General features: G+C 43.8%; 2 protein-coding genes across 2 annotated transcripts; one reads left to right on the plus strand and one right to left on the minus strand.

Annotated features, from left to right (window-relative positions):
- Positions 1 to 1258: 1258 nt before the first annotated feature.
- On the minus strand, positions 1259 to 23593 carry LOC134355888 (methylosome protein WDR77-like). Its single transcript, XM_063066413.1, has 10 exons — positions 23446 to 23593; positions 20178 to 20363; positions 16078 to 16219; positions 13801 to 13850; positions 11038 to 11108; positions 7472 to 7526; positions 5896 to 5967; positions 3258 to 3369; positions 2077 to 2145; positions 1259 to 1981 (listed from the first exon to the last, which is right to left on the minus strand). The coding sequence occupies exons 1-10, from the start codon at positions 23510 to 23512 to the stop codon at positions 1840 to 1842; spliced, it is 966 nt and encodes a 321-aa protein (XP_062922483.1). The 5' UTR covers positions 23513 to 23593; the 3' UTR covers positions 1259 to 1839.
- An 82-nt stretch (positions 23594 to 23675) lies between these two features.
- On the plus strand, positions 23676 to 37801 carry atp5pb (ATP synthase peripheral stalk-membrane subunit b). The gene is made up of 7 exons (XM_063065183.1): positions 23676 to 24010; positions 28999 to 29035; positions 29337 to 29482; positions 30329 to 30492; positions 30820 to 30945; positions 33289 to 33468; positions 37589 to 37801. Exons 1-7 carry the CDS (start codon positions 23983 to 23985, stop codon positions 37658 to 37660), a joined length of 753 nt encoding a protein of 250 aa, XP_062921253.1. The 5' UTR covers positions 23676 to 23982; the 3' UTR covers positions 37661 to 37801.
- Positions 37802 to 72089: the final 34288 nt, after the last annotated feature.

Consider the following 72089-nt stretch of genomic DNA (forward strand, 5'->3'; position numbering starts at 1 on the left):
CACGATGAGTTAATCATAAAGCATATTCCACCTCCTTCACCTTTAAGACTGAGCTGTTGTCTTTGCGGAGAATGGTGAAGCCATCAGCTGTAAAGTTGTGTCCAAAATGTTGGGTGTGAGCCATGTTTCTGTAAAGCGCCCCCCTGGCACAGACTGATAAGTGGCAGGTGACATTCACACCACAGAAGTGGCAAGTTATGACGGAGAGCACACAGTAAACACACACATTCTGCTGTCATGGCACTGAGTGTACACACCTCAATATCTTCCCGGGGATGGCCCGAGCTGTTTGCTTTTCTTGTGAATAGTGCTGCAAGTAATTTTTTTCATTACACCAGTGCGTATACTGTATAGGTTGAAGACCGAGCTCAATGGCCAAAGCCCTGGTCTGCAGGTCTACTGGGGAGGTCAGAGGCCCAAGTCTGTGAGTCCGCAACTCCACCGGAGGCTGGAGGCCCACAGGCAGCCTGTCCTGGAGTTGGAGAACTGTGTGTGTGTGTCACACGAGAGAGTCACTGGGAGGAAAGGGGCTTGTTTTATTGTTGTCGTATTGCTGTTTTTGTTGCTTGTGTTGTTCTGCTGAGCATTGTGGGCGTGCAGTAAGAGCGCCAGAATGTGCGGCAACACTTACAGGCTGCCCCCAGCAATACTCAGGTTGTATTGGTTGTTAACACAGACGACATATTTCACTGCCTGCATGCTCCTCAACTCAACACACCATCCTGATTTGGAAATATTTCAGTGTTACTGCCACCACTGATTGGTGGGGTGGCACTCCTTCCTTCTGCTAGCCTGCAGGTCACTCCTGGGCAAGCACCTGCTTAGCCTCTGATCAGGTCACCTGAAGCCATGGGAGCAGGTGCACATCACAAGTCCCGGTTATACGACCACTGATTCCAGGCAGACTATCTTTCAAGAGTATTGATAATGGCTGGGCTCACCTGTCTTATAAAGACACTGCCCAGAAGAAGGCAATGGCAAACCACTCCTGTAGAAAAATTTGCAAAGTACAGTCATGGTCATGGAAAGACTGTGATCACCCACATCATATGACATGGTACATATCGAACATATAAACTGCCTAAACCCCAGGACTCTGCTCGGCACATACAAGACTGATAAGAAAGAATGATTTCTAAAAGTAGAGAGAGAGAGGGGAGACTAATTAAATGGATCCATGGAAGGAACATATGCCAGTACATCAGAGATGCGAATTTAATATTATTGCAGCTCCTTTGTATGGGTGTTTATAAAATCAGACGTTCATTACCCAGGGACAGCCTCCACATAAAACAATGGAGAAAAAAACTGACAAATAAATGTTTTAATAAATGTCCCTTTAATCCTTTTCTTGTTTGTTCTGAATGATGTGACACAGACAGAGGAATCACAGGATTCCAGCAGCTCCAGTCCACCAACGTATTTCTCAAGCCACAGAATCAGGATCACAAATCCCCTTGGCTTCCTATTTCTCAACCGTGACATTTTCATCAAACGTTTTCCCATTTCTATAACACTCTGCCCATCTACCAAAAAGATAAAACATTTGGATGACTTACTAATACACTGTCACACAGACCACACACGTTATTGGAACTTGATTGGGGGGTCGGGGGGAGAGGTGCAGAATGTGGTGGGAGGTCAGTTAACTTTCTAAATCAGAAATTTGGAGTGCTGAGAATTATTTATTGCTCTCCTCACCTCCCCCTCCTTTCTCTAAAGTTGGTTTGATGCTCAGGCGTGGCTACGTGTGATTGCTCAAGGCAGTTTCAAACTTGTAGCATGGTTATAGAAATGGTAGAAAATTGAGCTTCTAGGCATTAGATTGCCACTTCTTCCTCAAGCTGTGTCTATTTCTTTTTCTAAACTGACAGTGTGATGTAGAACTTGATGATCCCAGCCAGCTGTGCTCAGTAGATTGGAATTGAGGGGCGACCAGGATACACTACGAACAAAGTCCTTATGCGATTTGTTCCTAAACCTAGAAACAATTTAAAATAAATGGATCAATTTTGATGATTAATGAGCAACCAGTTAAAGCAACAGATTTCTGCACAGATTCATCAAGTCACTTACACTTCCGAGAGGTTTGCGTCAACAACAGCCAGAGTACAATCCTCACTGACTGAAGCCAAAAGCGGAGAGCTGTAAAGTCAAGAGATGAAACATCACTCACTCTCAAAGTGTTTCCACTTCACATCTCACTTAGACATTTACTGGAGACTATCTACTTAACATTTGCGGTAAAGGCCTCCTTATGGAACAATCAATTCGGTAGACTAAACCAGTGGTCCCCAACCACTGGGCTGCAGAGCATGTGCTACCAGCCCACGAGAAAACGATGATTTGGCGATATGAAACAATATGAGTCAGCTGCACCTTTCCTCATTCCCTGTCACGCACTGTTGAACTTGAACACCTCCCCACCCCCCCAACCCCATTCCACAAGGATATTGTCAATATTAAATCGGTCTGTGGTGCAAAAAAGGTTGGGGACCCCTGGACTAAATTACCAAATGATTAGATTTGGTACATCACTAAAGATTCTAGCAAATTTTAACACAGCTACCATGGAGAGCAAAAGACCTAAAACATGGCGGCAGAATTAGGTCATTCGACCCATCGAGTTTGCTTAGCATTCCATCATGGCTGATTTATTATCCTTCTCAACCCCATTCTCCTGCCTTCTATGTACCTGTAATCTTTGACGGCCTTATTAATCAAGAACCTATCAGCCTTTGCTTTAAATATACCCAAGGACTTGGCCTCCACAGCTGATTGTGCCAATGAATTCCACACAATTAACATTCTCTAGCTAAATAAATTCCTCCTTACCTCTCTTCTAAAAGGAAGTCCTTATATTCTGAGGCTGTACCCGCTAGTCCTAGACTCTCCCACTATTGGAAACATCCTCTCCATGTCCACTCTTTCTAGGTCTTCCAATATCCAATAGTTAAAGTGGTTTAGGCCAGAACTGGAAACTAAAACATCTTTTGCGTAACCAAATTTGATTAAAATGTGTGCATTCTGAACCTTTTAAGGAGTAAGTACATCACAATAGTGATATCTCAAAGATCAGAAATTTCCACGATGAGTATGATCAAAACACTCAGATTTTACAATAAGGATTGTTAGAATCCAAATATACCAATATCTCCAGCCTATCTTGCACCAACACAAAGGAACAAGTACAGGTGCTGTAATGTTCACCTTATGAGCTATTAAACAGCCACTGAATACTTTATCAGGGTAACCACCTGTGTGAGGAATACTGTAGGCCAGACACAGTCCGCGAATGCACCTCAGAGCGCTGAATGGAATCCACCCGATTCTGTAAGGTTTTCACGCCCACGAATCCATTTTCAGTCCCTGTTAAATTAAACACATCGATTTAGAATAAGTAACTATAGAATTGTTCACAACTCGTTCTCACTCAGATCTACAAGAGGAAAATTATTACATCACTTGAAGGTTAAATACTCTAAACCCATGGAATAACCTAAACTTTATTTTGCTTTCTTTTAGTTAAAATAGATGAGGATTTTATTGAGATAGTATATGAGGTGCAGACCAGCTCATTAACTGAGGGGGCAATGCTTTTTATATGAATTAATAGCATAGCACACCTGAGAGGGTACATGGCCTATTCCCATTTCTATTTCTTATGTTCTACAATAATTACGTATAAATGCCACAGCAGTGTAGCGGTTAGTGTTGCTATTACAGCTCAGGGCGTTCTGGAGTTCAACTCCAGTGATGTCTGTAAGGAGTCTGTATGTTCTCTCCACGAGTGCTCTAGTGTCCTCCCACAGTCCAAACAGGTACCAGTTAGTAGGTTAATCTGTCATTGTAAATTGTCTGTGTTAAACAGGTGGGCTGCTGGGTGGTGCAGCTCCTTGGGCTACAAGGGTCTGTTCAGCACCGTATCTCTAAATAAATAAATTATTTTGGATTCAAAATGCTGCCTGAAGTATTAGTGATGGAAGGGATTCTATGACAGCAGATCAACGTTTATGAAATATAAAATCCGTATTTCAATACATCACGAAAATAACAGTCAGGGAGTGCAAAGTCTGAGAGGTCTGCAGAAGTTATAGGAACAAAGACATCTCTGAACTGATTCTACAACCTACAGATTCATTTTCAGTGAGTCTCTATAACTCATGTTCCCAGCATTATATTTTATTATTACTTCATTTTATTTATTTAGATATAGCATGGAACAAACAGGCCTCTTCCGGCCCCAACATGCTGTACCACCCAGAAGTCCACCTATTATTCCTAGCCTAATCACAGGACAATTTGCAATGATCAATTAACCCACTAACTGGTACATCTTTGGACTGTGGTAAAGATCACCTGATGGAACCCAAGTGTTCACGGAGAGTAACATAGCAACACAATGTAAGGATGGATGCTCACTGGTCAGCATGGACTTGGTGGACTGAGTGGCCTGTTTCTATGCAATGTGTCTCTATGACTATAACCTGCAATGTGTTTATCATGGTTAAGTTACTGAACTACTAAACAGAGCCCTAGAGTTCAAACTTCACCTCTCAACAGCTGGTTAAGTCCAACGTTTCAGTGAGCAATGTACTCACAAAACCACTGGATTGTACTAAAACACCCAACGTTCTTCAAAGAAGGTGAAGTGTAGTGGCTAGCACAATGCTTCACAGTAACAGCGACCTGGGCTCAATTCCTGCCGCTGTCTGTAAGGAGTTTGTACGCTCTCCCCGTGACTGTGGGTTTCCTCCGGGTGCTCCGGTTTCCTCCCACAGTCCAAATACGTACCAGTTGGTAGGTTAATTAGTCATTGTAAATTGTCCCATGATTAGACTAGGGTTGGGGGTTGCTGGGCGGTGTGACCTGAAGGTCCAGAAGGGCTTATTCCACACTGTATCTCAATAAATAAATAAAATACACAGACTGGCCCAACACGGACATGGACAATCATCAAGAGCAGGGGAACGCCGGTCTCCAAGGAGTTTACAGGACTAAAACCCACCAATGTATTTGACTCTTCCAAACCATCCGAAGTGATGCAACAAATACCTACTTCAATAAGGAGTGGATAATATACATGGAATCTACCAGAGACAAACAAATGGTGAACTTATTCTCAAAATTACCAATAGTTTCAATTGATGATTCAATCCTTCTCACTTATGCATCGAGAATGAATTTAATAGTACCAAAATAACAAAAATAGGAATGAAAATTAAAATACACATTTAAATGAATATTCATAGATTTCAAAAAAATTATTGAAGTACATCAACTACTCTGAGATTCATTTTCTTGCAGGCATTCACAGAACAGCGAAATACAATAGAATCAATGAAAAACTACACACAGAGACTGACAAACAACTGATGTGCAAAAGATAATCTGTGCAAATAAAATCAGAATCAGGTTTATTATCACCGGCATATATATTGAAATAATTATATGTAAATAATAAATAAATAATGCCGAGAGCATGAGTTGTAAAGTCCTTGAAAGTGAGTCTATAAGCTGTGGAATCAATTCACAGTTGAGGTGAGTGAAGTTATCCACGCTGGTTCAGGAGCCTGATGATTGTAGGAAAATAACTGTTTCTGGACCTGGTGGTGTGGGACCGAAGGCTTCTGTACCTCCTACCTGATGGCAGCAGTGAAAAGAGAACATGGCCTGGAAGGCCATGCTCCTTTCTTTTGGCAGCACTCCTTATAGATATGCTTAATGGTGGGGATAGGTAAAAAATACATTTCAGGGTTTCTGATCACTGTGATTGGTTTACCAATACATCACTTCCATTAAACCTCCAACGTGCTGCCTCCTCCTGATTAACTCCAGGCTTACATGAATAAGGTTGAAAAATAAACACGAACTAATGATGTGGAATCACCTTACCAAAGGCAAAGACTTTTTCGTTCTGTGGATGCCATGTAACAGTGGTTGGACAGCAGTGTGATAATCCCGTGTCTGAAACCAGATACAATGCTCAGTAAAACAATGTTCGATTACAGTTAGACTTACAGTTTCGACAAATGCGTTGAAATTACACAACCTGCTCCTAGTCAGGATACCAGAACTTTTCACTCATTTAATAGCCAAGCTTGTCAAGGACTAATCCAGTCTTCCATCCTTCACCTTTACCCTGTACCAATGATATTTGGTCTTGATTCTGTAAATCCAAGTTCCAAATGTATCAGGGTCCGTTGCAGTTTGTGAATTTCTGATCCTATAATTCCCTCAGTCCCCAGTTGTGGAAAATAGTACATATGTTAAACAGGTGGATGTATGGGGTGTCCAGGAAGGGGTTGTACCTCTGGTGGAGGTGTCTATTCTTGTCCTGTCCATACTGGGGCAGCTCACTCAACATTTGGCCTCACTGGACACTCAGATCTCACCTGTTTGTGTGCGAGACCAGCCACGCTCCGGTACACTGCTTCAACAGGTGGGCTAAACCAGCTGAGGGTAGCCAAGGGGCCTCATAACCCAGTGAGATGGAGACATGCCTGTCCTAGCATGCAAAGAAAACTCCAGTGTCCTGGGCACGAGATCAACAGTGAGATCCAATAGCCAGGAAGACGGTTTTACAATGCTTTGTGGAGAGGGAAGGGCATGACAAGACCATAAGATACTCAAACTTTTGCCACCTGCCCAATTCCCTAACAGGAACTGCAGTATTACACACACTTTCATTGGGACTTCTGTGTACTGATTAAGGAAACTTTCCTGAACACACTTGACAAACTCTTTCTTCTCTAGTCCTTTTACAGAATGGGGCTCCCAGTCAATATGATCGCTTACTATCACAACCTTATGCTCTTCCTACATCTGGCCTCACTAACATGTAATATGGGTCGCGATCCTGAGATCACAACCTTGGAGGTCCTGTCCTTTTACATTGCACCCAACTCCCTAAACTCACTTTGCAGGACTTCATCACCCATCCTACCCATGACATTGGTACTGATGTGGACCATGACCTCTGGCTGCTGCTCACTCTCTCACTTGAGAATGCTGTGGACTCGATTGAGATATCTCTGACCCTGACATCCGAGAGGGATCAAACTATCGAGGAATCTCATTGTCATCCACAGAACCTCCTTGCTGTTACCCTAACCAACAAACCCCTTATCACTACAGCTCGCCTCTTCTTCCTCCCTTCCTTGTAAACCACAAAGATAGACTCAGAGACCTGCTTGCTGTGGCTTCTCCCTGGTAGGTCTTCTGTTGTTGTTGGATACAATGGACAACCACCATTAACAAGTGATATGCAATATTTTCTTAACGCTTGTGTTAATAGTTTCAATGGAAATACTGGAAGATGGGAATCCAGTCTTTGAATGTACACCTAGATAATATAACACTATCCGTCCTTTGTACATTACGAACTAATATGAAATGCACCCAGAAAGCTTGAGATTGAGATTATTATTGATCAAACACAAACATTACGAAAAGGAAGCGAGATACATACCGATCCGCAAAGCTGGTTTGGAATTTCTTCTGTCCCACAGTAAAAGTCTCCTGTCCTGAAAAAGGAAAGTCAATTGAGAAAGAGGGATAGCTTTACTTAAAGCATTTGCTAAGTTATCAATTATTTCGCCAGTCAATGTTGACCAACTGAAGGATCAAGATCTACCCCTCTAATGATGCTGTATAGGGTGTGCATTAGATATGTAAACTAATATTAACACAATTCTATATAGCATTTATTGTACCAACCATAGCTTCAAGCACTAAGGAACAATGAACTTTTAACAAACGTTATTGATATCTTGATGAGCCATGTACTTTCTGCTGTGAGTTTATTATGTGTATTATGGTAACTAATCACACCAGTGGGGATGTGGTAAAAGCAAAGGGGTAAGTTATGTATTCATGTTTATTTCGTGGCAGTTTGTAGCTTGGGACCACGGAGATCATATCTTTGCTAACCGCTGGGATAATACTCAATAATGCCTAATTGTATGTTTGCTAATTATTAATAAAAGATCGAAATCTTTGGAGCAGTGGACCTGTCACACAGTGTAGCAGCTCCACCTGGGGTCACAAACAGGTAACACAGTTGTTCTGCTAAATTTAGATCAAATGCTGCTACAATAACTTCGTTTTATTATTGAACATATCATATGGATTTCACATCAAATCTCTTTATAGATAATCAAGATCCAGTATGTACACTGAAACCTAATGGTAACTCAGAAAACAGTAAGTTTGTATTATCAATCATATTACAAGAGCATTACAAACACTTCGTTATGACAGCAAATGTTGGAATCTACAGCAGTACACAATCTGCTGAAGGGACGTGGCAGGTTGAGCAGCGAACGTTGAGGGAGAGGGGACGGTCGATCATCCAGGTTTCTGATGTAGGGCTTCAACCCGAAACACCAACAATTCCTTTCCTCCCAGAGATGCTGCACAACCTGCTGATTCCTCCAGCAGATTGTTCATCAACTCAAATGGACAGGTTTTACATAAAGAAGTGAGATTTCAGGAAGCTATAAAAAGCTATAATGGTTGTCAAAATGTTTTCTCTTTAAAAGGAATACTTTATTTTAGAAAAAAAAGCAGCCAATTTAACTCACAGAACATTACAGCATAGCACAGGCCCTTTGGCCCAGAGAGTTGTGCCAATCTTTTAGCTGACCCTTTAAGATTTAACCTACTCAATTTAACCCTCCCCTACTATATAGCCCTCTGCTTTTCTATCATCCAGTACCGAAGAGGTTTTTAAAGACACCCAATATATCTGCTTACAGTGCCTATAAAGAGTATTCACTCCTGCCCCCCTGCCAGAAGTTTTAATGTTTTATTGTTTCACAACCTTGAATCACTGGATTTAACTTGACTTTCTTTTGACACTGATCAACAGAAAAGTTCTTTCGTGTCAAAGTGAAAACAGATCTCTACAAAGTGATCTAAATTAATTACAAATATAACACAAAATAATCGATTGCATTAGTATTCACCCCCTTTAATATGACACACCAAATCATCCCTGGTGCAGCCAATTGGTTTTAGAAGTCACATAATTAGTTACATTGGAGATCTGTGTGCAATCAAGGTGCTTCAATTGATTATAGTAAAAATACACCTGCATCTGGAAGTTCTAACTGCTGGTGAGTCAGTATCCTGTCAAAAACTATACCATGAAGACAAAAGAACACTTCAAGCAACTCCACAAAAAGTCAAGAGATGGATACAACATCCCTCGAAGTACAGTTCATACAATCATCAAGAAATGGAAAGAATATGGCACAGCAGTAAATCTGCCTAGAGCAGGCTGTCCTCAAAAACTGAGTGACTGTGCAAGAAGGGGACTAGTGAGGGAAGCCACCAGGAGACATATGACAACTCTGAACGAGTTACAAGCTTCAGTGGCTGAGATTGGCTGAGATGGGAGAGACCATACATACAACAACGATTTGCCTGGGTGCTTCACCAGTCGCACCTTTATGAGAGAGTGACAAAGAGAAAGCCACTTGAAAAAGACTCATGAAATCTTAGCTAGAATTTGCCAGAAGGCATGTGGGAGACTCTGAAATCAGCTGGGATAAGGTTCTATGATCTGATGAAACCAAAATTGAGCTTTTTGGTCATCAGACTAGACGCTATGTTTGGCATAATCAAAAACACACCAACCCTACCGTGAAGCATGGTGGTGACTGCATCATGCTGTGGGGATGCTTCACTGCAGCAGGCCCTGGAAGTCTTGTGAAGGTAGAAGGTAAAATGAATGCAGCAAAATACAGGGAGATCCTGGAGGAAAACCTGATGCAGTCTGCAAGAGAACTGCAACTTAGGCGAAGATTTATTTTCCAGCAAGACAATGACCCCAAGCATAAAGCCAAAGCTACACAGAAATGGCTTAAAAACAACAAAATTAAAAGTCCTGGAGTAGTCGAGTCAGAGTCCAGACTTCAATCCAATTGAGAATTTGTGGCTGGACTTGAAAAGTGACGTTCACTCACGGTCCCCATGCAATCTGAGAGATCTATCCACACAGACTCAAGGCTGTGATTGCTGCCAAAGGTGCGTCTACTAAATACTGAATTGAAGGGGGTGAGTAATTATGCAATCAATTACTTTGTGTTTGATTGTAATAAACTTCAACCAATTTGTAGAAACTCGTTTTCATTTTGACGCAAAAGAGTCTTTTCTGTTGATCAGTGTCAAAAGAGTCAAATTAAATCCAGTGTGATTATATGTTGTAAAACAATAAAACATGAAAACCTCCAAGGGGCTGAATACTTTTTCTAGGCACTGTATATCACCACCACTGGCAGGCTGTTCCAGGCATCCACCACACTCTATGTAAAAAAAACTATCTCTGACAACCCCTTATACCTTCCTCCAGTCACCTTAAAATTTGAGGGAAGTACTGGGGGGATGTCAGAGGCAAAAAGTAATTTATTGCCTCCATATACCTATTTTTAAACCCTCAATACACTTGCACTTGTATAGAAATGCAGGTGGAAATTTGGAGCAATTATTTAATATCTTAGTTTGACTCTATTTATAAATGTTTCTTAACTGTAAATGGCCATTACTGGGGAGAACCAAATCAAAGCTAAGTTACTGACATCAACCAGGACAGGAGATACTACGGTAAAATTAGTCTCTGCCAAAAAGAGAGGAGATAGCAGTGTAAGTATTGTATATCTTCAAAAACCAAAAAATGTCAAAACCAATTTCACTTTACAATATTAGAAAACTTAACATCTTGACCATGTCTGTGTACTTTTATGCATTCAGTTGCTGCCACATGATTGGCTGTTTAGATATTTGCGTTAATGAGCAACTGTCCGTTGAGTGTAATTCTATTCAGTATAGCTGGGAAAAGAAAGATCAAATTCTCTGATTGTTTACACCTATAAGCATAGAGAAGAAGCTCAGAGCACAGAGTTTGTTGTGAATTTAAATAAAATTCTACTTCTGTTGTGTTATGAAAGAAATCTGTATTAATTATGTACCATGCACTGTAAGGGAACATTTCTGCATAAGCACAGATTGATTTTATAGTTAATGAGTAAATACCTGTGCACACGACAGGAAGAGATTCACATTATTAGGGCAAGCAGCCACACACATCACAGAACCCGAATGAGCTGCAATTACAAAACCGCCAAAGAGTTAATTCCAGACCAAAGCAGATCATTGTCAATAATATTAAATATAGTTGCTTTTGCTCACAATCTGATCATGTAAAAACCTTTGCTCAAACTAACATCTCTCTTTTCCTTTATAATTCAGTAATTAGTTTTCACAAACTTACAACTAAGTTTGAATTCCCTCTCCCCACCTTATGAAAGTACTCCAATATAGTCATAGAGCATTACAGCCCTTCGGCCCATCTAGTCCATGCTGAACTACTACTCTGCCTAGTCCCATCGATCTATGCCTGGACCGCAGCCCTCCCAACCTTCTCATCCAGGTACTTCTCTTACATATTGAAAATGAACCAGCATCTCCCACTTTCCACTGGCAGCTCATCCAAAACTGTCATCACCATCTGACTGAAGAAATCCCTCCCCATGTTCTCTTAAACATTTCAACTTTCACCCTTAACCTATGACCTCATATAAAAGGAATGATCCCAGGAATGAAAGGGATAATGTATGAGGAAGGTTTGATGGCTCTAGGCCTGTACTTGCTGACATTTAGGAGAATGAGGGGAGATCCTATTCAAACCTATAGAATATTGAGAGGCCTAGATAGAGTGGATGTGGAGAGGATGTTTCTTGGAGTGGGGAGTCTGGCACTAAAGGGCACAGTGTAGAAAGGCATCCCTTGAGAACAGAAATGAAGAGGAATTTCTTTAGTCAGAGAGTGGTGAATCTGGAATTCAGCGCTACAACGGCTGCTGAGGCCAAGCCATCAGGTATATTTAAAGCAGAGGACGGTAGGTCCTTAATTAGTAAGGGCGTCAAAGGTTATGGGGAGAAGGCTGGAGAACTGAGTTGAGAGAGATAATAAATCAGCCATGATGGAATGATTGAACAGACTCGATGGGCTGAAAGTTTGCTCCTACGTCTTAAGGTTTCATAAAAGGACCCAGACCTGTAGTTAAAAAAAAACCATAGCTGTCATTTAGGCAATGAATAATATATTGTGTACAACATGGTAAAGCATCAGTGAGCAATGTCACTTTAGACAATTGGTACAACTGACTGTAGCTGATAGATACTCCAGTCAACAACTGGTTTCAAAGCCTTTAGAAGCGATTAACGTACTACATAACGCGTTGTTTATAATCAAGACAAACATTAAAAAATTGCACGTCTCTACACCCCAGCATCACTTAACGATGGAAAGCAATTCCACTGTGAGGAAGTTTATGCTCAATGTGTTACTGTTACAGTAAACTGTAAACTTTTTTGCATGGTTTATATCGGCTGATTGAGCCTCCGTACTGTGTGAAGTTAACAGCTTCCAACTCTTCTCTCTCAGGGAAATCACTTTAGTTCACATATACCCCCAATCTCGCTTCAAAGAATAACCACATCCTACCACTCAATGCAGCACTAATCTTTTCAAAATCAGGAATTGAAATAGAAACAGAAATGGTTGAAAACACTCAGGAGGGTACGTTATATTGCGGTAATAAATAGAAAGTCAACATTTCAGTGTGAAAGCTCCCAGTTCTGATGACCAATGACAAGGTTTTTTGGGCCTGAAACATCAACTCAGTTTCTTTCTCCACAGATAACGCATGACATACTCTTCCATGAATTTCCTGTCTATATTTCAGATACAGCGGATTCCAGTTCATTGGGATACATCAGGACCAGCATATTTTGGCCCAATTCAGTGGCTGCCCCATTTAAATGAAGTAGCATGGAAATAATTTAAAACATAAAAAAAGACAAACTACTGTTTACCTAAGTAACAAATTATGCATTTAAATGAAATACAGAACAAATTAACTGCTACAGTACTAAAAATCTGTGTACTGCATTAATTTTTAATAGTTATCAACAGAGAAATTCATCCAGTGTAGGACGTGTTACCTTCAATGTAATGGAAATATCCCCTTCCAAATGAACAAGATGTGAATTCTTTTAAGAATTAATTTTAATCTAACTGGAAATCAAAAGCAACAATAAAAATGTTATTGTTTTTAGACCCTGCCTGATTTTTTTTCAAAATTATCCATGTTCTTTTGGCTGACTGTAAATTTAAAAAAATCAGCACAGATAATGGAATGCCTTCATTGACTTCCTGCATCTTGGCAAGGGTGTGATTTTCTTTTAAAAGTCATAATAAAAAACAAAATTGTCAAAAATTCCTGCTTTTTGATTCGGTGGTCATTGGCCCAACTGGAAGATAAGCACATGCAAATGAGGAGATTTAAAATCGGTTCACTCTAAGCACGGTGTAGTGTCTAATAGCAACACAAGTGCACGTGACTGATGCTAGTTAGAAACTGTTTGGCAACAGCATCCTGTCCCAATTAAGTGGCATACTGCCCCAAATAAACAAAGGGAATTCTGGTTACTTTCTCGATTGTTTTTTGTTCTTTAAGAGTTGTCCCAAATAAGCGACTGTCCCAATTAAATCAAATCTACAGTATTTGATCATATACAAGATCGAAGAAACTGCAGATGTTAGAAGTCTTATGACAATTATGTACAACAATGTTTCTGGCATCTCAAATTAACATTCATAATCGGTAACAAAACAGCTTCTGTCATAGAGATGTCAGCACGCACTGTATTCAAATTAAATGCACGGTTGAGACAAGGTTAGGAACTGCTCGAGAATGACAGACCAGTTCATCTCATACCCATTACTGCTCACCTTGGTAAGATTTCAGCACCGTCTTCTGTTCTAGGTCCCAAACCTTCACGCTAATAAATCAAAGTGCCTGGTTATTACAGGTTAAGCTAAATTTAGGTAATTCAGACTGTTTTCAGCATTTAATCATACCCTTAGTTCATGGTTACATGGTGGAGATTTCACGACTTGTTTATCATTTATGATCTTTGATATACCGTATTAAACACTCATTTTCTGATTTCTTAATGTACATGTTTTATTATTACAGGGATATGCACAGAGTAGGAGGGGAGTATTGCTGTATTGCTCTATGACTCTGAGAGAGGTGGAGGGGAAAAGAGAGAATGTCAGGGGTGGATGCAATCTTTGATTATGCTGGCTGCTTTACTGAGACATGAATGCATATGTAAGAGCTTGTTCTCTCAGGCCCTGCAAAAGCAGTTACTTTAAATCACACCACGTGCTTGGTTATTACATGTACAGTCTGACTTCCCTTACGGAATCAAAGATCAACTTTATTAGCCATATACATTTACAAACTTGGGTTGTTTTCCTGGGAGCGGCAGAGGTTGAGGGGAGATCTGATAGAAGTTTATAAGATTATGAGAGGCATAGATAGAGTAGATAGATAGATATACTTTATTAATCCCGAGGGAAATTTGGTTTCGTTACAGCTGCACCAACCAAGAATAGAGCGTAAATATAGTAATATAGTAGACAGACAGTACCTTTTTCCCCAGGGTTGAAATGTCTAATACCAGAGGGTGCGCATTTAAAATGAGAGGGAGTAATTCAAAGGAGCAGTGAGGGGCAATTTTTTTTATGCACACAAAGTGGTGGATGTCTGGAAAGCACTAGTTAGGGTGGTATAGACAAAAACATTATGGACTTTTAAGAGGTGTTTAGATAGACACATGAATGTGAGGAAAATTTAAGGATATGGACTTTGTGAAGGTAGAAGGGATTAGTTTAGCTGGCCATTTGATTACTGATTTAATTAATTTGGCAGCATCGTGGACCAACAGGCCTGTTCTTACGCTCTACGTTCTACAATCTATGTTCTATTTATTAGGAATTTGCTGTCGTGTGTTGGTCAGGGTGTAACATGAAACAAAGAAAACATTCAACAATCGTAAAGAATAATATACAAAGTTTAAAATGGAATGATGTCTGCATCGCTCCTCCAAAAACAAATTCAGATGACTCTTACGGATGAAACATGTCTTAAATAAAAGATGGAAATAAACAGCAACAACTACTTCCATTTATATAGCGCCTCAAAGTGAGAAATGACTTATGGTGCTTTACAGTGGAATTATCAAATAAGGGAGAAAATGCTTAGACACAGGGTGAAATTAATGCAGGTGATGAAAAACTTGAATAAAGAAGGAAGCTCTATACAGCAAATTATATCGGAGGAAAGTTATAGGACTAGCAGAGTGAGCACTGTGGTTGGCATGGACTCATTTGGCCAAATTACTTGTACCCAGGCTGTATTGCTCTATGACTCCAAGAGAGAATGTCAGGGGTGGATGGAATCTTTGATTATGCTGGCTGCTTTACTGAGGCAGAATCTAAATCAGGTTTAATATCACTGGCATATGTCGTGAAATGTGTTGCTTTGTGGAAGCAGTACGTTGTAGTACGTAATAAAAGAACTATAAATTACAATAAAGAATTATATAAATTAACTAAGTAGTGCAAAAAGAAAGCAAAACAAGTAAAAAAAAAAGTGAGGTAGCGTACATGGGTTCATAAGTCCATTCAGAAATCTGACGGCAGAGGGAAGCTGTTCCTGAAATACTGAGTGTGGGTCTTCAGGCTCCTGCCCCCACCTCCCCAATGGTAATAATGAGAGAAGGGCTTGTCCTGAATGATGAAGGTCCTTAGTGAGAAATATGGACAGAGTACATGGAGGGGAAGGGAGGCTGGTTTCTGCGATGTGCTGAACTGTATCCAAAATCTCTGCCTTTTGGAATATACCTTCCAAGATGACTCTAATTCAATCAAACTGGGGCAGTACAACAGAGGAACAGTAGAACAGCTAGGAAGCTAGGAAGTAGAACAGAGAGCTCAGAGCCTGAAATGAAATGATTAAATATGGAGAAAAGTAAGAGGTCAGACTGCAGAAACAGACATTCTCAGGTTGTAGTGTCAAGAAAGACCTCAGGATGAGTGAATATTGCACCCACGGGCATTCATTATTCACCAAGTGTGACAATGACGGGTGACTAAGTCATCAGGAAACAGACCGAGGAAAGCAAGGCCAGATGATTCAAGGAGGGTGATATTACAAACCTGCAATCGAGACTGCTGCTGACCGCTTGTGTTTCACCTGCGAGCACACTCACTTTCGTAACGACATCATCGTGTTCGTATTTACAGAACTTGCTCACCATCTGTCCTTCACTTTCTGCCACCTCCCACAGCTCCACAGCACCTGCAGAGCAAGTAACACCATTCGCAAAGAGTTAAATTAACATGAGGGCTGGATTAATCTTATGTCTGAAGTAAACCCTGTGACAACTTAAAGTGGCATCCTTTGTGAAATTGAAGAATGTCCAGTCAGTATGAAATGAAATCACTTCAGCTTGCTATTGCCCTGGTCTGACTGAATTGTGATCATTATGGACCATATGTTCCAAACTGCAGAGTTGTCGACACAGCTCAGCACATCATGAAAATCAGCCTCGCTCTACAGACCCCGTCTTTGATTCTCACTGCCTCAGTAAAGTAGCCAGTATATTTAAAGACCCCACCCACCCTGCCCATTCTCTCTTCTCCCCTCTATGTCTATATTTCTTACTGCCAGCATATTCAGACTTCATCCACCCCCATCTGGCAGATGATACAGAAGCCTGAAAGCACAACCCGCCAGGCTCAAGGACAGTTTCTATCGGGCTATTATACGACCCTTGAGGGGACCCCTTGAATGATAAAATGAATTCTTAACTCACCATCTACCTTGTTATGATCTTGCACTTTGTTTCTTTGCACTGAACTTTCCCTGTGCTGTTACACTTTATTCTACATTTTCATATTGTTTTACCTTGTTCTACCTCACAACTGTGTAATGACTTGATCTTTACAAAATAGTATGGAAGACAAGCTTTCCATTGTGAGATAATGCACTTTGGCAAGTTAAACCAGCATGGGCCTTACAAAGGAAATAATAGAGCCCTGAGAAGTGTTGGTGCAGAGAGATGTAAAGGTACAGTTACATAGCTCCCTGAAAGAACCCGCTGTTTGGGTGATTTAAGCGCTGAGCTAGACTGATAAGGTCTGGAGGTGAGGGACAAGCTGGTTCAGCTCCCTGCTCTGTAACATTTACTCGGCTCTGCTCTGAGGCGGTGGCTTCGTGTCTGTGGACAGACTCCCTTTCACGAACCTCAGTTCTAAAAGCTATTTGCTTGTTTTGGTTGTTTGCATGAGTTGTGTCTTTTTCCCTCTGCACATTAGGCGTTTGATAGTCCTCTATATTAATGGGTTCTTTGTTTTGTGGCAGCCTGTAAGGAGACAAACCTCAAGGTTTTATAATGGATACACACAAAGAAATGCACTTTGAACTTTGAATGTAGAGACAGGGGTAGATAGGGTTGTGAAGGCAGCATTTGGCATGCTGGCTTTCATCAGTCAGGGATTTTGAGTATTCTGTTGGGATGTCAAGTTATATTGGTGAGACTGCACTTGGAATAGAGTGTGCGGTTTTGATTGCCAAGGTACAGGAAGGATGTCATTAACCTGGAAAGGGAGTAGAAAAGATTCATGAGGATGTTACTGGAACTGGAGGGCTTGAGTTGTGAGGGAAGACTGGATAGGATGGACTGTTTCTGCTTGACTGAAGGCTACTAAGGGGTGACCTTACATGGGTTTATAAAATCATGAGGGGCATTGAATGCCACAGAGTTTTCCCATGGTGGAAGAGTCTAAAAGCAGAGGGCACAGGTTTAAGATGACAGAGGAATGATTTAAAAGGGATGTGAGGGATAAATTTCTGCATACAGAGGATGGTGGGTATATGGAATGTGCTGCCGGGTGAAGCGAAAGGAGGTGGGTGTGACATTTTGATGGGTGCATGGAGGAGAAAGGTTTAGAGCAGGGGTTCCCAACCTGGGGTCCGCAGACCCCGTGGTTAATGGTAGGAGTCCATGGCACAGAAAAAGTTGGGAACCCCTGGTTTAGAGGGATAAGATCTAAATGCTGGGAAAAAGGAGTACTGCAGACAACCATCCACAGATGAGTCAGGCTTCTGTTCTCTATAAATATGACTCCATTATTTACATTTTTAAAAGATTTCTATAGCTTCCATAAACTGCCAACTTACACTAAAGTGTCCAAAACTACAAGACCATAAAATACAGGAGCAGTTCTAGGGCATCTGGCCTATCGAGGCTGCTTCACCATTCCATCATGGCTGATTCATTATCCCTCTCAATCCCTTCTCCTACCCTCTCTCTGTTAAATTTTGATGCCCTTAAATACAGAGCCTATAGAAAGTATCCACCCCCCCCCCGGAAGTTTTCATGTTTTATTGTTTCACAATATTGAATCACAGTATCACAGTGGATTTAATTTGGCTTTTTTGATACTGATCAACAGAAAAAGACAATTTCCTGTCAAGGTGAACAGAGATCTCAACAAAGTGCTCTAAATTAATTAGAAATATAAAACACAAAAGAATTGATTCCATAAATATTCACCCCCCTCCACAAGTCAGTATTTAATAGATGCGCCTTTGGCAGCAATTACAGCCTTGAGTCTCTGTGGGTAGGTCTCTATCAGCTTTGCACATCTGGACACTGCAATATTTCCCTATTCTTCTTTATAAAACTGCTGAAGCTCTGTCAGATTGCAAGTAAACAGCCCTTTTCTCCCCAGCCACAAATTCTCAATTGGATTGAGGTCTGGATTCTGACATGGCCACTCCAGGACATTAACTCTGCTGTTTTAAAACCATTCCTGTGTAACTTGGCTTTATGCTTAGGGTCATTGTCTTGCTGGAAAACAAATCTTCTCCCAAGTTGCAGTCCTCTTGCAGACTGCATCAGGTTTTCCTCCAGGATTTCCCTGTATTTTGCTGCATTCATTTTACCCTCTACCTTCACAAGCCTTCCAGGGCCTGCTGCAGTGAAGCATCCCCACAGCACGATGCAGCCACCACCATGCTTCACGGTAGGGATGGTGTGTCTTTGATGATGTGCGGTGTTTGGCTTATGCCAAAAAGCTCAATTTTGGTTTTATCAGACCAGGGAACCTTCTTCCAGCTGATTTCAGAGTCTCCCACATGCCTTCTGGCAAACTCTAGCTAAGATTTCATGTGAGTTTTTTTTCAACAGTGGCTTTCTTTTGCAACTCCCCCATAAAGCTGCAACTGATGAAACACCCAGGCAACAGTTGTATGTGCAGTCTCTCCCATCCCAGCCACTAGTCTGTCACTCCTCCAGAGTTGTCATAGGTTTCCTAGTGGCCTCTCTCACTAGTCCCCTTCTTACACAGTCACTCAGTTTTTGGGGATGGCCTGTTGTAGACAGATTTACCGCTGTGCCATATTCTTTCCATTTCTTGATGATTGACCTAACTGTACCCCAAGGGATATTCAGTGACTTGGAAGTTTTCTTGTATCCATCTCCTGACTTGTGCTTTTCAATTAGCTTTTTGAGGAGTTCCTTGGAGTGTTCTTTAGTCCTCATGGTCTAGTGTTTGCCAGGATACTGACTCACCAGCAACTGGACCTTCCAGATACAGGTGTATCTTTTACTACCATCAATTGAAACACCTTGAATGCACACAGGTCTCCAAAAACGGATCTGCAGAGTATTTTGTGGTAACTAATTACGTGACTTCTAAAACCAATTGGCTGCACCAAGGATGATTTGGTGTGTCATATTAAAGGGGACAAATACTAATGCAATCAATTATTTTGTGTTTTATATTTGTAATTAATTTAGATCACTTTGTAGAGATCTGTTTTCACTTTGACACAAAAGAATTTTCTGTCCATCAGTGTCAAAAAAAGCCAAATTAAATCCACTGTGATTCAAGGTTGCAAAACAATAGAAAACGATAGAACATCCCGGGGGGGGGGGGGGTGAATACTTTTTATAGGCACTGTTGTCGTACTCTTCACTTTAGAATTAAACTTCATTACACAGTTCCTTAAATAATGTAATATACATCGTTTACACCATTGCCAAGGAAAATAAGTTATTTATATCTTTAAGAGATGTCTATTTCAGTATTCTTTTGTGATTCAATTGAAGCTTGAAAGGCAACAAATACCACAGCAAAGATCAGAGAAATAGGATTACTCTGAAAAGCAGCAGACAAAAATTTTCCACTGAAATCCAAACAATCCCATTATTTCTAACACTGAGTGAAATATTAACACCGATCCTTACCTAAATCAGATGCAACCAGAATTTCTCTGCCAGTAACCCAACATGCATCCACCACGCCAGCTGGGGTTTGCATGCCCACCGTGCAGAACTTCTCATTCGGAGCTTTAAATGGGTCCTTGAACACCCAGACAGACCCTAACCAACTGCGCCCAGATAACGTCGAGGCTCCAAGTAACAGAGCTCCATCTGTAACCACAAGCAGACAAAGCAACCGAATTATATTTTGGAATTAAGACAGATGAGTCAATCACTATGCAACAAAAAGCCAGTGAGGAGATAACACCTAAAAAAAGAGAATAAGATTTAGTGCACAATGTTTAAACACGAGCAGTGTCTCAACCCAAAACATTGACTGTTTTTTCTTCATAAATGCTGCCTGATTGCTGAGTTCCTCCAGCATTTTTGTGTGTTGCTCAAGATTTCCAGCATCTGGAGAATCCTTTGTGATAGAACTGACACCATCACATCAAGGAGGAGAGATAGGACAAAAGCACAAGGAAGCTCAGTGTATGCTGGCTTATATGACAACAAACTAACCCACGGTCTGGTGGAAAAAGGTGTTGGGGATTGGACAGGGTTCAAAGGAGGTTCACAAAAATGATTCCAGGATTGAAAGCCTTATCATATGAGGAGTGTTTGATGGCTCTGAACCTCTACCCACTTGAATTCAGAAGAATGAGTGGGGGAATCCCACTGAAACCTATTGCATGTGGAAAGGCCTCGATACAGTGGATGTGGAGAAGGTGTTTCCCATAGTGGAGAAGACACAGCCTCAGAATAGAGGGACCTCCATTTAGAATGCAGATGAGGAGGAATTTCTTTAGCCAGAGAGTGGTGAATCTGTGCAACTCCTTGCCACAGGCAGCTGTGGAGGCCAATTCATTGGGTATATTTAAGGTAGAGGTTGACAGATTCTTGATTAGTCAGGGCATGAAGGGATACAGGGAGAAGGCAGAAGATTGAGGCTGAGCTGGAAATGGATCATCCATGATGAAATGGCGGAGTAGACTCCATGGGCCAAATGGCCAATTTCTGCTCCCATATCCTATGCTGCAATGGTCACAGCAATAGATTTAAATGGGAAAGGATGGGCAGAGGCTCATGTACAGCATAAACAAGACAACAGCCTGGCATGCCCACAGCTCATCAGAGATTGTCTGCCTGGCATCAGTGGTTGCATAACCAGGATGTGATATGCACCAGCTGCCCCCCTGGCTTTACGTGACCCTGATCGGGGGGACTAAGCAGGTGCTACACCTTGCCCAAGGATGACCCACAGGCTAGGAAGGAAGGAACATTTTACACCTTTTGTAGAGACGCATCTCCACCCTTTGGTGTCAAAATGGCTGTTGTGACATGTCTAGTGTGGTAGTGCAGTGGGTAGTGCTTATCGCTCTCACTTTTAGCTTCCACCGCTGGCTAGCGGTCTCGCAAAAAGGAGAGCCGAATGTTTAAGTCTCTTGCTGCCAGTACATAGACTCTCCAACTTCAAGCCTTGTGTAGTGCCTCCTTGCAGGCGACACACAGAAACTGAACTCCTTTTGGATTCAGGTTGAACTACCGAGGACAGGGTGGAGGTCCAGCACCTGCACAGGCCCACCGGCGTGTGGACACGCCCTGGCACTCATGAACCAGATCCCCAGCTATTGGTAAGCAGCTCCACTGCCTTGTGGGCAGCCTCGGGAGAGACAAAGGCTACGGGAGTAATCCAGACTGCAAATCCGGGGTGGCTGGACGTCATTGAACATCCTTCCGGCAGCTCCAGCAGCCAAATGTATTGCTTCATAAGCTTTCTTTTGGACTACACTGGTGAGGCCGAGAGGGGGATCTTGACATCTGGGCATCTCAGGACCTCCATACTTTCTGCCCAGACTTGTGATGTTGATATTCATCACCCATTGTCCTTCGAGACAGCCGGATGCCAACCACATCTGCACCCTGTCATCTGGCTTTTATGTACATTGATAAATAAATCAGAATCTAAACACTGTCGTGAACTTGTCAGACTCAACAGCCTGCCCCTGTATTGTAATCATCCACATAAAAGCAATCAGTGATAGACAACAAATGCCGGTGATGCTGAATCTCATAAATTAAATACAACTTCTGAAACCTATATACAGTGTATTCCCGTTAATTAAACCATCGGTCAACTGGGGCAGCCACTTACTTGGGACAACTCTTCAAGAACAAAAACTAATCGAGATAACAGCCGATGACTACCTGTGCTTATTTGGGACACTATGCCGTCTAATAGGGACAGAATGATTCTGGGAACGTAAGGGTTAACCTACGAGGAGCCTCTGATGGCTGAGTACTGGAGCTTAAAACAATGAGATAAAACCCATGTGATTGGCAAAACAGGTGACTGGCAAAAGGGATATGAGAGGAGCGTGTATATCCCTTTTGCCAATCACTTGTCCAGCTCTTGGCTCCATCCCGCCCCCTCCTGTTTTCTCCTATCATTTCGGATCTCCCCCTCCCACTTTCAAATCTTTTACTAGCTCTTCCTTCAGTTAGTCCTGACGAAGGGTCTCGGCCTGAAACGTCGACTGTACCTCTTCCTACAGATGCTGCCTGGCCTGCTGCGTTCACCAGCAACTTTGATGTGTGTTGCCTGAATTTCCAGCATCTGCAGAATTCCTCGTGTGTCCGTGAATATTGTAAGGCTTGGATAGAGTGCATGTGGAGAGGATGTTTCCTGTTGTGGGGAGTCTAGGGCCAGAGGGGGCAGCCTCAGAATAGAGCGACATCCTTTTAGAACAGAATTTCTTTAGGGTGGTGATTCTGTGGAATTCATTGCCACAGACGGTTGTGGAAGCCAATTCGTTGGGTATATTTAAAACGAATATTCCTGATTAGTCCGGGCATCAAAGCTTAGGGGAGAAGGCAGGAGAATGGGGTTGAGAGGGATAATAAATCAGCCATGATGGAAGAAACTCGATGGTCCGAATGGCCTCATTCTATGTCTAATGGACATTGTCGAACAGTTTTTAACAAGCGTTAGCCGCATGTACTGTATGGCCGTTAGACAATACACGGTGCTTACAGCGAACTGTTTTTATAACAGAGCGAGTTGCGTGTGCTCATGTTCCACAAGAAACAGTGATTTTTGTCTCTGATTGCTGTCGAGCAACAAGCATCGAGACTATTCAGAACTGCGGCTTCAACCATTCAGGCTTGGAGAAGCCAGAAAGGTTCGGGGTGGAAATGAAACGATTTCACCACTTCATGCACCCCCACCACCTCTCGGCCCCGGTCCACTCACCAGCCCGGTATTGCACGGTTTCCAGTTCCCGCTCCATGCGGCCCGCTGTCCCGCACCGGTTCTCCATTCCCCGCCGCCGCCACTATTCTCGCCTGACTCCGGCCGCTCTCGCGAGAAGCCCCACGGGCTCCCGGCCGGCCGCGCACCTAGCCCCCGTCCGCCCCGCAAGCTCCCGGCCTGCCCCGCTCCCAGCACCAGTCCGCCCCGCAAGCTCCCGGCCTGCCCCGCTCCCAGCACCAGTCCGCCCCACAAGCTCCCGGCCTGCCCCGCTCCCAGCACCAGTCCGCCCCGCAAGCTCCCCGGCCTGCCCCGCTCCAAGCACCAGTCCGCCCCGCAAGCTCCCGGCCTGCCCCGCTCCCAGCGCCAGTCCGCCCCGCAAGCTCCCGGCCTGCCCCGCGCCCAGTCCCGGTCCGAGTCCGCCATTTTGCGCTGCCCGTCAGAGACCGGGGAAGAAGCGGCGGCTTCAGCTCACCCGCCACCCCTCAGCTCACCCCCACCCACCCGCCGGAGCTCCGCCTCGCTCACCGGAGCCGCAACATGCTGGCCCGCGCCGCGCTCGCCTCTGGTAAGGCTCGGTCCGGCCTAGTAGGACGGGTGTCGGTCACTGAAGGGCACGGGCCGGTGGGCAGACCGGAGACGGAGGATGTTGGGGAAGGAGAGACGAGTGCAGGGCCTGGGTGGGGGTGGTAATGGGCCTTGAGAATCGGGGGCCGAGGGAAAAACGCCGGGGACCGGACCCGCCCCGCCAGTGGAAGGATTAGGTGGTAAGGTGATCGGATGAGGAGAGCTGGGTATGGATGCAGGACCCTAGACTGAGGGTCGGAGAGAACTGGGTGGCCGCGGGGTGGGGGGGGGGTGGCTCTAAGGGTGGAACAGAGGGACCTAGCGGTAGAAATGCATGCAACACACATCGAAGTTGCTGGTGAACGCAGCAGACCAGGCAGCATCTCTAGGAAGAGCGTAGGAAGAGTGTACCTCTTTCTAGAGATGCTGCCTGGCCTGCTGCGTTCACCAGCAACTTTGATGTGTGTTGCTTGAATTTCCAGCATCTGCAGAATTCCTGTTGTTTGAGTAGAAATGCATCATTTGTTTTGCTAGGCCCCACTGTTCCATTATACTCCCAAGTACCCTAACATTCATTGTACAACTTTTACGTAGGTATAACATTTAAAATGCAACACCTTATGCTCATCTGTATTGAAATCCATTTTCCACTCCCCGGACCACTTCCTCAACCGATGAACGATAACCTTCAAAAGTTCCAACACCAGTCCTGCAGGGCACCATGAGTCACTGGCCTTCAATCTGAGAAACAACCTTCGCCTTCTGCTTCCTACATTACTCTCTCTGTAACCTAATTTTTCCAGCACTTTCTTTTCAAAGTAAAATTCTTATCAAAGTATGCATGTCACTGTATACTACTGAGATTTATTTACTTTCAGATATTTCCAGGAAAATCAATACAATATTACTTGTGAAAAACTACAGATATCAAAGGATAGCAGGATATAATAGAGTAACAGGTGTATACCACAAGAAATACAGGACAGCTATTTAAACAAAAAAACTCACTAATTTCCATTCTGGTTATTAGCTGTAACATCACACCAGATAACAATATCCACAACACTACTGTTCAAATAGTAGAAAATCCAACTCTAGTAAATGTCTATAAACCTCCAAATAAGGAATGGCCAAATCCACTGTTACAAAATTCAAACACCCAGCAATATTCCTCGGAGACTTCAACAGCCATCATACAGATTGGGAATGCTCAGAAAACAACACAGGCAGAGAAGCGATCAGTCACTGGGCATCTAATAATGACCTTCAACTACCGTATGATCCTAAAGATAAAGGGACATTCTTCTCAGCTAGATGGGTACAAATTTACGCACTGGACCCCTGTTTTGTAACAACATTCAACTTGAACCCCTACCAGTTACTCCTTGGTGGTTTTCCTCTTCATAGTCAGCACAGATCCGTACTAATAATGGCTGGATCCGGAATACCCACTCGTTTCTCCATCCCAAAATGCAGACAAAGTTTCAGAAAAGCAAACTAGGATCATTTCACCTTGCAAGTCGACAATATGTGCGGAAGAATACGGCCCACCACTGATTTCATAGGCTCGAAAGAGGCAATACCAACATTCTTTGTTGGTCTAAAGAAAAAGAAAACCTATTTCAAGAGTTTAAACAACAGGCGACAGCTAATGATCTCAAATCGATCCACAGTGCCAGGGGAAATAGATGGATGGATACACTCGAAACATGAACTTCACTCACTCCAGCAAACCTACATGAACCCTCGTCAAAAAAGCTCGACCCCAATATGCCAAAATCATTGCGATACCTAAACCAGGAAAGCCTGCAGATGATCCAGCAAGTTACTGCCTAATTTCTCTCCTTGCTGTACCTACAAACTTCTTTAGTGTATTACTTTATCCAGATTATTACCTCTGATAAGACTGATCAAACAAGCTGGCTTCAGACAACACCACTATACCAGTGAACAAGTTCTTGTCCTCACATCATACATCGAGTCAGGCTTTGAACTCAAAAAGAAAACAGGAGCAATTTAAATCGACTTATCCACTGCATAGGACACTGTTTGGAACCGAGGGTTAGTGTTAAAACTGGCCCGAATCATCACATGTAAAAAGATCCTACGTCTCCACAGAATGACAGACATCCGTTCTTTCTTCACCTACCTGGGAAGTGACTCCAGGTTCATTACGAAATGCTGCAATGGTGTCCTCCAAGGCTCAGTTCTGGCTCCAACCTTGTTCAATCTGTACCTCAGTGACCTCCCTGAAATCAAATCTGCTAAATTTGCACTTGCTGATGACTGGGCCATAGCCTTCCAATCGAACAATGTCAGATCCATTGGGAAAAAAACACCTTATCCAAGGGGTCTACTCCCCTATCCAACTGCTTCTGATAGTACACATTTATGTGTGTTGCTTGAATTTCCAGCATCTGCAGAATTCCTGTTGTTTGCTTCCGATAGTGGTACTTAATTATTACTGTCAACAAAACAGTAACTTCCATATTTCATCTGGACAACTGACGAACCAAACTTGAGCTCAATATCAAACTAAATGACAAAAAGCTACTCAAGAATCCGCACCCAAATTATTCAGGAGTCAGCTAGATCAAACTCTCTCAGACAAGATCCACCTTCAAAAAGTTGCAAATAAACTAAAGTCCAGAATGGCCGTGACCAGGAAGCTATCAAGAACCAAATGGGGTGCTGACCAGTCAGTCCTACGAACATCGAGCCGAGCACTGCTTCTCAGTTGCCAAATATTGTGCACCCACCTGGGAGAGAAGTGCTCACACAAACATCATCAGTACACTACTTCTATGAGAATAATCTCAGGAGCCCTAAAACCCACAGCTGTCCAGTGAGCGGAATAGCATGCCCGGGCATCCGTAGAAGAGCAGCTTTAGCAAAATTCTACAAGCGTATCCAAAATATATCCAACATCATTCTAGTTTGTAAATTCACTGAAAAAGCTCCCTCCAAATTCCTGACTCAAATCATGAAATCTTTTCTACAACTTAAAGAACCCATGATGATTGCACTGAATGGCACCAGTACTGGCGCACCAACACCCCCCCACCCCACGGCCGAGGTCCGATGGTCAACTCTGCCTCGCTCCTCCCAGGCTTTAATACAGCTACTAGAAAAGTCTGGACAGTCGCAATTAGACTCAGAATTCGTCATGCCAAGACAGCGCAATCACAACACCGATGGGGGCATCCGACAAACCCCAACTTGCCCCTGTGGTGCCCCAACCCAGGACAAACTCCACCTGGTCCAAACGTGCCCTCGCACCAAGATTCGAGACGGCCTTGCCATGGTCCATTGATGTGGCCACAAGCTGGAGGAGTGGCTTGCCAAAAACCAATTAGAAGTGTGAAGAGAAAAACACCTGTATGAAACAAAACAACAAAGATTGTCAAGTAACCAATGTGCAAAAAAAAGACTAATTATGCAATTCCTAGTGTAATGACATCCTTTCTATAACCGCATGATCAGAACTGCGCACGATACTCTGTGTGGTCTCTCTAACATCTTGCACAGCTTTAACATGATGTCTCAATTCTTGTAGTCAAAGGCCTGACTGATAAATGCAAGTGTGGCAAACCTGTCCTTCGCCACTCTATCCACGTGTGGCCATTTTCAGGGAAGCACGTACTTAGTACCACTAGATCTCTGGACTACAACCCTGCCCTCGTTTAAACTCCATTTGCCATTCCTTAGCTGACTTCCCCAGTTGATGTAGCTTAAGTGAAGGATGGACAATAATATGCATGTTTTTAGGCATTGCCTGCACACTGGATTGGTAACTGAAATTGGGAGGCGGGGGGGGGTGATGTTTTCTCTGGAGTAGAGGTGACGGAGGTTAGATTCCTGTTTGTCCTGTAAATTAGTTTGACTCAGCGAGGAACTTTCCAGTGGGAAGTCGTGAAGAGTTTTGATGAGGAAGGAGGCAAGGTCTCTTTAGTCTGATTCCAAAAGAATTCTTACATTTCCTTTACCCCAAAGCTGAATCAGAATCAGATCTAATATCACTGACGTATATAACGAAATTTTTTTTGCAGCAGCAATAGATCGTAATGCATAATAATAAACACTATACATTATAATGAGAAGTAGATGTAAAAATAACCTAAATAAGTAGTGCAGATAGGGGGAAAAGAATACTGGGGAAGTGTTCGTGGGTTCATTGTCTGATGACAGAGGGGAAGAAGCTGTTCCTGAAACATTCAGTGTGTGTCTTCAAGCTCCTGTACCACCTCCTTGATGGTAGCAATGAGAAGAGGGCATGTCTAGAATGATGGAGGTCCTTAATAACTGGAGTTACAGGTCTGCACAAAATAGATTTGCACTGCCACTGATGTCGTTAAACTCTGCAGCTTCGATTGGTGCCAGCTGACATTGAGAATGAATCTATCATGAGCTCATTGGTTAAGGCTACTGATATTGTTAAATGGGAGAGATTGTTCTGGAAAGCAACTTCTCTTTACAGTGAAAACCCAAATATATTTTCAAGTCAAAAGCAGCTAGTTGGTCTCCATTTGAAAGATGGGACCAGGTGGACTATAGGCATGTGTCTCCTGCCCTTCCTGAGCATTAAACATTACAGATGTAGAACCCAATTACTGGGGCAAATTGTTCTGATATACAAGCGTGTATAGTGGCACTCTCACATATAGAGGATGGTGTTGTATCTTGTTATTGTATGTTAATTGTGCATGAAACAACTTCAGGGAGTGTTGAATTGACGTCCAATAGCTGAGAGCTTGAATAAAGTTTTTGGTGTACTTGTCATTCGCATACACATACAGTTGTGGAATCGGTACATGAAAGTCCTTTAATTTCCAGAGCCGAGGAGTACAGGAAGCAGCCAGCGGCTGCCTTTTTTCAGGTTACTTCCTTTTGCTAATAGCTACCACCACATTGAAGCACTAAAGGTATTAGAAGTATTTGCATTAGAACTAATAACTTATTCTCAAGTGATTATGTATAATTGTGTTTCAGGGTCCTTACTGAAGACATCTGCCCCTATTGGTGCAAGGTTAGTTACGTCTCTATCTTGGCCCCTGAGCTGAGTTTATATAAACGCATTACATTCCTGTAATTGTATTTTCTTTTTCATTATTTTCACACTTCTGCCATCAATTTGTATTAAATCAATACTAATCTGCTGTGAGAAATTCAAATAGTGATTTTTTAAAAATTTCTTGAAGGAGGAATGTTTTAAGTATATTGCTACCATTCTATCTGGGAATCATCAAAAATGAAAGATATAAACGCATCTAAAGTTGTGGCAATTTGCCAACATCACTGAAAAATCTGAGCTCAATTTATTCTTCCAGTTTGGTGCCAGTTTCCAGGAATTTCCATGCTAGCTGTCCATCTCGGGCACCAGTGCCTCCCCTTCCTGAGGAAGGAGGCAAGGTGCGCTTTGGTCTGATTCCAGAGGAATTCTTCCATTTCCTTTACCCCAAAACTGGAGTTACAGGTCAGTACAAAATAATTTTGCAGTTTCCACTAATGTCTATTTTTCTGCTTTTAAATTTGCTGTATTCATTTGTTAATGATGTATAAACATACTCAAAATTAAAGCGATTAGTTTAAACTGCTTGACCTAAAAGCATATTATCTGCATGTTATCTATAAAGTCAGCAAAGTTTTCTGATGTGTTAATATATGAAGTACATTTTGATGAGTAACACACACAAAGTGCTGGAGGAACTCAATAGGTCAAGCAACTTATATGGAGAGAAATAAGTCGACATTTCAGGCTGAGACACTTGATCAGGTCTGGAAAGGAAGTGGGAAGGAACTCGGCCTGAAATAGCGGCTGTTCATATCTCTCCACAGATGCTGCCTGACTTGCTGAGTTCTTCCAGCATTTTGTGTGTATTGTTCTGGATTTTTAGCGTCTAAAGATTCAAGATCTAGGGCCCGAGCTCTGATGCAGTTCAACAAAAAAGCCCAATAGGATAAAGAATGCAATGATTGTTTAAAAACACAATAAATACAAATATATTAGATAGCTTATATACGTTGATTTATGTCTATGAAGTGACGCTTGCTTGGTACAGGATCTGCAGAAACTCTTGTGCTTATATTTTAAAGTTTGCTGCCATCTGCAGGATTGACTGAAAACCATAAGGTGTATTTGATGTGAGTGTTACGCTAAAATATATAGTACTGTATTAAAATATTTGTTATTAGTACCTACTTTTAAAAGCTCTTTAGGCTTGATTTCTGCGTGCACTCCAGCAATTTGTGTAATGTTTCAAGGTTTGACCAGGATTCTGTCTTTGGACACTTAATGTTTCGTATTTGTTTTACTCCTTAGGACCTTACATGCTTGGCACTGGACTGTTGACTTACCTTCTGTCAAAGGAAATTTATGTCGTTAACCATGAGACATTTTCTGCCATCTCCATTGGCATTGTTATCCTCTACGGTATTAAGAAGTTTGGGAAGGATGTGGCAAAATTTGCTGACAAGTTGAATGAGGTATTCTGAGATTTAACAAAGGAAGTTAATCCAAAGATGGCAATATTTGCAACATTCTGTGTGACTTTTTTTTTTACCATGGAAGCTAACCATGAGTTGCCAATTGTGTGAAAGCCTGGAAAACTGAGAACATTTCAGATTCCGATTTAAAATGAGTCTGTGGCATTTAGCCACTGGTTAAAGTGTACTATGTAGAGAAGTTTTGAGCAAATAAATTATTTCAAATAAATATTCTGATTAAATATGACTTTTTGATGGAAAATCATTGATGTATCTGAGTGATTCAGCTGCAAATTCGTTATTTTCAATTTTGTTTTGCAATCATAGGAAAAAGTTCAAAAGGCACAAGAGGTGAAAGACCTTGCCATTGCCAGTCTGACAGAAGCCATTGAACAGGAGAATAAGGAGCAGTGGAGAATAGAAGGGCGGCACCACCTCTTCGATGCTAAGCGGGTAAAATATATATATATAAAAAAATAGTTATCTTAGTAGCTCTTTCTCTGGAGGTCCATGGCCTCCTCTATTGCCATGATGAGGCCATTCCCAGGTTGGAGGAGCAGTGCTTCGTATTCTGTCTGAGTACGTCCAACCTGATGGCATAAACATGAATTTGTCCCAAATTCTGGTAATTGTTCCCTTACCCTGTTCTTCAATTCCCCATCTTGTCCCGTTCCCCCCCCCACCTCTACTCTTCTCCTCACTTGTCTATCACCTTCCCTTGTTGTCCCACTTCCTTCCTTTTCTCCCACATTCCACTCCTTTCTGTCAGATTCCTTCTTCCTCAGCCTTTTACCTTTTCCACCTATCGCCTCCCAACTTCTCAATTCATCCCCCCCCCCCCCCGCTCACTTCTCTACACCTATCACCTTCCCAACCTTATTATTCTGGCATCTTGCCCCTTTCTTTCCAGTCCTGAAGAAGGGTCTCGGTCTGAAGTGTCTGCTGCTTTTTCACTTCCATAGATGCTGCCCGACCTGCTGAGTTCCTCCAGTATTTTATGTGTGTAATTTTTTAATCGTTTTTCTGCTGTAATTTATGAGCGATAATTTAGAACGTGGAATAGTATAGCTCAGTAACAGGCCCTTCAGCCCACAATGTCTGTGCTGACTATGATGCCAAATTTAACTGATTCCATCTGCCTACGCATAATCCTTGTCCATACATTCCTTGCCTGTTCAGACATCCGTCTATCACCATGGTAGGTTCTGACACTACACCTAGGAGTGTGTTCCAGGAATCTACCACTGTATATTTAAAAAAACTTGCCTCACACATCTTTCTCCCCCTCATCTTAAAGTTTTGCCCTCGAGTATTTGATACTTCTTCCTTGAACAGAGACGTGGACTATCTATCCTATCTTTGTCTCATAATTTTATAATTTTTTATCAGGTATCCCCTCATCTTATGACACTCCACAGAAAATACACATTGAATTGTCCGTTTTCAGGAATCCAACACCCTTCTGTGTTCTTTTCTTTTTCTCTCTCTCTCTCTCTCTCACTAACTCACTCACTCACACACTCACACGCACCCCCCCCAGTTCTCTCCCCTGTTTCATCTTTTCTATCCCTCCCCCACCTGCTTCTATCATCTCTCCCTTATCTAGTTCTGATTATCCACAAGCTGCTGTTTCACCGTTTCTTTATACTAGTTAGTCATGAGTGCCACAGTAGCGTAACGGTTTGGTGCGTTTTGGAGTTTGGAATTCAATTCTGGCGTTACCTGTAAGGAGTCTGTACGTCCACCCTTTGGAATCTGGGTTTCCCCCAGGTACTCTGGTTTCTTCCCACAGTCCAAAAACATACCGGGTGGGTTAATTGGTCATTGCAACTTGTCCTGTGATTAGGTTAGAGCTAATTCAGGGCTGTCAGGGGTTACTGGGTGGTAGTATGGAATGAGCTGCCAGATGAGGTGGTAAATGCGGGTTCTTTTTTAACATTTAAGAATAAATTGGACAGATACATGGATGGGAGGTGTATGGAGGGATATGGTCCGTGTGCAGGTCAGTGGGACTAGGCAGAAAATGGTTCGGCACAGCCAAGAGGGGCCAAAAGGCCTGTTTCTGTGCTGTAGTTTCTATGGTTTCTATGGCATGGCTCGAAGAGAAATTCCTTAGATAAATGAAACTAATCAATGATTACCTAATGACATCACTTGGGTAATGTGCTAGTAATTAGCCAATGGAAAATGAGAAAGAAAGGTGATAAACTTTTAGTTTAACTGCTATACCGCTTTCTGCCAGTAAGTGGGGACTATGCATCGCATATTGTGAAAAAAGTACAGATGATTAAAGTACAACTTTAGTCTTACGTTAATTCATCTTACAAAAAAAATTTGTGCTTTGTTTTCTGAATTTCCAGCGTCTGTAGAATCTTTTGTGTTTATAACTATAAAATCCTTGCTTTCATCTTAATTTTTCCATTTTCAAATTGTTATACTTCCCAAATTTTCTCTTGACTCTTTTTCCTTCCTGCACTATATATTTTCTAATATTTTCCAGTTCTGATGACTGGTTCAAGCATGGAACTTTGTCTACAATACTGACTGATCCACTGAGGTTTCGATATTTATTGCTGACAATATACAGGCATTTCACTACAGAAATTACCCATGAAAGTGAGATGGTTAGGCTTCAGGGCAAGCTCGAAGTCCTGTAATGATTTAAATGGTCAGAGGGATGGTTACCTGACAGTAGATATATTAAAACATGTAATGATGGCTAGCGAGTCAAGTTACAAATGCAATTAAGCAAAAATGCCCCTGCAAGCTGCTGATTTGCTGCTTTTTTGTTTCCAGAATAACGTTGAAATGATTCTGGAAACTAACTATCGCGAGCGTCTACACATGGTGTACGATGCAGTGAAGAAGCGACTGGATTACCAAATCGGCCTCCAGCAACTGCAGCGACGGCTCGCTCAAGAGTACATGGTTAACTGGGTTGAGAAGAGTGTAATCCAGAGCATCACGCCACAGCAGGTGGGTGGTGCTGTGAGGCAAAATGTCACTGTGATTGTTGTACACATCACCAAGAATTCATGTAGAAACCGCAGCAAATCACTAGCTCTGGTGTTGAGTGTAAAGCCGTGTCTTGATGCACCTTCACTGCTGGTGTTCCATCTCAGCTCGGGACAGCTGTAGGTTTTGGGAACCATGTACAAATTGCCAAATCCACTTGAGCATTAAAAGGGCCAATTATAGAACTCTTTATTTTCTATAGGCATAGAAACATAGAAAATAGGTGCAGGAGTAGGCCATTCGGCCCTTCGAGCCTGCACCGCCATTTATTATGATCATGGCTGATCATCCAACTCAGAACCCAGCCTTCCCTCCATACCCCCTGACCCCTGTAGCCACAAGGGCCATATCTAACTTCCTTTTAAACATAGCTAATGAACTGGCCTCAACAGTTTGCTGTGGCAGAGAATTCCACAGATTCACCACTCTCTGTGTGAAGAAGTTTTTCCTAACCTCGGTCCTAAAAGGCTTCCCCTCTATCCTCAAACTGTGACCCCTCGTTCTAGACCTCCCCAACATCGGGAACAATCTTCCCGCATCCAGCCTGTCCAATCCCTTTAGGATCTTATACGTTTCAATCAGATCCCCCCTCAATCTTCTAAATTCCAACAAGTACAAGCCCAGTTCATCCAGTCTTTCTTCATATGAAAGACCTGCCATCCCAGGAATCAATCTGGTGAACCTTCTTTGTACTCCCTCTATGGCAAAGATGTCTTTCCTCAGATTAGGGGACCAAAACTGCACACAATACTCCAGGTGTGGTCTCACCAAGGCCTTGTACAACTGCAGTAGTACCTCCCTGCTCCTGTACTCGAATCCTCTCGCTATAAATGCCAGCATACCGTTCGCCTTTTTCACCGCCTGCTGTACCTGCATGCCCACTTTCAATGACTGGTGTATAATGACACCCAGGTCTCGTTGCACCTCCCCTTTTCCTAATCGGCCACCATTCAGATAATAATCTGTTTTCCTATTTTTGCCACCAAAGTGGATAACTTCACATTTATCCACATTAAATTGCATCTGCCATGAGTTTGCCCACTCACCCAACCTATCCAAGTCACCCTGCATCCTCTTAGCATCCTCCTCACTGCTAACACTGCCACCCAGCTTCGTGTCATCCGCAAACTTGGAGATGCTGCATTTAATTCCCTCATCCAAGTCATTAATATATATTGTAAACAACTGGGGTCCCAGCACTGAGCCTTGCGGTACCCCACTAGTCACCGCCTGCCATTCTGAAAAGGTCCCGTTTATTCCCACTCTTTGCTTCCTGTCTGCTAACCAATTCTCCACCCACACCAATACCTTACCCCCAATACCGTGTGCTTTAAGTTTGCACACTAATCTCCTATGTGGGACCTTGTCAAAAGCCTTTTGAAAATCCAAATATACCACATCCACTGGTTCTCCCCTATCCACTCTACTAGTTACATCCTCAAAAAATTCTATGAGATTCGTCAGACATGATTTTCCTTTCACAAATCCATGCTGACTTTGTCCGATCATTTCACCGCTTTCCAAATGTGCTGTTATCACATCCTTGATAACTGACTCCAGCAGTTTCCCCACCACCGACGTTAGGCTAACCGGCCTATAATTCCCCGGTTTCTCTCTCCCTCCTTTTTTAAAAAGTGGGGTTACATTAGCCACCCTCCAATCCTCAGGAACTAGTCCAGAATCTAACGAGTTTTGAAAAATTATCACTAATGCATCCACTATTTCTTGGGCCACTTCCTTAAGCACTCTGGGATGCAGACCATCTGGCCCTGGGGATTTATCTGCCTTCAATCCCTTCAATTTACCTAACACCACTTCCCTACTAACATGTATTTCGCTCAGTTCCTCCATCTCACTGGACCCTCTGTCCCTTACTATTTCTGGAAGATTATTTATGTCCTCCTTAGTGAAGACAGAACCAAAGTAATTATTCAATTGGTCTGCCATGTCCTTGCTCCCCATAATCAATTCACCTGTTTCTGTTTGCAGGGGACCTACATTTGTCTTTATCAGTCTTTTCCTTTTTACATATCTATAAAAGCTTTTACAGTCCGTTTTTATGTTCTCTGCCAGTTTTCTCTCATAATCTTTTTTCCCCTTCCTAATTAAGCCCTTTGTCCTCCTCTGCTGAACTCTGAATTTCTCCCAGTCCTCAGGTGAGCCACTTTCTCTGGCTAATTTGTATGCTACTTCTTTGGAATTGATACTATCCCTAATTTCTCTTGTCAGCCACGGGTATTACACATTATCTCATTTACCACATACATTGAGTAGTAGTCCATCGTTTCTGATGATGACAGGAAACGTGGGAGAGTTTTTAAAGTGGGAAAGCTGTTGCACTGGGGCAGTTCCACTCTCAACCTCAGAAGTCCAGGTCAAGTGGTTTCGGGAAGTCGACACAACTGGGGTCTTCCTTGGTTGCTGTAGATGACCATGACTATTTCTGTGAACACGATCCAGAAGCGGTGGTTGGTCAGGAAATACAGTAGGGAATGCATCTTTTAAAAGTTGAGAAAAATACTTCATAGGATTGTTAGATTCAACGGCTTCCCTCACCCCGATCATTCGTAAATTTTGCCGTCGCATTCTAGATTCCAAGTCAGAGTTTTTAAAAGTCAAAAAGTCAAGTTTCTTCTTCATTACATTAATTGTTTCTTCGATTTTCCCCATCTTAAGCTCACTTTGTTGCGCGAATTGTTGAAGATCAGATATAGCCGACTGATGTTCCGCAATAAATGTTTGTATCTTATCAATTGAATCGGCAATTTTCTGGAGATTAGTTGAGATTTCCGTATGAATCAGGTCTTTAACAGGGCCTGCAATTTCCGTACGAATCATCTCCCTAACAGAGGTTGAAATTTCCCTCTGAATTAACTCCAATATAGCTTTCAAAGTCACCGGTGATTCAGTCGGGGGGAGATCCGTAGCTTTCGGTTTAACCGGAGGTTTACCATCCTTGCCGTTTTTCCCGTTCTTAGACATAGCAGATCTAAGTTCCATCCAGTTGTCGGAGAACTCAGTTTAATTCAAAGTATTGTAAGAGTTGATGCCTTAATGGTTAATTAAAGTATAGCTGACCATAGAGAAAAAAAAACTCAGAGGTAATGGAGCGAGTCAAGAACGCGACTTCACTCCATGAGCGCTACCGGAAGTCCTCGACTATTTCTGTGACTTGTCATCATCGTTGCTCTCCACAAGGTGTTGCAGAGCCGCCTTCCTGGCCATTGGGTCTCGCTGGAGTAAGACCACCCACTGCCTCATGCATATTCAGTATGTAAATCACATCAGTGAAAGTACCAGATTTTATTTGCTGTCTATGAGCTGCAGATGATTGGTGGGGAACAAAGCCCTGGTCAACAGCTGTAATCTTGGATCTGACTGAACTCGGGGACAGGCTAGAGGCCAGTTTCAGAACATCTTTCAAGAGGATGAACCCTGGCGAGGCATCAGGCCCAGTGGTTGGGTATTGAAAGCCTGTGCTGACCAAATGGCTGGAATGTTCAAGTGCACAGAACGTGTCTTTAGTCTTCTAATCTTCCTTTAGGAAAGATGTAAATAAGATTGGAAGAGTACAGAGAAAATTTACAAGGGTATGGTTGGGTCTGGAGGACCAGAGTTATAAGATATAGGTGAGGCCTGTATTCCTTAGAACATAGAGGATTGAGAGGAAATTTGATAGTGGTATACAAAATTGAGAGGTATAGATGCAAACAGGTTTTTTCCACTGGGGTTGGGTGGGACTACAGATGTCATGAGTTAAGGGTAAAAGGTGAAATGTTTAAGGGAAACTTCACTCGGAGGGTCACAAGAGTGTGGAACAAGCTACCAGTGCAAGTGGTGCAGGCAAGCTTGATTTCAACGGTTAAGCAAAGTTTGGATAGGTACATGGATGGTAGGGGTATGGAGGGCTGTGATCCAGGTGCAGGTCGATGGGAATAGGCAGTTTAAATGGTCCGGCATGGGCTAGATGGGCCAAAAGGCCTGTTTCTGTGCTGTTCTTCTCTATGACTTTTAGAACACAGTCCTCCTGTATCATAAAAGAATGAAAGTTTTGCTAATCTCTTGCTCTATCTCTTCCTAGGAGAAGGAGAGCATTGCCAAGTGCATCGCTGATCTGAAGGTGCTGTCAAAGACTGCTCAGGCAAATGCCTAACCTTAGTCCAGAATTACTATCCACTTAACTTACTCTCTGTGTGTAACTTTGAAAAGGATCGAATATTCCAACAAACTGCACTGACTGAAATGTTCTGAAAACCTGTGAAGAAACATTAAATGCAGTGCTGATAAACCTCCACATCGCTCCTGTTTTTCATTACTGTTTATTTGCCATTAATAATTGCAAACAGTAAACTAGCTATAATATTAAAAAATGCTGGAAACATTCAGCAGGTTAGTCAGCGTCTGTTGAGAGAGAAGCAGTTAATGTTTCTGTTTAAAGATCCTTTGCATTGCAGTTTTTTTAAACTTCTCATATCCGTGACAAGGCATGTTCAGATGACTAACTTAATAAAAATGTTCAAGATCCAGTTTCTGAACCCACCTGCAATGTAACCTCGGTATTCCATTTTGACATTGAGTATAATGCTGGAGGAACTCAGCAGCTCAGACAGCATCTATAAAGGGACTAAGTAGTTAAATGGTGAATCTGTGGAATTTGTTGTCACAAGTGGCTGTGGAGGCCTAGTCATTGGGTGTATTTAAGGCAGAGATTGATAGGTATCTGAGTAGCCAGGGCATCAAAGGTTATGGTGAGAAGGCAGGAGATTGGGACTGAGGGAAAATGGATCAACCATGATGAAATGGCAGAGCAGACTCGATGGGCCAAATGGCCTACTTCTGGTCCTTTGTCTTATGATCTTATGGAAATGACAGGACAGACTCGATGGGCCAAATGGTCTAATTCTGCTCCTATACCTTAATTTCATAATATATCAGGACCTGATGAAGGCTTTCAGCCGAAACGTTGACTCTTCTCCTCCATAGATGCTGACTGACCTGCTGAGTTTGACCATAAAGCCTTGAAATATAGGAACAGAAATTGGGCCATTCATCATGAATCATGGCCACTCACTTTGGTCATGGCTAAGTTACTTTTCCTCTCAACCTCATTCTCTTGCCTTCTCCCCATAACCTTTCATGCCCTTACTGATCAAGAACCTATTGACTTCCGCTTTAAATATACCCAATGACTTGGCCTCCACAGACATCTGTGGCAATTAATCCCACTGATGCACCACCCTCTGGCTAAAGAAACCCTTGTTTTTCTAAACTTCAATGTGTACAGGCCCAGAGGCATCAAACACTCCTCCTGTGTTAACCCTGGGATCATTCTTGTGAGCATCCATGCCCTCTGCAATGCCAGCACATCCATTTTTAGTTAAAGGGCCCAAACCTGCACACATTTCCTCCAGCATTATATATGTGTTGTTCAGGATTTACAGGATCTCTTGTGTTTACTATTGTGAGATTGGTTTCTTTGTTCGGCTGTTGAGGTGTAAGACAGGAATTTGTATGTGAGCCATTTTGCCAGCAGGTGAATAATGTACTGGAAACTGCAGCACATTCATACAACCATACCATGGTAAGGTTCTTGCTAGGGCCATGGTGTAGCACGTAAAATCAAAGAAAACTGAATATTAATTCACCTGCTTCAAGATGATTGACTTAAAATCCACGAGCAATAATTGCTGCTTTTGACATGTGATACCAAATTTACATTTTAAATATCCTCTGGATGAAGAAATTCCTCCTCATTTCTGTTCTGCAGGGCTGTGTCTTGTGGGCGTAGACTCTCCCACTTGGAAACATCCTCCACGTGTCCACCCGATCAAGGCCTTTCAATATTCGATACGTTTCGATGAGATCCCCCATTAATCTCCTGCGCTCCAGCGAGTACAGGCCCAGAGTCATCTCAAATGTTTGCTTGTTTATTTATTTAGGGATGCAGTGAGGAACAGGCCCTTCCAGCACAATGAGCTGCACCACCCAGCAACCCACCGATTTAACCCTAGCGTACACCCGGGGCAATTTAACATGACCAACTAACAGACTGCATCTTTGGACTGTGGGAGAAAACTGGGGCTCCCTGAGGAACAGACACAATCACGTGGAGAACGTGAAAACTTTCTTACAGACGACGCCGGAGTTGAACTCCAAACTCTGACGCCCCGAATTGTAAAAATGTCGCGCTAACCACTGCACTATCCATGGCACCGAGGTTACAAATGAATCCTAGCTGTCACTGCTGGTCTCGCGTCTCCACCAGTCACAGCACGTCATCCAGGAGGTGGGATGCAGAGGGAGCGGGTTGAAGGTTGCTCCTGGGAATGATGGCTAGTGGTATGCCACACAGCTGAAAAATGCATCATGCCTAATCTGCAAATTCATAGATGACACTAAATTATGCATTTTGGAAAGTCAAACCAACACAAGACTATATTAGGGGTGAGAAGGGAGCTGAGGATAAACATTTTCCCATTGAGGGTGGTGAGTAGCCATAACAAAGTGCCAGAGGAAATGATTGAGGTGGTATTATTTAAGCATTTGGACATGTTTGGTTTAGAAAACAATGTTAGTTTTATATATCATCATCATCATTATGTGCCTTGTCGTATGACACAGGCAATCATGGTCTCACCTTAGCAAATTTTACCACAGAAGTGCTTTGCAATTGCCACCTTCTGGGGCAGACTTTACAAGACGGGTGACCCCAGCCATTATCAATACTCTTCAGAGTTTGTCAGCCTGGCATCAGTGGTCACGTAACCAGGACTTGTGATATACACCAGCTGCTCATATGACCATCCACCACCTGCTCCCGTGGCTTCACGTGACCCTGATTGGGGGGCTAAGTGGGTGCTACACCTTGCCCAAGGGTGACCTGCAGGCTAGTGGAGGGAAGGAGCAACTTACATTTCCTTAGATAGCAATGTATCTCCCCCCCCCCCACGCTTTTACATATACAGCTGTTTTTAGATGAGCATGCGTCATTGGGAGGGTGGTGATTGGAAGGATACTGGCCAAATGCAGGAAATTGGGAGTAGGTTGGTGGGTGCCCTGGTTGGCATGAACTGATAGGGCCAAAGGACCTGTGTCCATGCTGTATTGCTCGTGACTTTATCTTAACCAGTGCAGTGGTGAATGTTCTGCCATGATAGTGTGTTGCCACCTCTCCAAGCCATTTCTGAGTTTTGTTACAGCAGTTTCCAAAGGCAGCAATGTCAGAAGACCATAAGATACGAGACACAGCTTCAGAATAGGAGTAGGAACCTTTTTAGCCAGAGGGTGGCGAATCTGTGGAATTCATTGCCACAGATGGCTGTGGAGGACAAGTCATTGGGTATATATAAAGCAGAAGTTGATATGTTCTTCATTAGTCAGAACATCAAAGGTTATGGGAAGAATGCAGTAGAATGGGGTTGAGAGTGATAATGAATCAGTGAAGATCGAATGGCGGAGCGAACTGGATGAGCTGCGTGGCCTAAGTTTGCTCCTATGTCTTATGGTCCTCTGACATTGCTGCCTTTGGAAACTGCTGTAACAAAACTCATGTGCTGCCTACCTCAGGCTCTGTGGAGTTTAGGATATATATTGTGACTGATGTTCTGCATTGGTACCGGGATCAGATCTAATGTTCGTTTTCTTATTTTTGGGTGGTTGGAGAATGGAGGGCTCTGGTCCAGCTCCAGGTCGATGGGACCAGGAAAAATAACAGTTTGCCATGGACTAGGTGGGCCAAAGGACCTGCTTCTGCATTATTGTGCTCTGTGATTCTAGTCTCAAAATTGTGATATTGGCCATCCTATCTTAGTGAAAACTTCACTAGAAGTTCAGTAATGGTTAATTGGCCAGCAATGCCCTGAATTTAATCCTAGCCAAATCACAGGACAATTTACAATGACCAATTAACGTACCAACCGAAACATCTTTGGACTGTGGGAGGAAACCAGAGCACCCGGTGGAAACCCACGTGGTCACAGGGAGAGCGTACAAACTCCTTGAAGGCAGCAGTGGGAACCACCATGAGCTCCCACAGCTCCAAAGATCGTGTGGTTTCAGTCTCTGAGACCGACATGCGAGCAGCCTTCGGGAGGGTGAACCCACAAAAAGCATCAAGGTCAGCTGGGGTGGCTGGCCGAGTACTAAAGACCTATGCTGATCAGCTGGCTGGAGTGTTCACTGAGATCTTTAACCTCTCGCTTCGGCAGTCTGAGGTATCCACCTGCTTCAAGCAGGCTTCAGTTATACCGGTGCCTGAGAAGAACATAGTAACCTGCCGCAAGAGCCGACTGGTGGCGCAGTGAGATCAGCGCCGGACTCTGGAGCCAAAGTTCCCAAGTTCGAATCCAGGTCGGGCCACCTCCGAGCAAGCTTTCTATCCGTGTCAGGTTGAGTGTCGAGCTAGCCACTCGGCCTCGTAAAAAATACAAGGGTTGAGTCAGGAACGTTCATAATGTGACCTGGTTAATCCTGACACCACGTGCCAGAGAAGAATGGTTGAACATCTGGTACGACACGCTTAAAAAATAACCTGCCTCAATAACTACTGTTCAATGCACAGTGATGGAGTTTTTTGAGAGTCTGGTGATGAAACATATTCACTCCTGTCTGAGAAGCAGCTGGGATCTGCTCCAATTTGCCTACTGCATCAACAGTCCACAGCAGATGCCATCTCACTGGTTCTTCACTTGGTCCTGGGACATCAGGACAGCAAAGATGCATATATCAGGACGCTGCTTATCGATTACCAGTCAGCATTGGATGCCATCGTCCCCTCAAAACTAATCAATAAGCTTCAAGATCTTGGCCTCAATACCTCCTTGTGCAACTGGATCCTCAGTTTTCTCCCTTGCAGACTCTAGTCAATTCAGATTAGCAAAAACATCTCCACAATCTCCATCAGCCAAGGTGCACCTCAGGGTTGTGTGCTTAGCCCCCTGCTCTACTCACTTTGCCCTTATGACTGTGAGGCTAAGCACAGCTCCAATGCCATTTTCAAGTTTGCTGACGACACCACTGTTGTGGGCTGAATCCAAGGTGGTGACAAATCAGCATATGGGAGGGAGATTGAAAATCTGGCTGAGTGGTGCCATAACACTCGTAATGGCAGTAAGACCAAGGAGCTGATCATTGACTTCAAGAGGAGGAAGCTGGAGGTCCACGAGCCAGTCCTCACCAGAGACTTGAGTCGGAGAGGATCCGTAACTTTAAATTCCTTGGTGCTATGGTTTCAGAGGATCTGTCCTCGGCCCAGCACACAACTGCAATTATGAAGAAAGCAAAGCAGCACCTCTACTTCTCGAGGAGTTTACGATCACTCATCTAAAACTGTGACAAACTTCTATAGGTATGTGGTGGAGAGTATATTGACTGGTTGTATTACAGCCTGGTATGGAAACACCAAGGCCCTTGAACAGAGAATCCTACAAGAAGTAGTGGGTACAGCCCAGTCCAACACGGGTAAAGCATTGAGCACATCTACATGGAGCGCTGTTGCAGGAAAGCAGCATCCATCAACAAGGACCGCCACCGTCCAGGCTGTACTCTCTTCTTGATACTTCCATCAGGAGCCTCAGGACTCACACCACCAGGTTCAGGAATAGCTATTACCCATCAACAGTCAGGCTCTTGAACCAGAGGTGATAACTTCACTTGTCCCCTTCACTGAAATGTTCCTACAACCAATGGACTCACTTTCAAGGACCCTTCATCTCATGTTCTCAATATTTATTTTGTATGTATTTATTGTTGCTATTATTATGTTCTCTTTTGTATTTGCACTCTTTTTTTGCACACATTGTTTTTCCGTCCTGTTCGATGTGATCTTTCATTGATTTTATTGTGTTTCTTGGATTTACCGTGTTTACCCATAAGAAAATCAAACTCAGGATTGTATATGACGGGATACATTACTTTGATAATAAATTTACTTTGACTTTGAGCGAAGCTGAGTGAAGTTATCCCCTCTGGTTCAATGAATAAGTGACGTGATTCACCTAGCACTGTGACAGCACCTCAAATGTACCACTGAGATCGACAAGGCCAGCAGGCACAGCAGAGAGAATTAGCTGCAGTTCCTCTCCAAGTCGGTCACCATCCTGACCTGAAACATCTAACTGTGGGTCTAACTCTGAGAAATGGTGCTGCAGCCATTCAATGTAACACACACAAAATGCTCAAGGAACTCAGCAGGTCAGGCAGCGCCAAAGGAGAAGAATAAACAGTCAACGTTTTGGGCTGAGACCCTTCATCAGGACTGGAAAGGAAGGGGGATGAAGCCAGAATAAAAAGGTAGGAGGAAGGTGAGGAGACAAGCTGGAAGGTGGTAGTGACACATGGTCGAAGAGTTGAGGGCAGCAGAGATCACCGAGGGGGAGCGGTGAAAGAGGGCCTCACTGAACTCCAGTCAAAGAAAAGATTTAAACTCCTTCAGGGCAGATGCATCATGTAGAAACTTGGCAGTGGGGTTCCTCCAGCATTTTGTGTGCGTTACTCTGGATTTACAGCACCTACACAATCTCCTGTATTCGAGCAGCCATTCAAAGCCAGTTCAGCACTTCAACACTTTCCCCCCAGGGCAATTAGGGAAGGGCAGTGGAGCAAAGGAGTTGCCAAGAATACATACAATTAGCATAATGAATAAATAGGAGCGGTGCCTGAAATTATATCATCCCTTAGCCCAGTTCCTGCACATTTCACTTTCAATGTACACTTATTAACATTGTACAGTATTGCCTGTATCTAAATAGTGAAGTTAGATAAGGACTTATCCATTTATTGTCCACACTGGACTTGCTTCCCCTCACTTCTTAACAACTCCACTGATGAATGGTCTTGACTGAAACATAGACTATTTGTGCCCCTCTATAGAGGCTGCCTGACTTGCCGTGTTCCTTCAGTATTTTGTGAGTTGCTGAAGATTTCCAGCACCTGCAGAATCTCTTCTGTTCATTAAAGACTCAAGATTGAAGTTTATTTATCACAAATTCATCGGAATGTACAGTGAAATACAAGCAGCGCACCCAGGGCAGCCCGCACCTGATGCCACACATTCTACACCAAGATATCATGTCCACAACGCTCGGTGGAGCACAGTAATCAACACAACACGCAACAAGACAATCCTTGTTCTTCCTCCCTCTGACATACAGTGTTCAGTCCATATCCTTCAAACTCCAGACTCCAATAGACCCAGATTCAGAGGCAGATGTGGGCACAGACACACAGACATTGTGCCTTTGACCACTCCAGCTGATCTGCAGAGATTTGCAGGCCCATTCCCCTGAAACATCAAAAGCAAATTTATTGCAGGACACACCATTAACATCCAGTATGCTTGAACTTCAGGATATATTACTCAGACATTGACCATTCTGCCAGTCTGTTGAAATTTGCCTCCGACTGCGGCTCTAGGGATCAGAATTGAGATTCCAGCCTGGCACACCTACTCCCACAACTGTGTGGCTAGGCACAGCTCAGAAGCCATCTATAACTTTGCCAATGACGTAACTGTTGTTGGCAGAATTTCAGACGATGACGAGGAGGGATAGAAGGAGTGAAGTAGATCTGCTGGTTGAGCTGTGTTGCAACAAAACCTTGCACTCAACGTCAGAAAGACTAACGAATTGATTGTCTTCTTCAGCAAGGGAAAGTCAAGGGAACACACGTCAGTCCTCATCTAAGGATCAGCGGTGGAAAGGGTGAGCAATTTCAAGTTCCAGGGTGTCAACATCTCTGAGGATCTATCCTGGGCCCAACATACTGATGCAATTAAAATAAACTGCTAAAGTATTTCATTAACAGCTTGAGAAGGCTTGGTATGTCACCAAAGTTACTCGTCAGTTTCTACAGATCTGACATGGAGAGTGTTCTGACTGGTTGCATCACCGCCTGACATGGAGGAGCAAGGTCAGCCAGCTCCCTCCCCCCAGCATCAAGGACATCTTCAAAAGGCAATGCCTCACATAGGCGGCATCCATCATTAAGGACCCCCATCACCCAGGACATACCCTCTTCTCAACAAGGAGGAGGTCCAGGAACCTGAAGGTACACAGTCAATGTTTTAGGAATAGCTTCTTGCCCTTCACTATCAGATTTCCAAATGGACAATAAACCCATGAACACTACCTCACTATTTTCTTTTTTTGCTCTCTTTTTGCACTACTTAATTAATTTTTTGCATACATATTTCTATTGTAACTTACAGTTTTTAAAAAAATTATGCATCAAAATTTACTGCTTCCACAAAACTACATATTTCACGACATGCTGGTGATATTCAACCTGATTCTGATTGGGACTGTAGAAATGTAGGAACATTCCCAATGTTAACATCCTGCATTTGGGAGTGACAGCAACGGGATAGGTCACAAATTTGCATTGATAATTCAGCAGAAACACCCATGACAATAAAAAGTTGTCAGTGAGGTTTAGTAAGCCAGTTATGAGGTTATGTCAGGTGTTCTTGGCTAGCTGAGTGACAAATCTGTTCCTTGCCCCTGGCAAGTTGGAAAACAGTGTCTTCCATCGATAGCGGCAAGGCAAGTTCCTGTCATGTGACTACAAAATCTTTCTCCTGCAGGTATTATGTCATCAAGAGATAATTTGCCTTTTTATATTTTAATTCTTGCAACATTGCCAGTAAGCAGTCAAGACCATGTCCCATTTCCTTGAGAATTTATCAATGACCCTTCCCACAGCACATTATAAAACTTGTTTCTTCCTTCCTGTAAGAGGTGCTGTGGGAAGATGTGATTTCCATGACAATGTGCACACTGCAAGGGATTTCCAAAGGTCCTGTATTTCCAAAATGCAGCTCAACACCTGAAGATACTCTGCAGACGATGAAATTCTTTGAAGTGTTGGGACTGCAATATGGAAAATACAGCAGTTGATTTTTGCCCAGCAGAGTCCCTACACAGCTCCTGAATCATCACCAACATCATCATCTCTATGTGCTGTCATATGACATGGGCGATCAGAGGAGATCTACTAAACTCTTCAAAACTTTTGTGTGTCTATCCCTTGATGTTGGTCATGGGCATCATGTGCTGTTGACTGTAACTTTTTCTTCCATCAGTTTTTCCGTCACTGTAAGATGTTTGAGCTTCTCTTTCCTTAATACACGTCCCAGAAATTCCAGCTCCCATTTCCTGATTGATAATACCAGCTCTTCTCTTGTTCCAAATGTTCGCAACACTCCCTCATTTGTTACGCTGTCCTTCCCTGATATTTGCATCATTCTTCTCAAAAACCGCATTTCTGCAGCTTTGGGTCTTCCTTCAGTTTGCTTCGATATTGTCCAACGTTTGCTTCCGTACGTTAGTGTGGAATGAACATAGCATCGCAACACTCTGAGTCTCGTACCCATAGAAATTATGTTATTCTTTAGTATCTTTCTCAAACGCTTGAAAGTGCATTCAGCAATCCCGATCCTTCTAATTTCAACATCAGCCCTACCATCAGGTGTGTTCGTGCTCCTCAACTAACTGAACTTCCATGTTTGTTTAATTATTTCGTTGCCCACTTTCAGTTCGCATTCCTGTATTTCCTTCTTCCTGTGACAACCCATGAAGAATATATTTCCCTCCTGGATTGCTGCCCCGACTGGTCTTTGAAGTAGTGTTGTGGGAATTTTTATATCCATCTAGGAGAGCTGCTGTATCCTCTGTTTAAATAATCTATTTTTACTCTCTCAGATGGCAGATGCCTCCACTGAATTGTAAACAGTGAATTAGGTTGGCTCTATTTGTCACATGTGCATCGAAACATACATGGTTGGTGTCAATGACCAACATGGTCAGGGATGTGCTGGGGTTACAGTGTCACCGTGCTTCCGGTGCCAACATAGCATGGCCACGGCTTTTGGAATGTGGGAGGAAACCAGAGCACCCGGAAGAAACTCGTGCACTCACGGGGAGAACATGAAAACTTCTTATAGACAGCAGTGACAATTGAAATCCAACGAGTGGTCGCTGGCCATGTAAAGCCTTACGCTGACCGCTATGCTACTGTGCCATTCCAAAACTTGGTTCTGTACCCAAGGCGACATTTTAAAGTTCTGAGGAGAATGCACGTTGTCCATTGTGGAGCATTGAGAAAATAATTTGCTTCAACAAATCATTTCTTCCACCTACCGTATAAAAGAGCAAAGGGGTAATGTTTAAACCCTGAAGGTGTCCACAGAGAGACATATGTGACTACAGATGCTGGAGATTGAAGCACAGATGACCATCTGTAGCGCACGTCTACCGTGCACTGTGAGCGAGGGTTGGATGAACTTGGGTTGTTTCCTCTGGAGCATGGGGGGCTGAGGGGTGATCTGATTGAAGTTTATAAAACTATACAAGGCACAGGTAGAGTGAAAAGCTGGTATCTATTTCCCAGAGTTGAAAAGTCTAATACTAGAGAGAGTATGTTTAAGATGAAGGGGGAGAAGTTCTGGGGAGGTGGGCAGGGCAAGTCTTTTTTTGCATAGGGAGGGGTCAGGACCTGGAAAATGTTATCGGGTGGAGGTAGAGGCGGATGAGATGGAGGTTTGAGAAGCTCTTTCATGGATGGATGAATATACAGAGAATGGAGTGATAGGGACCATGTGCAAACTGAAGGAATACTGTGCCATTAGCTAAACTGGTTCTGCACAGTACTGTGGGCTGAAGGGCCCGTTCTTGACCTGAACAGTTCTATGTTCTCAGTTCTACATTTATAGTTCTGCTCTCTCTTCAGATCCCATCTGCCCTCTTCACCTCCCTCATTTGGTTTCTCTCCTATCAGATCCCACCATCTGCAGCCCTTTGTCACTTCCATTCACCACCTCCCAGCCTCTGTTGCTGTTCTCACCTCCCCTCCTCCATATGACTATAACTCCTCCCCACCTAGATCCACCTCTCAGTCTCTGACTTCATTCCCACTCCCCCCACATCCATTTGCCTATCACTCCTCCACACCTGGATCCACCCATCACATAGAAACATAGAAACATAGAAAATAGGTGCAGGAGTAGGCCATTCGGCCCTTCGAGCCTGCACCGCCATTTATTATGATCATGGCTGATCATCCAACTCAGAACCCCGCCCCAGCCTTCCCTCCATACCCCCTGACCCCTGTAGCCACAAGGGCCATATCTAACTTCCTTTTAAACATAGCCAATGAACTGGCCTCAACAGTTTGCTGTGGCAGAGAATTCCACAGATTCACCACTCTCTGTGTGAAGAAGTTTTTCCTCATCTCGGTCCTAAAAGGCTTCCCCTCTATCCTCAAACTGTGACCCCTCGTTCTGGACTTCCCCAACACCGGGAACAATCTTCCTGCATCTAGCCTGTCCAATCCCTTTAGGATCTTATACGTTTCAATCAGATCCCCCCTCAATCTTCTAAATTCCAACGAGTACAAGCCCAGTTCATCCAGTCTTTCTTCATATGAAAGTCCTGCCATCCCAGGAATCAATCTGGTGAACCTTCTTTGTACTCCCTCTATGGCAAAGATGTCTTTCCTCAGATTAGGGGACCAAAACTGCACACAATACTCCAGGTGTGGTCTCACCAAGGCCTTGTACAACTGCAGTAGTACCTCCCTGCTCCTGTACTCGAATCCTCTCGCTATAAATACCAGCATACCATTTGCCTTTTTCACCGCCTGCTGTACCTGCATGCCCACTTTCAATGACTGGTGTATAATGACACCCAGGTCTCGTTGCACCTCCCCTTTTCCTAATCGGCCACCATTCAGATAATAATCTGTTTTCCTATTTTTGCCACCAAAGTGGATAACTTCACATTTATCCACATTAAATTGCATCTGCCATGAGTTTGCCCACTCACCCAACCTATCCAAGTCACCCTGCATCCTTTTAGCATCCTCCTCACTGCTAACACTGCCACCCAGCTTCGTGTCATCCGCAAACTTGGAGATGCTGCATTTAATTCCCTCATCCAAGTCATTAATATGTATTGTAAACAACTGGGGTCCCAGCACTGAGCCTTGCGGTACCCCACTAGTCACCGCCTGCCATTCTGAAAAGGTCCTGTTTATTCCCACTCTTTGCTTCCTGTCTGCTAACCAATTCTCCACCCACACCAATACCTTACCCCCAATACCGTGTGCTTTATGTTTGCACACTAATCTCCTGTGTGGGACCTTGTCAAAAGCCTTTTGAAAATCCAAATATACCACATCCACTGGTTCTCCCCTATCCACTCTACTAGTTACATCCTCAAAAAATTCTATGAGATTCGTCAGACATGATTTTCCTTTCACAAATCCATGCTGACTTTGTCCGATCATTTCTCCGCTTTCCAAATGTGCTGTTATCACATCCTTGATAACTGACTCCAGCAGTTTCCCCACCACCGACGTTAGGCTAACCGGTCTATAATTCCCCGGTTTCTCTCTCCCTCCTTTTTTAAAAATTGGGGTTACATTAGCCACCCTCCAATCCTCAGGAACTAGTCCAGAATCTAACGAGTTTTGAAAAATTTTCACTAATGCATCCACTATTTCTTGGGCTACTTCCTTAAGCACTCTAGGATGCAGACCATCTGGCCCTGGGGATTTATCTGCCTTCAATCCCTTCAATTTACCTAACACCACTTCCCTACTAACATGTATTTCACTCAGTTCCTCCATCTCACTGGACCCTCTGTCCCTTACTATTTCTGGAAGATTATTTATGTCCTCCTTAGTGAAGAGAGAACCAAAGTAATTATTCAATTCACCACCAGCTTCAATCACTATTCTCACTCTCCCCCCCATCTGCCTATCACCTTCCTCACATGAATCCACCCATCACCTGCCAGCTCTTCCTCCACCTCTTTCTACTGCCTACCTTCCCTCTGATTATCAGTCCTGATGAACGGTCTCAACCAGAAACATTGACTGTCCATTTCCCTGCTGAGGTCCTCCAGCATCGTGTGTGTTGTCTATCTGGAAAAAGCTGCCCTCAGCTGTTGCATTAAAATAGTCTCGAAAAAAGAGGGGAAAGTTGCAAGAACTATCAATTATATAAATCTTCTAAACAACAAAAACATGCGCTCACGGGGAAAACATGCAAGCTTCTTATAGACAGCAGTGACAATTGAAACCCGACCTTGGTTGGACTACAATTAGAGTACTGTGTTCAGTTCTGGTCGCTTCATTATAGGAAAGATGTGGAAGTTTTAGACAGGGTGCAGAGAAGATTTACCAGAATACCACCTAGATCAGAGAGCTTATCTTGTGTTTGAGGAAAGGGTTAGATTGATTTTAGAGTAGGTTAAGAGGTCAGCACAATGTCATGGGCCGAAGGGCCTGTGGTCTGCTATAGTGTTCTGTGTTCTATGTCCTATAACACTGATTTTCTATTTATTTCTTTTCTGTGATTATCACTGTAACGTGGTGGTACGGTAGCGTAACATTATTACAGTGCCAGTGAACTGGGTTCAATTGTGTTCAGTTTTTTGATTTACTTACTGAGATACAGCCTGGAATAGGCCCTTCTGGCCCTTTCGTGCCACACCGCCCAGCAACACCCGATTTAACCCTGGTCTAATTTCCGCTCAATTTACAATCACCAACTAACCAACTAGCATGTACGTCTTTGGACTGTGGGAGGAAACCGAGTGAAAACCCATGCAGAGAGGACGCACAAATTCCTTACAGATGACATTGGAATCGATCACTGAACTCTGACAGCACTTTCTCTAATAATGTCGTGCTAACCGTGGCACCCATTATAGGAAGGATGTAGATGTTTTGGTACCAATGAGTTGATCCACTTGACCCGAAACAGGAGTGTGTGGGCCATGGCAGTCAAAGCTCAAACTGGGCACGGCACCTGATGATGATGATGTAGATGTTTTAGAAACGATGCAGAGGATATTCACCAGGAAGTTGCATTGATGGTGATTAGGGCAGCAATGAAGGTCCACCATCTCTGTCTGTCCTTGGCAAAATACCTTCATACACAAGTATAGGATTCCTCGTTGCTGCTTCCGTAACAATTTTCTTTTGTAATCATTCAGGGTTGTTAACCCTGAGCTGAACCCCCGAACCTGGAGGACCAGTGGACCACTCTTAGTCTGGCCGCTACCCTTTGACCTGTTTGGCATGGGTGACCCTACCAAGAGCCAAAGCGTAAAGCCCTGACTCCAGCCGGCATAGCCCTCCGGGTCACTGAGGCACGCAAGCCTCCAAACCCAACGGCAAGGTTATGGTCCTCTTGGAGGTGTTCACTTCTAGTTGTCTCATGATAGGAAAGCTGTGGAAGCTTTAGAGAGGGTGCAGAGGAGATTTACCAGGACACTGCCTGGATTAGAGAGCATGTCTAATGTACGAGGGAAGGGTTAGATTGATTTTGGAGTAGGTTAAAAGGTCAGTACAATATCATGGGCCAAAGGGCCTGTACTCTGCTGCAGTGTTCTGTGTTCTATGTCCTATAACATCAATTTTCTACATATTTATTTTCTGCAATTGTCATGGTAACGTCGGTGGCATTGTAGCATTGCGGTTAGCATAACACTTTTACAGCACTGGTGACTCCAGTTCAATTCCTGTCACTGTCTGGAAGGAGCCTGTGCATTTGTACATTGTACACATAATTTCATTGTTGATGGAGTGATATCACTCTCTCCCTCGCTTGTGAGAGAGAGAGAGAGCCTGTCTGAGATGCCGAAGGGTTGGGATGGGAAGAAGTTTTTGATGCTGTCTAGATCATGGTCTCAGGGGGCTTTGCTACTGCTTTCTTGGTGGGTGGCTTTTGCTAGAGCAAGTGGTGGGGGGGGGTTGATGTTTTTGCTGCTGCATGTGCATGGGAGGGAGGAGGGGGGCTTTGGGGTTTGAACCATAGAACATTACAGCACAGAAACAGGCCTTTTGGCCCTTTTTGGCTGTGCCGAACGATTTTTCTGCCTCGTCCCACTGACCTGCACCTGGACCATATTCTTCCATACACCTCTCATCTATGTACCTGTCCAAGTTTTTCTTAAATGTTAAAAGTGAGCCCACATTTACCACTTCATCTGGCAGCTGATTCCACACTCCTACCACTCTCTGTGTGAAGAAGCCCCCCTCTAATGTTCCCTTTAAACTTTTCCCCCTTCACCCTTAACCCATGTCCTCTGGTTTTTTTCTCCCCCAGCCTCAGTGGAAAAAGCCTGCTTGCATTCACTATATCAATACCCATCATAATTTTATATACCTCTATCAAATCTCTCCTCATTCTTCTACGCTCCAGGGAATAAAGTCCTAACCTATTCAACCTTTCTCTGTAACTCAGTTTCTCAAGTCCCGGCAACATCCTTGTAAACCTTCTCTGCACCCACGTTTTCTGTCACTCATTCTTTGGAGTTTTTCTGTTTCTGGGATGTCTGGACGAGTAAGAATTGCAAGTTGTATACTGTATACATTCTCTGATATTAAACTGAACCATTAAACATGTGACAATATTAAATCAGTGTCTAAATGTAAAGTGCCTTGTTGAAAGTATGCTAACCAACACAACATTTGAAAAATTAACACCACTTTATTTCAATATGAATATCACAAACTGTAACATGTTGAGGTCTGAAACAATATGTTTATGCTGACAGTTACTGACTGCAACAAGCTGACAGATAATAAGCAGTACAACATGTACTTACTGGGTACCTACTCATGTGTAGACATGAGATACAATTTGTTAAACATGTTCTCATTAATTCAATAAGGAGTGTCTGCAGAAATCAATATACATCACATTCAGTATCAATACATGTGACCAATGTAGAAAGAGTTAACTGCAGGGTCGAAAACCCTTTCACAGTTCATTAAAGAATTAACTTAGATTCTCTTTCCGCAGATGCTGACTGACCTGCAGAGAGTTTTCTGCATTTTCTGCAATTTAAGTTCAGATATCCAGCATCTGCTGTGTATATTTTATGTTTTAATGTCACAAATATGTTGCATTAAAAATTCAACATCTTACTGATCATTCAAAGAATGCTTGCTGTCCATTACACTGGGCGCATCACAATGTGCAGACTGTAGGTAACGTAGCAAAACTGGACATAAAATAATTCGAATGTAAAACATTTGAATCTACCCTTAAGACTGGGGAGTGAAGAACTTACAAAAATACTATTTCAAATTAATGATGACATAAGAGTTCCATGGGAGGATCTTGGCAATTGCTGGCCCAAATCTCGGCTTAGTTGTGGTGGTGCTGTTGCATCCAATTGATCAGAATGTCTATTTCACCAATCGCTTTAACAGCCGCTGCGTTTAATTCCATCTGCAAGTGGACAGATCTGTTGGTTAGTACGGGACGCACACTCCAGTCACCTCAGGCAAGGCAGCCTGTCCTCTTACTACAGTGTTCTATTGCCTTGCTGATTGTCACAGCTTTCTGGGTACGAATCTGTTGCTGAGTTTCTTCAATAGTAATACAGATTTAGTTGGGAAGCAGTGTGGGGTATTCCCAAGAGTTGTGAAAGATTCATACTAGTGTCCTTTCCCTTTTAATATTTTTTTTCTTTTATTTTCAGCAAATAGCCCTTCAGTCCATCCTGTCCATGCTACACTGTTATTCTGCCTCGTCCCAATGTCAGACATCCCACCCTGCAAAAACTCATCTCAGGGAGGTAGCACCATCAATTTGCGGGACACTTCCGGGAGAGGTGGGATGTCTGCAATAGAGTAGCTCCTTAGCAGCTGGCCAGCTAGTTTAAATAACGTTAGCTATGCTAATGAACGAATGACACCTGTTAAACTCACCTCAACATGTCTTTTACAGTCTTAACCCACCATGGGCAATAGAAAAGTCACTGTTGCAAACAGTGCAGCGAGCAACACTGTCATTATTTTTGACCCCTATTAGGCAGGGATACACGAGTGTAGTCTGGGGTGATGTACGTTTTATATTTTCTTTTTTTGGAACACTCTGCCATGGTGCGCGCTCTCTCTCTCTCTCTCTCTCTCTCTCTCTCTCTCTCTCTCGTGGTTGCTCTCTCTTGCTTTCTCTCTCTCGCTCTCAAAAAAATTGATTTCCGGGATATTGTATATAATTTGCGGGCATCAGGGAGCCACTATTAATATGCGGGAGACTCCCGGAACTTCCAGGGGAGATGGGATGTCTGCATTGTGGACCATAGCCCTCAATACCCCTCCCATCCATGTACTTATCCAAACCTCTCTTAAGTGTTGAAATGAAACCCCATCCAGCATGTCTGCTGGCATCTCATTCCACACTCTTACTATCCTCTGAGTGAAGGAATTCCCCTCAGGTTCCCCTTAAATATTTCATCTTTCACACTTAATATATGACCTCTTGTTCTTGTCTCACCCAACCTCAGCCTGCTTTCATTTACCCTATCTATACCCCTCATAATTGTGTATTATCACAGACAGACATTATATTACAGAAACAGTTCAGTGTCAGACATAAAAATTACTGAAAGTTACAAAGCAAAATTGCCGTTGCCATATTGATGAGAACAAGTGACAGCAACGAACCTTTTCAAAGGTGTTGTAGATCAGTTTTATCTTCTCTCGAGTTTCTTCTCCACAATGACATTTCATCTCCTCGTGCTGCCCGGTGAAGATGAGAGTGAATGAAAGGTCTGCCCACCAGCAAGCACCCCGAAAATGACAATACTAATAATATCACAGCAACATATAGCATAGAACATAGAACAGTACAGGCTCTTCAGCCCACAATGTTGTGCTAACCTTTTAACTTACTCCAAGATTAATCTAACCCTTCCTTCCCACTTAGCCCTACGTTTTTTGATCCCATATACATGCCCAGCTAATTGTTTCTTAAGTTTCCCTAATGCATCTGCCTCTCGCACCATTCCTGGCAGCGCGTTCCAAACACTCACCACTCTCCGTGCTAAAAACTTAACTCCATACTTTTCTCTGTACTTTCCTCCAGTCACCTCAAAATTATGCCCCCTCGTATTTGCCATTTCTGCCCTGGGAAAAAGTCTCACACTATCCACTTGTTCGATGCCTCTTATTATCTTGTACTTATCCATCAGGTCATGGTAAAGTCACAGGTAAACACCCCCTCTTCATTGAGCACAACTACACAAAACACTGTCACTACTACCATCAGGAAGAAGGTACAGGAGCCTCAGCACCCACACCACCAGGTTCAGGAACAATTATTACCAATCAGCCATCAGGCTCCTGAACCAGTGGAGGTACAGTAACTTCACTCAACTTCGCTCGCCCCATCACTGAACTCTTCCCACAACCTATGAACTCACTTTGAAGGATTCTTCATCTCATGTTCTCAATATTTATTGCTTATTTATCTATTTATTATTTTTTCTCTTTTCCGTTTGCACAGTTTGCTACCTTTTGCACGTTGGTTATCTGTCCGCTCTGTTGGGTGCAGTCTTTTGTTGATTCTATTATTCTATAGATGCCCATAAGAAAATGAATCTCAGGGTTGTATATGGTGAAATAAATGTACTTTGATAATAAATTTACTTTGGAGTTTGAATTCACTTTTCATCCTCCTTCTCTGCAAAGAGAACAATCTTAGCTCACCCAACATTTCCTCATAAGACATGCTCTCTAATCCAGGCAGTATCCTGATAAATCTCTCTGCACCCTCTCTAAAGCTTCCACATCCTTCCTATAATGAGACAACCTGAAGTTAACACAATATTCCAAATGCGCTCTGACTAGAGTTTTATTGAGGTGTGGCATCACAGAGTTCACAGCTCTTGAACTCAATCCCCTAACTAATACACCAGACGCCTTCTCAACAACTCTATCAGCTTGCATGGCAACCTTGAGGGATTTATGGACATGGGCTCCAAGATGCCTCTGTGCCTCCACATGGCTAAAAATCCTGCCACTCACCTTGCATTCCGCCTTCAAGTTTGACCTTCCAAAGTGCATCACTTCACACTTGAATGGGTTAAACTCCATCTGTCACTTCTCAGCCCATCTTATCAATATTCTGTTGCAATCTATGACAGCCTTCTCCACCATCCCCAACTCCAGCAACATTCATGATATGGAAGATGTGACACTGCCCCCGAATACGAAAGAGTGTGGGGGTTGCTGTCAGTACTTACACACTGTCGCACCAGGATCTTCATGCTGAGGAAGTAGTTGGCCAGGCTGCTGGTCCTCCTCTCGACGAGGGTGCTGGATGGGGTGTGGTGCTTGAACACGGTCTCCACGTAGAACCTCAGCACATGGTGCAGGAAACAGCAGCTCTCCTGAGCCTGGGGTGGAGCAGACAAATGGGGTGAGGGAGCTAAAATCTCAGTCATTCCAACATCGTGAAGCAGATGATGCCTCGGTCACAGGGAGAAGGAATGGCAGGTGAATGGGTACTAAAGTTACAGTCAGACAATACTCACCTGGATGCTGTGAAAGATAGATCTGCTCAGAAGCCTGATGTGGTCCGTTTCATCTTCAGCTTGCTGTCGAGGCAAAATTGGAGCTGGTGATTAGCTTTCCCGATATACAATGGGTAAACGTTCATAGAACCCAGAACAGTACAATATGTGATCAGGTCTTTCAGCCCAAAATATCAGTGCTGACCACGATGCTAAAATAAACTAAATTCCATGTGCCTGTACATTGGCCATATCCCTCCATTCCCTGTATATACATGTTGCCCAAAAGCCTCTAAATGTCCTTGTTGTACCCTGCTTCCACCACCAGCCCTGACAGACCTTACTAGTGTCTCACCACTCAGTCTAAAAAAATTAGCCCATCTCCTTTAAAGTTTTCCCCTCTCATTGTAAATGCCTGTCCCCCCCAACCAACATCAAACATTTCTACTCTGGGAAAAAGGTTCTGACTGTCTACTCTATCTGTAATTGCAAAAACCTCTATCAGCTCTTCCCTCAGCCTCCAACACTCCAGAGAAAAGAACCCGTGTTTGACCAGCATCTCCTTAAAGCTCAGCCCCTCCAATCCAGGCAGGCTCTGTGCACCTGGGTCCAGGATTTCCTCACTTGCAGACCCTGTCAGTATTTTGATAATAAATTTACTTTGAACTTTGAGCCTCTTCTGCACCCTCTCCAAAGGTTCCACACCTTTCCTCTAATGGGGCAACCAACCATCAGGCAGGAGGTCCCATCCATCCAGCAATTTCTTTGGCTTCCCCAACTTTCGGGCAGGAGGTACAATTAGCATTAGGACAAGAACTGTTAGGATCGTAAATACCTTCTCCCCCCCAACCTCATCTCCAAAGCCCATAAGACTGCTGAATCCCCTCCCACCACCCAGGTCTCATAGGATATAGGAATGGAATTAGGCCATTTGGCCCATCAAGTCTGCTCTGCCATTTCATCATGGCCAATCCAATTTCCCTCTCAGTTGCAGTCTCCTGCCTTCCCCCAACATCCCTTCATGCCCTGACCAATCAAGAATCTATCAATCTCTGCCTTAAATATGCATAATGACTTGTCCTCCACAGCTGCCCGTAGCAAAGGATTCTACAGATTCACCACCCTCTGGCTAAAGAAATTCCCCCTCATCTCCATTCCAAAAGGGCACCCCTCTATTCTGAGGCTGTCCTCTGCTCTTAGACTCTCCCACCACAGGAAACATCCTCTTCACGTCCACTCTATCAGGGCCTTTCAACATTCAATAGGTTTCAATGAGGCCACCCCTCATTCTTATGAATTCTGGTGAATCCAGGCCCAGAGCCATCAGACGTTCTTCATATGACAAGCCTTTCAATTCTGGAATCATTTTTGTGAACCTCCTTTGAACCCTCTCTAGTTTCAGCACGTCCTTTCTGAGATAAAGGGCCCAAACCTGCTCACAATACTCCAAGTGAGGCCTCACCAGTGCTTTATAATCACGTATGAGTCACCAACAGCATTATACTGTTTACTTTTTAACTTGTATCATAAATGCACCAGATTATCTGTTAATTTATTTGTGGCAATATTATTTTATGTGTTGTGTGTGTGTGTGTGTGTGTGTGTGTGTGTGTCTGAGTTTTATGTATATTGTACACCTTGGTCTGGAGAATCATTGTTTCATTTGACAGTGTACATGAGTATACGTCTGAATGACAATAAACTGAACTTCAACTTGAACTTGGACTGCATAAAGTTTACACCAAATGAGACCAAACCAATGTTTTATACAACTGAAACATGCCTTCCTGACTTTTATACTGGGTGCCCGGCCGATGAAAACAACCATGTCACACGCGTCCCTTACCCCGCCATCTACCTGAGCAGCCGGTTCAGTACAGGAGCAGGCTGTGGGGGAACCGCTCATACTTACTATTGTCTGCTTAATATCCAGGAAGGCTTGCTGGATCTGAGCCAGGCTGGCCGTCAGCGTGCACTGGCCGAAGGTCAGGCGCCTGCCGTGGACAGCCCAGAGGTGGCAGGCGAGCAAAGCGGCCAGGGTGTAGGTAGCGCCGAGAGTCCGCATGGCGAAGCAGCGAGGAACCTGCGACAGGGACGGGACATGGTCCGGTCAGTCGGTGTGGGGGCACAAGAGCGACGGCAGGGACCGGTCCCCGAGCGAGGCGTGGGACAGCAGGAGCCCCTCGCACCGGCCACTGGCATCACAGAGACCGTAACTCCGCCGGCTTTACCGCCGAGCATGGAGCGGTCCGTGTGCACTGTGAACGCAATGATGAACACCAGATTCTGCCGATGCTGGGATGCCTCCTGTCCCGTTCCCCGCCCGTCCAGCTCACAGGTTAAAGAGAAGGATGGGCGAACGAGAAGAGATTAGTTTGAAATTTGCCGGAAAACCCGCGGCGCGGTGCACTGGAATAAAAATACAGAAAACGCTGGAAAGACTGAGCGAGTCGGGCAGAGTCGGCAGGGAGGGGAGCAGAAGATGATTCTAACGGTGCCCGAGGGACGGGGGAGCGAGACTCGAACTCGTGGCCAGGTGCACCCTACCTGAAGCTTCTGAAGCGACTGTACTGCTCTGCTGAGCTGGAGTGCCGGGCTGCTCAGGACGGGCTCCTTAAATACAGGTGTCGAGGAGCGGGGATCTCTGCTGATGTCCCCAGAACTGCCTGCTCCCTGCGGCCACACATTTCACTTCCTCACTCGTTTGCATAATTCCATCTGCTCGCCTGGCCCGTTTACAGCAATTCCTCTCCAAACATTTCCATTTCCTTCCTTTACCAAATGCACTGGAATGAGAGGCTTTGACACAATCTGTGTTGGTGGAGACCTCCAGCTGTGGCTTGCTGGTCAGTTATGGCTCTTTTCCAGCTGTGCACCTTTAGCCAGATGTGCACCTTTAGCCAGCTCTTTATCGTTGGTTACCTGTGCACTTTCACCAGTTTTTCACCTTTTTCACAGCTGTGCAGTTCTGCCCAACTGTGCATCTTTGTCCAGTTGTGTATATTTGACCAGCTGTGTATCCTTGCCAAGGTGTGTATCTTTTCCAGCTCTGTATCTTTTCCAGCTCTGTATCTTTGCCAAGATGTGTGTTTGTCCAGCTGTTTATCTTGTCCAGCTGTTTACCTTTGACCAGCTATGTATCTTTATCCACCTGTATATCTTTGTCCAGCTGTGTATATTTGACCAGCTGTGTATCCTTGCCAAGATGTGTAGCTTTGTCCAGTTGTGTATCTTTTTCCAGCTGGTCACTTATGACTCTTTTCCAGCTGTGCACCTTTGTCCAGATGTTTCTCTTCGGTTACCTGTGAACCATGGCCAGTTCTGCACCTTTTTCCCAGCTGTGCAGTTCTGCCCAACTGTTTATTCTTGTCCGGTTGTGTATATTTGACCAGCTGTGTATCCTTGCCAAGATGTGAATATGTGCCCTGCTGTGTATATTTGTCCAGCTCTGTATCTTTTCTAGCTCTGTATCCTTGCCAAGATGTGTGTTTGTCCAACTGTGTATCTTTGTCTAGCTGTGTATGTTTGTCCAGCTGTGTATCTTTGTCCTGCTGTGTATGTTTGTCCAGCTGTGTACCTTTGTCCAGCTGTTTATCTTTGTCCAGCTGTGTATCTTTGTCCAGCTGTGTATCTTGTCCAGCTGTTTACCTTTGTCCAGCTGTGTATCTTTGTCCAGTTGTGTATCTTTTTTAAAAATCTGTCTATCTGTATAACTTTCACCAGCTGTGTATCTGTCGTCTACCATGTCTCTCTCGACAATTGCAGATCTCTTCCCATCTGTGCTTCTTTTGTCCATCTGTTTCCCTTCAAGGATTGAGGATCAATCTTATTCATCGGATACATTGACAGGATTAGGAATTTGCTGTGGGGTGTTGGTCAGGCTGTAACATGCAACACAAAACAACAACATTCAACCGTGATAAAGAGTAAAGATTTCTATAAAATGAAAGTTAGAGGGTACAGTCTGGGTATGGAATAAGATGTCCATAAACACATAAATAACAACATGGATTTAGAATGTAAATAGCATTATAAAATGTTCTGTCCAGCTGTTCACTTCTGCCAGCTGCTTACTTTCCCCAGCTGTTTCCCTTTGTCCAGTTGTTTCTCTTTCCCCAGATGTTATCCTGTGTTCAGCTGGCTCCATTTATCCAGCTGTTTCTCTTTCTCCAGATGCTAAGCTTTGTCCAGCTGCTTCTTTTCCCCCCAGATGTTACCCTTTGTCCAGCTGCTTCCATTTGTCCAGCTGTTTCCCTTTGGACAGCTGTTTCTCTTTCCCCAGATGTTAGCCTTTGTCCAGCTGTTTCTGGATCATTTGCATCACTGGACAAAGCGGTCAGTGCAGAGATCCCCTGTGGCCATTCCTCTTCACAAATACAATACTGCAGAAACATCTCAGGCAGTTATATTTAGCTAGGGTACCTATGACTTTTGCACAGTACTGAACTAGCCAATGTGGAGCTGAGAGCGAGTTTGTTATACTGGCAGGAGCAAACGGTGTTGGAAATGGTGAGGGTGGAGTGCCCAAGGAAGGATGTGAGGCACGTGGGAGAGAAAGAGAACCAAGAGCAGGGGGTGATGAGGGTGCAGACACACCCAGCCCTGAGAAACCAGGCAAGGTCATTTGATTCCAAACAATTGGTTTATTGATCATTACTGAATGTCTCTCTGGTGCTTCCTGCTCCCTCCCCTCTCCCTTTCCCTTCTCCTTTGTCTCCCCTCTCCCTGCCCCCTTCCCACTCTCAGTCCGTAATGGAGACCCATATCAGAATCAGGTTTATCATCACTCACATGCATCATTTTTTTTTGCAGCAGTACGGTGCAATACATAAAATTACTACAGTACTGTGCAAAAGTCTTAGGCACGCGAGATATATATATGTGCCTAGTACTGTATACCCCTTTGGACACTGTTGGGTGGGATGACCTATCAGGCCACAGCAGTAGATGCCAGGCTAGGGGCACCACAGCCATCTCTAAGGTTCAGCAGGGAAGGTAAAGTCAGGCAGAATGATAGTGGTAGAAGACTCGATAGTTAGGGGGTGGACAGGAGAAGCTGTGGCCGTGAAAGAGACACCAAGGTGGTGTATTGCCGCCCAGGTACTGGGGTCCACAATGTCCCAGGGAGCCTGAAAAAGATTCTCATGAGAGAGAGAGAGAGCAGCCAGAGGTCGTGGTGAACATTGGCACTAATGATACAGGTAAAAGGGGGAAGAAGTCCTGGGTAGTGAGTATAGGGGGAAAGGGAACAGCAGGACCTCCACGGTAGTAATCTCTGGATTACCCTCAGTACCACGTGCCAGTCAGGATGATAGCACAGATGGGTGAGTGGCTGAGGAACGGGTGCAGGTAGCAGGGGTTCAGGTATCTGGTTCGTTGGGATCTATTCTAGGGAAGGTATGACTTGTATGAAAGGGTTTAAACTAATTTGGCAGAGGGATGGGAACTGGAGTGATAGGGCTGAGGATGGGGCAGTTGGTATACAACTCAATGCATTGTGTAGTGGGACTGTGAGGAAGGACAGGAGGATGATAGGGCGACATTTGCAGTCAGTCAGATGAGTTGATGTGTAACATGAGACAAAATCGAAAAGAGTGAAGAATACAGGACTGTTGGTGTTATATCTGAATACACACAGTATATGGATAAGGTGGATAATATTATAGCACAGTAAGAGATTGGCAGGCATGACATTGTGACCATCACTGAGTGGTGGTTGAAAGATCATGACCGTGAGTTTAACATCCAAAGATTAGATTAGATTAGATTAGATTCAACGTTATTGTCATTGTGCCGAGTACAGATACAAAGCCAATGGAATGCAGTTAGCATCTGACCAGATCTGTATCAAAAGGACAGGCCAGGACACAGAGGGGCCGGTGAGGCTCTCTACATAAAAAAACAAATTGAATTAAACTGAGAGCAACACACATCAAAGTTGCTGGTGAACGCAGCAGGCCAGGCAGCATCTGTAGGAAGAGGTGCAGTCGATATTTCAGGCCGAGACCCTTCGTCAGGACTAACTGAAGGAAGAGTGAGTAAGGGATTTGAAAGTGGGAGGGGGAGGTGGAGATCCAAAATGATAGGAGAAGACAGGAGGGGGAGGGATGGAGCCAAGAGCTGGACAGGTGATTGGCAAAAGGGATACAAGAGGATCATGGGACAGGAGGTCCGGGAAGAAAGACAAGCGGGGGGACCCAGAGGATGGGCAAGGGGTATATTCAGAGGGACAGAGGGAGAAAAAGGAGAGTGAGAGAAAGAATGTGTGTATAAAAATAAGTAACAGATGGGGTACGAGGGGGAGGTGGGGCATTAGCGGAAGTTAGAGAAGTCAATGTTCATGCCATCAGGTTGGAGGCTACCCAGACGGAATATAAGGTGTTGTTCCTCCAACCTGAGTGTGGCTTCATGAATTAAATTGACTTTATTTCTTATGTCCTTCACATACACGAGGAGTAAAAATCATTACGTTACACCTCTGCATAAATGTGCAATGTGCAATCATAGTAATTTATAATAATTTATAATAAATGGAACAGTCAATGTAACATAGAAATACACTCAAATCAGCGTGAGTTCATCAGTCTGATGGCCTGGTGGAAGAAACTGTCCCGGAGCCTGTTGGTCCTGGCTTTTATGCTGCAGTACCATTTCCCAGATAGTAGCAGCTGGAATAGATTGTGACTGGGGTGACTCGGGTCTCCAACGATCCTATGGGTCCTTTTTACACACCTGTCCTTGTAAATGTCCTGAATCATGGGAAGTTCACAACTACAGATGTGCTGGGCTGTCTGCACCACTCTCTGCAGAGTCCTGCGATTGAGGGAGGTACAGTTCCCATACCAGGCAGTGATGCAGCCAGTCAGGATGCTCTCAATTGTGTCCTTGTAGAAAGTTCTAAGGATTTGGGGACCCATACCAAACTTCCTCAACCGTCTGAGGTGAAAGAGGCACTGTTGTGCCTTTTTCACCCCACAGCTGGTGTGTACAGACCACATGAGATCCTCAGTGATGTGTATGCTGAGGAATTTAAAGCTGTTTACCCTCTCAACCCCAGATCCATTGATGTCAATAGGGGTTAGCCTGTCTCCATTCCTCCTGTAATCCACAACCAGCTCCTTTGTCTTTGCGACATTGAGGGAGAGGTTGTTTTTTTGACACTACTGTGTCAGAGAGATGCTTCTTCCCTGTAGGCTGCCTCGTTATTATTTGAGATTAGGCCAATCAATGTAGTATCATCAGCAAATTTATTTAGCAGATTGGAGCTGTGGGTGGTGACACAGTCATGGGTATACAGGGAGTAAAAGAGGGGGCTTAGTACACAGCCCTGAGGGGCTCCTGTGTTGAGAGTCAGGGGGATGGAGGTGAGGGAGCCCACTCTTACCGCCTGTCGGTGATCTGACAGGAAGTCCGGGATCCAGCTGCACAAGGCAGGGTCAGGGTCAAGGTCTCTGAGCTTCTTGTCAAGCCTGTATGGAATTATGGTGTTGAATACTGAACTGTAGTCCAAGAACAGCATTCTCACATAAGCATCCTTCTCCAGATGTGTAAGGATGGTATGTAGCGCAGTGGTTATTGCGCTGTCTGTCAATCAGTTGTGTCATTAGGCAAATTTTAGGGGGTCCAGTTTGGGGGGCAGCATGCTGCAGATGTAGTCCTTGACCAGCCTCTCAAAGCATTTGTTTATTACTGAGCTGAGTGTGACAGGACGCCAGTCGTTCAGACATGCTACCTTGGTCTTTTTTGGTACGTGGACAATGGTGGATAATTTGAAGCAGGAGGGCACTCTACACTGGGAGAGGGAGAGATTAAAAATGTCAGTAAACACACCCGCCAGTTGTCCTGCGTACATCCTGAGTACTCGCTCTGGGATACCGTCCGGTCCCGCAACCTTGCGACTAGCCACTTGCTGGAAACATCTGCGTACCTCAACCTCAGAGATGACCAGGTTGCAGGTTGTAGCAGTGGCTTTCCTCGGAGGCTCAGAGTTAGTGACATTGAATGCAGCGTAAAAGTGATTGAGCTCATCTGGGAGAGAGGCCGTTATGTTGGTAGCACCACTACATTTGGCTTTGAAGTCTACAATGGTATGCAACTCTCGCCACAACTTACGTGTGCTATTCGTTGTGAATCTTGACTCAGTCTTGTCCCTGTATTGTTGTTTCGCAGCCTTGATAGCTTTGCACAGATCGTAGCTGCTTTTCTTGAGCTCCTGCTGATTGCCGGCAATGTAAGCTGGATGAAACCAATCCTTATAAAGAGGTGACATGATCGGATGACGTAGGATCCTTGCGGCTAGAGTTATGAAACTACAAGGGTAGAAAGAACCCAATGGGAGTTACATGCATACAGTAGTCAGGATGTGGGGTATAATTACGAGAGATGGACAAGCCATGTAAAAAGGGGCATTGTTATGATAGGCATGGGCGATTTCAATGTGCAGAAACATTGGGGACGTCAGGTTGGCACTGTATCACAAAAGAGGGAATTTGTAGAATACCTACAAGATGGCTTTTTAGAGCAACTTGTGGTTGAGTCCACTAGGAGAAAGGCAATTCTGGATTAGGTGTTGTATAATGAGCCAGAATTAATTAGTGTGCTTAAGGTAAGTGGCCCTTAGGAGACAGTGATCATAATATAATAGAATTCACCCTGCAGTTTGAAAGGGAGAAGGTAAAGTCAGATGTATCGGTATTACAGTGGACTAAAGGGAATTAAAGAAGCATGAGAGAGGAAATGGCCAAAGTTTATTGGAAGGGGATACTAGCAAGGACGATGGCAGAACTGCAATGACTGGAGTTTCTGGGAGAAAGTAGGAACGCATAGGATAGATATATCTGGAAGTTGAATGTATTCTAAGGAGAGGATGAGGCAACAGTGGATGACAAAGGAAGTTAAAGACAGCATAAAAGGAAAAGAGAGGGCATATAATCAAGCAAACTCAGCCACTGGACTCAGATTCAGTTACAGACGCACAGACATTGTGCCTTTGACAACTGCAGAGATTTGCAGAGCCATGCCATTGATGAATTATTTCATTGTGGCATTAAGTTTGGAGAAGCCCAAGCATCATAAGCAAATTTATTCCAGGACACACCATAAACATCCAGTATTCTTGAACTTCTGGATAAATTCCAGATACTGGAAATTCTGCCAGAATAGCTTCTTCCTCTACACCATCAGATTTATGAATGGACAATAAACCCATGAACACTACCTCACCATTTATTTTCTTTTTGCTCTCTTTTTGCACTGCTTAATTAATTTACTTACTGTATATATTTTTATTGTAATTTTTAGGTTTTTAACTTATGCACTGCTTCTACAAAACAACATATTTCAGGACATACGCCAGTGATATTCAGCCTGATTCTGATTCGGACCCAGCGTTTGATGGAGTGTAGAAAAGTGGGAACATTCCCAATGTTAACATCCTGGATCTAGGAGTGATAGCTACACAAATTAGGTCACAAATTTGCATTGATAATTCAACAAGAAACACCCATATCAATAAGAAGTTGTCAGTGAGGTTAAGTGAGCCAATTATGAGGTTACGTCAGGTGTTCTTGGCTAGCTGAGTGACAAATCTGTTCCTTGCCCCCGGCATGTTGGAAAACACTGTCTTCTACCGATGGCGGCAAGACAATTTCCTGTCATGTGACTACAAAATCTTCTCCTGCAGGCACTATGTCATTAAGAGATAATTTGCCTTTTAATACTTTAATTCTTGCAACTTTGCCAGTAAACAGTCAAGACCATGTCCCACTTCCTTGAGAATTTATCAATGACCCTTCCCACAGCACATTATAAAACTCGTTTCTTCCTTCCTGTAAGAGGTGCTGTGGGCAGATGTGATTTCCATGACAATGCGCGCACATTGCAAGGGATTTCCAAAGGTCCTGTATTTCCAAAATGCCACTCAACACCCCCAAGGTTCTCTGCAGACGAGATTGGGATTATAATATGGAAAATACAGCAGCTGGTTTGTACACAGCTGAGTCCCTGCACAGCTCCTGAATGAAGGACAAAGAAGGTTCACCAGATTGATTCCTGGGATGGCAGGACTTTCATATGAAGAAAGACTGGATGAACTGGGCTTGTACTCGTTGGAATTTAGAAGATTGAGGGGGGATCTGATTGAAACGTATAAGATCCTAAAGGGATTGGACAGGCTAGATGCAGGAAGATTGTTCCCGATGTTGGGGAAGTCCAGAACGAGGGGCCACAGTTTGAGGATAGAGGGGAAGCCTTTTAGGACCGAGATTAGGAAAAACTTCTTCACACAGAGAGTGGTGAATCTGTGGAATTCTCTGCCACAGGAAACAGTTGAGGCCAGTTCATTGGCTATATTTAAGAGGGAGTTAGATATGGCCCTTGTGGCTACGGGGGTCAGGGGGTATGGAGGGAAGGCTGGGGCGGGGTTCTGAGTTGGATGATCAGCCATGATCATAATAAATGGCGGTGCAGGCTTGAAGGGCCGAATGGCCTACTCCTGCACCTATTTTCTATGTTTCTATGTTTCTATGTTCCCCTGGATCGCTGCCCTGACTGGTTTTCAGATTAGTGCTGTGGGAATTTTTATATCCAGCTGGGAGAGCTGCTGTATCCTCTGTTTACATAATCTAAACTAATTTTTACACTTCAGATGACAGGTGCCTACTCTGAATTGTTAGCATTAAATTAGACTGGCTCTATTTGTCACTTGTGCGTCGAAACATACAGTGAAACGCGTTGTTGGTGTCAATGGTCGGAGGATGTGCTGAGGGCACAGTGTCATAGTGTCACCATGCTCCCGGTGCAACATAGCATGCCCGTGACTTAGCAACCCTTTGGAATGTGGGAGGAAACCGGAGCAGCCGGAGGAAACTCACACGTCCATGGGGAGAACATAAAACCTCTAATAGACGGTGGTGACAATTGAACCCTGGCGAGTGGTCACTGGCGATGTAAAGCGTTACGTTAACTGCTATGCTACCGAGCCATTCCAAGGCTTGGTACTGCGCACAAGGTCACATTAATTTTTAAGTTCTGAGGAGATTGCACATGGCAGGTCCATAGTGGAGCGTTGATAGAATCATTTGCTTCAACAAATCACTTCTTCCACTGACTGTACAAAACAACAAAAGGGGTGTTGTTTTAACCCTGAAGGTTTCTACCAAGACCCACAATTGACTACAGATGCTAGAATCTGGAGCAAAGATGACCATCACCCACACACACCTCCACCTTGCACTGTGCGGAGAGGCTGGATGAACCTGGGTTGTTTTCTCTGGAGCGTGGGCGGCTGAGGGGAGAACTGATAGACCTTCATAAATCTATGAAAGACACAGACAGAGTAAGTATCTGGCATCTATTTCCCAGGGTCGATATGTCTAATACTAGAGGGGATGTGTTTAAGGTGAGGGTAAAGGTAGAGGACAGATATTTGAGCAAGTTTTTATTGCATGGCGAGTGGAGGGTGCCTGGGATGTGCTGATGTGGTGGTGTGGAAGCAGGTGAGATGGAGGTGTTTTAGAAACTCTTGGATGTGCAGAGAGTAGAGTGTTAGGGACCATGTGGAAGCAAAAGGAATTATGTGCCATTAGCTAAATTAGTTCAGCACAGTATTGTGGGCTGAAGGGCCAGTTCTTGATCTTTCTGTTCTATGTTCTGAGTTCTACATTTACAGTTCCCCTCCTGCTACTTTTCCTATTTTCCCCCTTCACCTCCCTCATTTGGTTCCTCTCCATCAGATCCCCCATCTGCAGCCACTTCCAATCATCACCTCCCAGCCTCTATTGGTATTTCCACTCTCCACTCTTTCATCTGCCTATCATTCCTCCTCACCTGGATCCACTCATCACCTGCTCTATCAACTCCCGGCCTCTGCTGCTATCCTCAACTCTCCCCCTCCATCTGCCTATCACTCCTCCTCACTTGGATCCACCTGTCTCCACCCAGACATTGTCACCATTCCCACCCTCCCCTCCTCCATCTGCCTATCACCCTCTCACCTTCCTCACACGGATCTACCAATCACTTGCCAGCTTTTGCTCCACCCCTTTCCTCCACCTCTCCCTCTACCTATCTTCCCCCCCTTTTATCGTTTAATCCAGATGAAGCATCTCGACCCAAACGTTGACTGTCCACATCTCTCCCCAGAAGCTGCCTGAATTGCAGAGTCCTTCCAGCGTCATGTGTGTTGTTTATCTGGATAAGCTGCTCTCAGATTTTGAACATAGAACATAGAACATAGAATAGTACAGCACAGTACAGGCCCTTCAGCCAACAATGTTGTGCCGACCCTCAAACCCTGCCTCCCATATAAGCCCCCACCTTAGATTCCTCCATATACCTGTCCAGTAGTCTCTTAAACCTCACTAGTGTATCTGCCTCCACCACTGACTCTGGCAGTGCATTCCATGTACCAACCACTCTGAGTAAAAAACCTTCCTCTAATATCCCCCTTGAACTTCCCACCCCTTACCTTAAAGCCATGTCCTCTTGTATTGAGCAGTGGTGCCCTGGGGAAGAGGCATTGGCTATCCACTTTATCTACTCCTCTTATTATCTTGTACACCTCTATCACGTCTGCTCTCATCCTCCTTCTCTCCAAAGAGTAAAGCCCTAGCTCCCTTAATCTCTGATCATAATCCATACTCTCTAAACCAGGCAGCACCCTGGTAAATCTCCTCTGTACCCTTTCCAATGCTTCCACATCCTTCCTATAGTGAGGTGACCAGAACTGGACACAATACTCCAAGTGTGGCCTAACCAGAGTTTTATAGAGCTGTATCATTACATCACGACTCTTAAACTCTATCCCTCGACTTATGAAAGCTAACACCCCATAAGCTTTCTTAACTACCCTATCCACCTGTAAGGCAACTTTCAGGGATCTGTGGACATGTACCCCGAGATCCCTCTGCTCCTCCACACTATCAAGTATCCTGCCATTTACTTTGTACTCTGCCTTGGAGTTTGTCCTTCCAAAGTGTACCACCTCACACTTCTCCGGGTTGAACTCCATCTGCCACTTCTCAGCCCACCTCTGCATCCTATCAATGTCTCTTTGCATTAAAGTAGTCTCAAAAAAGAGGGAAGCTTTCAATTCTATAAAACTTTAACTCAGCAAAAACATATTTTAAACCCTGGTTGGACCGCAGTTGGAATATTGTGTTCGGTTCTAGGTAGTTAGTTTCCACCCATTATGCTGATGGCATTTAGGCAGTAATGAAGGACCTCCATCCCTATCTGTCCTCGACAATATACCTTCACACACAGGTATAGAAGAATTCTTCATTGCTGTTTCCATAACAATCTTTTGACCAGTCTGGGTTGTTGGCCCTGAGCTGAACCCCTGAACCAGGAGGACTGGTGGACCACTTTTAGTCTGGCCTCCACCCCTCCACCTGTTTGGCATGGGTGACCCTACCAGGGACCAAGGCATAATGCCCTGACTCCAGCCAGCATAGTTCTATGGGTCACTGAGGCACACAAGCCTCCAAACCCTACGACAAGTTTGTGGTCCTCCTGGAGGTGTTCAGTTCTAGTTGTCTCATTATAGGAAGGATGTGGCAGCTTTAGAGAGGGTGAAGAAAGAGGAGTTTTACTGCGATGCTGCACGGATTGGAGAGCACGTCTTTTTTTTACGAGGGAAGTGTTCGATGGATTTTACAGTGGGTTAATAGGTCGGCACCTTATCATGGGCCGAAAGGCCTGTACTATGCTGTAGTGTTCTGTGTTTTATGTTCTATAATGTAGATCTTCTACTTATTTATTTTCTGTAATTATCACGATAATATGAGAGGTCCTGTAGCATAGTAATTAGCGTGACACTATTCCATCACCAGTTCCCCAGGTTCAATTCCCGCCGCTGTCTGTAAGGAGATTTTACGATCCCCCGCCCGTGACCGCATGGGTTTCCTCTGGGTGCTCTGGTTTCCTCCCACAGTCCAAGGAGGTAGAGTACTTGGCAGTAGGCTAGTTTGTCGCTTGGGTGTAATTGGACAAGATGGTCTCTCGGGGGGGGGCGTTGCTACTGCTGGCATAGTGGGAGGTGGGACCTGATACTTTTACTGCTGTTTGTGCATGGGGAGGGGGTTTGAGATTGAACATTTTCTGTCATTCATTCTTTGGGCTTTTTTCTGTTTCGTGGATGTCTGCAAAGAGTAACAGTTTCAAGTTGTATACTGTATACATTCTCTGATGTTAAATTGAACCATTTAACTATTGAACATGTGATGATATTAAGCCAATGACTAAAGGTAAAAGTGTCTTGTTGAAATATACTAACCAACACAGAGATTTGAAAAATTAACACCACTTTATTTCAATATGAATATCACAAACTGTAACATGTTGAGGTCTGAAACAATATGTTTATGCTGACAGTTACTGACTGCAACAAGCTGACAGATAATAAGCAGTACAACATGTACTTACTGGGTACCTACTCATGTGTAGACATGAGCTACAATGAGTTAAATGTGTTCTTGCAAACTAAATATGGAGCGTCTGCAGAAATCAATATACATTACATTCAGTATCAATACATATGAGAGTTGCAGGGTCAAAGACCCTTTCCCAATTCCATTAAATAACTAACTTTGATTCTCTTTTCGCAGATGCTGACTGACCTGCTGAGAGTTTTCTGCATTTTCTATATTTTTACTTCAGATGTCCATCACCTGTCGTGTATTTTTAAAAAAAATTTCTGTGTCACAAATTTGTTACATTAAAAATTCAACATCTTACTGATCATTCAAAGAATGTTTTCTGTCCATTTCACTGAGCAGACTGTAGGTAACGTAACAAAACCGGACATAAAATAATTCGAATGCAAAACATTTGAATCTACTCTTAAGACTGGGGAGTGAAGAACTTACAAAAATACTATTTCAAATTAATGACAACATAAGAGTTCCATGGGAGGATCTTGGCAATTGCTGGCCCAAATCTCAGCTTAGTTGCGGTGGTGCTGTTGCATCCAATTGATCAGAATGTCTATTTCACCAATCGCTTTAACAGCCGCTGCGTTTAATTCCATCTGCAAGTGGACAGATCTGTTCGTTAGTACAGGACACATACTCCAGTCACCTCAGGCAAGGCAGCCTGTCCCCTTACTACAGTGTTCTACTGCCTTGCTGATTGTCACAGCTTTCTGGGTACGAATCTGTTGTTGAGTTCCTTCAATAGTAATACTGATTTAGTTGGGAAGCAGTGTGGGGTATTCCAAAAGAGGTGTGAAAGTTTCAATCTAGTGTCCCTTCCCTTTTGATATTTTTTTTC

Source organism: Mobula hypostoma, chromosome 13, assembly GCF_963921235.1.
Source record: "Mobula hypostoma chromosome 13, sMobHyp1.1, whole genome shotgun sequence".
Lineage (NCBI taxonomy): Eukaryota > Metazoa > Chordata > Chondrichthyes > Myliobatiformes > Myliobatidae > Mobula > Mobula hypostoma.

What these genes read in the sequence shown, in the direction of transcription:
- atp5pb (XM_063065183.1), top strand. Translation starts at nt 23,983, where the DNA reads ATGCTGGCCCGCGCCGCGCTCGCCTCTG. An exon ending in CCGCGCCGCGCTCGCCTCTG is followed by an intron (nt 24,011 to 28,998) that starts GTAAGGCTCGGT and finishes ATTGTGTTTCAG; the next exon opens with GGTCCTTACTGAAGACATCT. An exon ending in TCTGCCCCTATTGGTGCAAG is followed by an intron (nt 29,036 to 29,336) that starts GTTAGTTACGTC and finishes TTATTCTTCCAG; the next exon opens with TTTGGTGCCAGTTTCCAGGA.
- LOC134355888 (XM_063066413.1), bottom strand. Translation starts at nt 23,512, where the DNA reads ATGGAGAACCGGTGCGGGACAGCGGGCCGCATGGAGCGGGAACTGGAA. An exon ending in TCTTCCTGTCGTGTGCACAG is followed by an intron (nt 7,527 to 11,037) that starts GTATTTACTCAT and finishes TTCCTTTTTCAG; the next exon opens with GACAGGAGACTTTTACTGTG. An exon ending in CTACAGTATTCCTCACACAG is followed by an intron (nt 2,146 to 3,257) that starts GTGGTTACCCTG and finishes TTGACTTTACAG; the next exon opens with CTCTCCGCTTTTGGCTTCAG.